The 72,089-nt window shown below is 34.5% G+C and overlaps 6 protein-coding genes across 6 annotated transcripts in view; 5 read left to right on the top strand and 1 right to left on the bottom strand.

Annotated features, from left to right (window-relative positions):
* Positions 1-1,481, top strand: part of LOC122610413 — a 2,550-nt gene extending 1,069 nt beyond the window's left edge. Inside the window, exons 1-2 of the mRNA XM_043783404.1 lie at positions 1-714; positions 847-1,481. The exon at positions 1-714 is cut by the window's left edge and continues 1,069 nt beyond it. Of these exons, the coding sequence (XP_043639339.1) occupies positions 1-714; positions 847-1,481 (1,349 nt within the window). The remainder of the gene's footprint in view (positions 715-846) is intronic.
* A 12,336-nt stretch (positions 1,482-13,817) lies between these two features.
* LOC122610412 lies at positions 13,818-16,523 on the top strand. Its single transcript, XM_043783403.1, has 6 exons — positions 13,818-13,892; positions 14,005-14,296; positions 14,549-15,053; positions 15,146-15,347; positions 15,437-15,919; positions 16,107-16,523. Exons 1-6 carry the CDS (start codon positions 13,818-13,820, stop codon positions 16,521-16,523), a joined length of 1,974 nt encoding a protein of 657 aa, XP_043639338.1.
* A 9,095-nt stretch (positions 16,524-25,618) lies between these two features.
* On the top strand, positions 25,619-39,481 carry LOC122610410. The gene is made up of 9 exons (XM_043783402.1): positions 25,619-26,136; positions 27,022-27,121; positions 27,203-27,370; positions 34,311-34,596; positions 37,193-37,697; positions 38,105-38,306; positions 38,405-38,881; positions 39,059-39,295; positions 39,329-39,481. Exons 1-9 carry the CDS (start codon positions 25,619-25,621, stop codon positions 39,467-39,469), a joined length of 2,634 nt encoding a protein of 877 aa, XP_043639337.1. The 3' UTR covers positions 39,470-39,481.
* A 128-nt stretch (positions 39,482-39,609) lies between these two features.
* Positions 39,610-45,703, bottom strand: LOC122579968. Its single transcript, XM_043752236.1, has 13 exons — positions 45,527-45,703; positions 44,754-44,819; positions 44,622-44,670; positions 44,045-44,181; positions 42,870-42,971; positions 42,521-42,630; positions 42,348-42,429; positions 42,135-42,227; positions 41,794-41,858; positions 41,141-41,153; positions 40,963-41,043; positions 40,321-40,429; positions 39,610-39,867 (listed from the first exon to the last, which is right to left on the bottom strand). Exons 1-13 carry the CDS (start codon positions 45,629-45,631, stop codon positions 39,758-39,760), a joined length of 1,122 nt encoding a protein of 373 aa, XP_043608171.1. The 5' UTR covers positions 45,632-45,703; the 3' UTR covers positions 39,610-39,757.
* A 12,849-nt stretch (positions 45,704-58,552) lies between these two features.
* LOC122610056 (RNA cytosine-C(5)-methyltransferase NSUN2-like) lies at positions 58,553-66,848 on the top strand. The gene is made up of 15 exons (XM_043783039.1): positions 58,553-58,848; positions 58,945-59,033; positions 59,883-59,943; positions 60,405-60,520; positions 60,711-60,777; positions 60,890-60,938; positions 61,058-61,143; positions 61,236-61,483; positions 61,739-61,794; positions 62,450-62,535; positions 63,085-63,177; positions 64,100-64,391; positions 64,859-65,412; positions 65,773-66,007; positions 66,409-66,848. Exons 1-15 carry the CDS (start codon positions 58,660-58,662, stop codon positions 66,669-66,671), a joined length of 2,484 nt encoding a protein of 827 aa, XP_043638974.1. The 5' UTR covers positions 58,553-58,659; the 3' UTR covers positions 66,672-66,848.
* A 543-nt stretch (positions 66,849-67,391) lies between these two features.
* LOC122610057 (PLAT domain-containing protein 3-like) lies at positions 67,392-68,605 on the top strand. The gene is made up of 2 exons (XM_043783040.1): positions 67,392-67,574; positions 68,047-68,605. Exons 1-2 carry the CDS (start codon positions 67,506-67,508, stop codon positions 68,518-68,520), a joined length of 543 nt encoding a protein of 180 aa, XP_043638975.1. The 5' UTR covers positions 67,392-67,505; the 3' UTR covers positions 68,521-68,605.
* Positions 68,606-72,089: the final 3,484 nt, after the last annotated feature.

Below are 72,089 nucleotides of genomic sequence, written 5' to 3'. Positions count from 1 at the left end.
TTAAGTGCCAGGGAATTGGGCACATGGCCAAGTACTGTAGTGCTATTTCAACAAATCCGCCCAGGAACAACCCACCGCCAGTCAACAGAAATCCTCCTGCCAGGAACACTCGACTTCCACTACCACCTGCTGCTCCAGTTCAAAGGAATCAGAACCAGAACGCCCAAGTTCAGCGTGTTGCTTATCCACGCGGGCCTAGAAACCAGAACCAGCAGAACAATCAGCATCAGCAAAACCCACAAGGCCCAGCGAACGCCCGTGTTTTTGTAGTGAAAGCTGAGGAAGCTCGTCAGAACCCTCGGGTTGTGACAGGTACTTTTCTTCTGAACGATCATTATGCTTCTGTGCTATTTGACTCCGGTGCTGAGCGTAGCTTTGTTGCGCTAGAATTTAAAACTAGAACTAAAATGATATCTGGTAAACTAGAAGATCGATATGTGGTAGAATATGCTAATGGCCAGCAGTACGATACCAACGAAATTGCTCTAGATTGTCCTATGACCTTAGTAGACAAGAACTTTACTATCGACCTAATCCCTGTTGAGATTAGTAGCTTCGACATTATCGTGGGAATGGATTGGCTATCCAAACAGCACGCGACTATTTGTTGCCACAAGAAATCAGTTCATATACCGCTACCGAACGGCGAGATTTTAATTGTACAAGGCGAAAAATCTACAAACGAACTCAAGATCGTCACAGCTATGAAATTTCGTAACTAGTTGGACAAGAAAGATCATCTAGTGTACTTAGCTCACATCATCGATAAAAGCGCCAAAGAGAAGAAAGTTCAAGACATCCCCATTGTTCGGGACTTTCCTGATGTCTTTCCTGACGACTTACCAGGTATTCCACCTGTTAGACAAGTCGAGTTCAATATCGATCTAGTTCCCGGTGCAACACCTGTCGCTAAGGCACCGTATCGTTTAGCTCCTCCCGAAATGCAAGAACTGTCCAATCAATTGCAAGAACTTTTGAGCAAAGGCTTTATCCGTCCTAGTTCATCCCCTTGGGGAGCACCTATTCTATTTGTCAAAAACAAAGACGGTTCCATGAGAATGTGCATAGACTACCGTGAACTGAACAAACTAACCGTTAAGAACCGGTATCCCCTACCTCGCATAGACGATCTGTTCGACCAATTGCAAGGTGCTTCGTACTTTTCTAAGATCGATCTACGTTCGGGATATCACCAGATTTGCGTTCAAGATGGTGACGTCCCAAGGACCGCTTTTCGTACCCGCTATGGTCATTATGAATTCCTCGTTATGCCTTTCGGTCTAACTAATGCTCCAGCAATCTTTATGGACTTAATGAACCGTGTCTGTCGTCCGTTCTTAGACAAATTCGCTATAGTGTTCATAGATGACATACTTGTGTACTCTCGGAACAAGACTCATCATGAGCAACATCTTCGATCCATTCTTCAACTTCTTCGCGATGAACAATTATACGCTAAGTTCTCTAAGTGCGAGTTCTAGCTTCGCCAAGTACAGTTCCTCGGACACGTCGTGAACAAGTAAGGCATTCATATGGACCCGGCCAAGATTGAATCAATCAAAAAGTGGGAGGCTCCGAAAGCTCCTACCGAAGTTCGTAGTTTCCTTGGGTTAGCTGGCTATTACCGTCGTTTTATTGAAAACTTCTCTAAAATCGCACTGCCCTTGACTCAATTGACTCAGAAGACCAGGGATTTTATTTGGGGCGAACAACAAGAACGAGCGTTTCAAACTCTAAAGAACAGACTGTGTGAAGCACCTGTTCTAACCTTGCTTGAAGGCACTGAAGACTTTGTCGTGTATTGTGACGCTTCACACCAAGGACTAGGCTGTGTATTGATGCAAAGAGGCAAGGTGATCGCCTACGCATCCAGACAACTTCAGGTGCATGAAAAGAATTATACCACTCACGATCTAGAACTCGGAGCGGTCGTTTTTGCCTTAAAGATTTGGAGGCACTACTTGTACGGGACAAAATGTACTATCTTTACCGACCATAAGAGCCTGCAACATGTGTACAATCAGAAAGAGCTTCACATGAGGCAAAGGCGTTGGGTAGAGTTACTAAGTGATTACGATTGTGACATCAAGTATCATCCTGGAAAGGCGAATGTGGTAGCTGACGCGCTAAGCAGAAAGGAACGAATCAAGATCCTGTCAATCAAAGAAGCTGATCGTATAGATTTAAGACAACGCGTGATCGCGGGACAAGAAATTGGATTGGGATCAGAAGAAAACCTAAAGGCAGAAAGGTTAGGCCCAATCGCCCAAGAGCTCGAAGTTGATGACAAAGGAGTCAGGAAGTTCAAGAACCGAGTTTGGATCCCTGCAGCTAATGGTATTAGAGAGATCATCATGCAGGAAGCTCATAGTTCAAGGTACTCGATCCATCCCGGTGCCGACAAGATGTACAAGAACCTGAAGCTAGACTATTGGTGGCCTGGTATGAAAAGAGAAATCTACGAGTACGTTAGCCGGTGCCTGACATGTTCTAGAGTTAAGATTGAACATCAGAAACCTTCGGGGTTGTTGAAACAACTAGAGGTCCCGGTGTGGAAGTGGGAAGAAATCACCATGGATTTCATCATGAAGTTACCCCGTACAAAGAACAACCATAACTCCTTCTGGGTGATAGTAGACAGACTGACGAAATCAGCTCGTTTTCTCCCAATTCGTGATGACTATCCGTTGGAAAGACTCGCAGAAATCTATATAGAAGACATTGTGACCAAGTACGGTGTCCCTTTGTCAATCGTGTCAGACCGAGATCCTCGTTTCACTTCTGACTTTTGGCAGTCACTTCAAGAAGCCTTGGGTACTAGACTGAACTTGAGCACCGCCTATCACCCACAGACTGATGGACAAAGCGAGCGTACTATTCAGACCTTGGAAGACATGCTCCGTGCTTGTGCATCAGAATTCAGGGGAAGTTGGGACAAACATTTACCGTTGATCGAGTTCTCGTACAACAATAGCTATCATGCGAGCATTCAGTGTGCACCGTTTGAGGCTTTATATGGGCGTAAGTGCAGATCCCCACTTTGTTGGCTTGACGCTAGCGAAAGAAGTTGGTTAGAACTCCCAGTCGTGCAGTACACTACTGACAAGATCGCTACTATCAAAGAGAAGCTTAAAGCTGCTCGAGACAGACAAAAGTCGTACGCTGACAAACGCCGTAAACCTTTAGAATTCCAAGTGGGCGATAAAGTTCTGTTAAAAGTTTCCCCGTGGAAAGGTACTGCCCGTTTCGGCAAGAAAGACAAATTGGCACCTCGGTACATTGGACCATATAAGATCATCAAACGAGTTGGACCAGTTGCATACAAAGTAGATCTACCAATGGAGCTTGGCAATGTTCATGACACCTTTCATGTGTCCAACTTGAAGAAGTGCTTGGCTGAAGACCCGACCGTCATTCCTGTTAAGGATGTTCGTATCGACGAAGGGCTTGAGTTCACTGAAAAGCCCATCGAGATCATTGACAAAGATGCTAAACGAACTAGACAAAGTAGAGTACCGCTAGTACGTGTGCGATGGAGTGCTAGGCATGGGTATAAGGACACTTGGCAACGCGAGGACTTCATTAAGAAGAAGTACCCTCATCTTTTCGATCGGCAAGACTCTTAAATTTCGAGGACGAAATCCTCCAAGTGGGGGAGAATGTAACAACCGCCTTAAAAATGTTCTAATTAAGTTCTTTAAATCGTACTTTCGCCATCTGAACGGCTCAACAGTTCAATTTATTTAAGTTCTTGACGTGCTATAGACTTATATTCTGTGAGTATTTGAAGGTCAATCTGACCTAAAATCTTGATTTATGTGACGGATTATGAATTAATTCGATAAAATATTAAAGTTCGGGCTCGTAAACGTTCATGTTCTTAAAAGCCCTAGTCCAAATATTCTTAAAAAGTCCTTGCATTTATTCAAATACATTTATTATGATAAGGTATATATAGAAAATGATAGAGTGAGAAAGCACAATTCATCATCACCTCCAAACACCTCTCTCTCTCTAAAAACACATAGTCAGGAACACCTCCACCCCCATTTTCACACACTAAAAATCACCATCTTGATTTTGGGTTGTTTGATTGAAATCGTTTGTACTTTCGGGTTCCTTGTGACGATCAAAACACGTTTCCATAAACAAATCGCAGGTAATAACAACATCTTTTGAGAATTTGATCCATTTAAATGTGTACTTTTTCATGTTCTTGTCCTTGATGATTTGGTCCGATTTTTGTGTAGAAATCGTGTTAATAATCAGTAGGTTTGTGTCTAAATGTGTTTAACAACATTTTGGTGAACAATTTGGGTCATAACATGATTAAATTACAAAACCCATTTTTCAAATATGAACATAACTTGTTCTTGAAGCCACCAAGTGTTCTTGTGATATTTTGATCTTGAAAACTGAAATTGTGTTAAGGAAATAGTATTATTATGTTAATATGTATTAGTACTACGTTCTAACTCGTTCTAAGATCGACCTACACCTTTATTGAATTAATTTGTGGCTGTTTGGCTCGTGTTCATGCCTTCTAAAACGATCTGTCTGGCCAAACTGCTGCTTCTGATCGTTTTGTGCTAATTACTTATTGATGTTTGGTGTTGTGTGGTGTGGTGTTGGTTCAATCGATTGGGTAACTGATCTCTTGATCGGTTTCGCTCAGATATTGAATCAAATTAAGTCATGGCTATGAAACGATCTAAATGATCAGATCATGAAGGACGATCTCTTTAATGGAACTAAAACGATCTCTTTGCCATGAAATAAAACGATCTCTTTTGAAGAAGAAGTCTAAAACGATCTAAACAGGATTGAGTGTAAAACGATCTGTTGGCCAAGAACTTGTGGGACGATCTAAATTGCTAGTAATGAAATGATCTCCTTTAACTGAACTAGTAAACGATCTTATTTGAGGGATCACCTAGAACGATCTGTGTGTTTGAACATTAGGACAACCTGAGTACTAAATTCAGAACGATCTATACATTAAAACTTTAAGAACAATTTGTTCATTAGACTCCTGGAACGACCTAAATTATCTATAGTTGAAACGATCTAATTTGATAAATAAAACAATCTCTTTACAAAATTATAAAATGATCTAAAGTGTGGAACCTTGAAACAATTTAACTAGCTAGACACTAAAACGCCCTAACTGGCTAAACCTCCAAGACGATCTATTTTCAAGAAGCCTAGAACGATCTATTTTCAAGAAGCCAAGACGATCTAATTTACAAGAGCCAGGACGATTCCATTTGTGAACCACCAAAATGATCCCTTTTGCAAGACCAAGTGGAACGATTCGATGGAAGAAACACTAGGACGATTTGTGTGATTAACTCCTGAAACAATCAATTTTGCTAAACTATTAAAGGCAGGAACGATCTAATTAAACAACCACAAGAACGATCTAAGTACATAACCATTGGGACGACCTAAACGCTAGTCCAGAGAAACGACCTTATACCAAAAACCAAGACGAACTTGACTTATAATTCCTTGCGCTTGAACCTTAAACGATCTAACTACGTACTTAATTACCGGATAAACTCTTAGTTTCCTTGTCTCCTCAATTAATTTAAAGTACGAATATTATGAGCAGCTAGTTGGATTTTAAGACAAAAGGTACATTAACACAAGACTTGATTAAACTCATTATCATGAGGTCTACCTTGTGGGTGTGTTCAAAGACATTTAATTGAGTCTTGTTCGAGTACTTAAGTACATTCAAAATCTTTTCGAGACAAAATGTTCTAAGTTCTTCAAGGACCAAATCATCGGATCATCAAGAACATTTCTGTCATTAAATAATCACCAAGACTAATATATGTACATATCATGTGATCAACAACGTGTACTAAGGTTTATGTCAAGGTGTGCTTGGATTTCGATAGATATAACCTATCTATCTCTGTGCTTGTCCTCTGTGCTCAATAACTTTGCGTGTACCAGATCACTATGAGTTCACTTATCCCTTTTTCGTACATTTTGTTCAAGTTCTTTATCGGGGACTGAAAAGCATGAAAACTATTTTGCACTTATATATATATAAATATATATATGTCCTTGAACTGCCTACGTACTATTTTATGATTGTATGAAAATACTTATGAAATGATTCTGAATTATCTTCTAAAGTGTATTTAGATCTTGAATGGGCAGGATCTTTAATGCATTTATATTGCTACACTTGTTCTCTTTTATGCACTTACTGATCTATGTATGAGTACTATTTCCACTGCTATCAATTCATATCCCACAATTCAGGGAATGAACCATAGGTAATCATGGACAGCGCTGTTAGGGTAGGTCCACCCTCATTCTCTACAGTTCTGGAGGATGCATATTATCTGTACTTGTTCTCATCTAGATCTAATTTAGCTTACTTGATTATGTGAGCTTACTGGCACCTTATTGTTCATCATTGGCCAATCGGGTTAGCAGTGATTATATACATACATACAAAGTGCATTACTTGTTCTTAAACTGTTCTTACTATTATAAAGTACTTATGATATACGTACCGATCTTATGACTTGTTCTTAATATACATATTGTTACTATGTATAACTATAAAGTACTTGATGTGAATCTCACCAACTACTTTCGTAGTTGACCTTTTTGAACTTACATGCTTTTCAGGCTAGACTATTAAATCCTTTATCATAGGAGTCTTCCTTCTTTTAGCTCATTCCTTTGGCGATGGTTAGAACGTACAAGATTCGTAGCTGTGAAGACTTCCTTCTGTTTGTTCAGCTCAGAGTTCAAGTTCTTATAAGACAATTGTTCTATCTTTTGAATATTATCTAATTCTAGGTTTATCCTATGTGCTGTAATAACTTATGATACTTCTTATTCCTTAATGTTATTGGTTGTGTTCGAACTTGTACTGTGCGTTCTTGTGCTTATCTGTGCATCCCGTATATTCTGCTTTAGCGGGGTGTTACAGCCTGCCTGGCATGACCCTTGGTCTAGGTAGTAGGGGTTTGTTACCCAAATGTTCTTCCCAAGTTGTCATTCCACCCACAGGATGCAAGTAGAAAGCATAAGTCTAGGTGTACAGAGTGTTCCTAAACCAATTTGGCACATAATCCTTCACATTTTTAGCCATCTTGAATATAACAGACACTGCATGAGGGCATGGTAGGCCTGTCAGCTCCCACGACTGATTATCTGACCCCTTCTACAACTACGGGTTCTTCTTGTTTGATTGACTTTAAATCCTTCATTTCCTTGTCTAACTTCCCATTAATCTAGACCACTATGAAATGGCTTCCAATTAAGTAGTTAACAGTTACACTAATGAAAACCAATTAAGTAGTTAAGTTATTAATTCAATAGTTAAACATATGTACCTCTGTTGATCCTTGCACTAGTCTATTTTTTGATGATTGAGGGGCATATATCCAGTGGGCCACTTTTCTGACAATCTTCTTAGTGTATTCATCCTCTCCAAAACAATAGTTCTAATGGCCTCCAACATTGTAATTATTAGCTTGTTCCTTACCATTACCATTACAAAGTTAAAACACTCCGAGAAACCATTCTTCACATTTCACAACCTCTGTTGAGTTAAAAGAAGGCTCTTGACCATGTTCTGGGATTTTTTTCAATTAAATACTGGGCTGCATTTGGGTTGGCATCTCTAATCTTTTTCATAACTCTCTCAAACAGTTGAGGGTATGATGCTTTTGAAGAAACCCAAAATAATCCTTGCAAATAGGCACCAGAATAATACTTCCTATATCCCTCATATATATGTCTTGCACATTGTCTATGTTCAGAATTGGGCATTATTTCTTTAACTGCTTCTACTAAACCCTAAGATAAGTAGACATTTGCAGATTATTATATGTCATAAATATACAGACGTATATAGACATATACATATTACTGTACATATACAAACATATACAGATTATAATACCTATACAGACATATACAGATTACTATAGTATATGCAAATTAGTATACATAAATTAAAGCATAAAACTTACTTTGTGTTGGTCAATATGAGAGTGATACCAAGACTAGCTCCAAGGTCAAGATCTTTAGTCAATAAATCTAAAAACCACTTCTAGTTTTCCATATTTTCCACACTGCCCATGCTATTGGGTAAATATGGTTGTTACCATCTCTCCCTATGGCACTCAACAACTCACCCTGATTAGGCTTTTTCAAGAAACATCCATCAAGTGCTATCACTCTTCTACATCCATGCTTCCACCCTCTTTTCAATGCATCAAAGCAGATATACATTTTATCTAAGTACATCTTGTCATTAGGATCTCTGGTAACACCAATCTTAACTGTTGATCCTGGATTGCTTTTCAGTAACTCAGCTCCATAGGATCTAAGCATCCCATAGTGTTCTTTTAGTGACTTCTCATACTGATTAAGTGCATAAAGTTTGGCATTTCTACACTGGTTTGGAGTAACTTGGCATTTGTATTTCCTCATGACCATATCAGCTATAGTGACCAATTTAATATCTGGATGTGCCCTTATCCTATCACCAAACCTTTTACCAATCCACTTATAGTTTACAAGAGAACTAAACCTGAAGTTTCTTACACATGTGTGTTCATCTTTTAAGGACATAATCTGTAGTGAGACCTCAGTATCCATCTTCTTAGTATAACATCTCCAAGGGCATTTTGGTGCCTCCCCCTATTTTTGTTGCATGGTACCTTTGTTGTTTTCTTTGCTTCCCTACCTCAGGCTTTTCAAGTTTTGGAGGTCTTTGACCACACCTTGCAAAACATTTTTTTTTTTTGTGATGACTTCTCAAGCCAAATAGAGAAGCCATTTTCTAAAGCAAAGTATGTCATCATGTCCCTAAAGTGATGATGATCAACAAACCTTTCACCAACATTTGGTTTCTTCTGCCACCAATGAGTATTAGCATTATGCACTGACCACTTCTCAATTTTCTGCAATGTTTGAAATGGATCCTCATCCACAAACTCCGCTACTTTCAATTTCTCATACAATTCCTTCATATATTCCTCATGATCAGCCACTGCATCATTTAGGTCAGGGTTGGCAGTGTCAACCTTAGGAACTGGATCACCAAGTTTGGGTTGCCTTTTGGTCTTGGGTTTATTCTTATTGGCCTTTTTCAATAGCCTAAATTCCCTTCGCTCATCACTCCTTCTGAGAGGTAGTCAACTGAATTTGCATCACTTTCAGTGTCACTTTCACTTGGTTCATAGTCACTATCCTCACTGGATTCATTATCAACTACAGTTTCCTTTTCCTTACCCTTATCTATTCCATTATCACCTACATTCTCAGTATCATCATTTTCATTATCAACATCATTTTCCTTTTCCTTACCCTTATCTGTTCCATTTTCACTAACATTCTCAGTATCATCATTTTCAATATCAACATCATTTTCATTATCAACTAAACTTTCCTTACCCTTATTTGGCACTTGACTTTGCATACCTAAGCTAGCAGCAAGCTGCCTTTGGCTAATCAAAAAATCATTGACATTAAACTGATCATCAACAATGTCACCATCATTAGGTTTTGAAGGTATTGCTAGGAACTCACTTAAGTCATCCAAGAAATGATCCAAATATACATGCAGTCTACCATAAGTATGTGAAATTTCAAACATCCAATTAATTTGCTGCTGCCCATCAATTTTGACTAAACCACGATTACCAAGATTCATTTCAGGAAGTACAAAGTACATTGCATTGAATGAGGATTGGATTAACTCCTCTAAATACTTAACAAAACCATTATAATCGAGAAGACTTATGCAAATAGGCATGACAATGTCGTGTTCATACCTAAGAGGAGGCTAGACAAACTTACCATCAAATTCAAAGAACCGTTCACGCATCCTGAAATATATGAACAAAATATATTATTTTATAAATAAATAAATAATACTTAATTGTAAAAACTCGAATTTCAAAACAATTCATGCAATCGCCATGAAGAAACCCTAATAAACCCTAAATCAAAATGATGAAGCAATTTTAAGAGATATATTATGTAACAAACATACCTGAAACATGTAACAAACAGAAATTCGTTGAAGAAAACTATCGATTTCAGAGACAATGAAGATTTTGTGGGGCTTTTCGATCTAGGGTTTACTAGACAAAAGAGGGTGTGGGGTTGGTGTGTTTTTTGTTTTGTTTGATCGATCCAAAAAAAAATAAAATCGGGTTATAAAAAGATGGAAAGTGATTGTGGAACGCCTAGGTGGAAATTGAAGGTAAATTATTAATATCAACGTAGGAAATAGATGGTTTAAAAACAAATATAAATGATTTACAAATTTAATTTTAACCGGCTACTTGCAATTAACCCCACAAAAGTCATTTTAGCCGGTTTCAATCCCTAAAATAGAACTTTTTTGTTGGAGCCCCCAAAAAACAAAAGTGTCAAAGTTGGAGTATTTTCCAAGCAATTAGCCTTTATCTATTCGTTATAATTACAAGAGAAAGTTGGGGTACACTTGGTATCCCTTAAAACTCTTTTTAGGCCTAAAACTTTCTCCTAATTAGTCTAAAAGGCCTCTCCTTTTTTTAGATTTTTTATTTTTATTTTATTATTAAATAAATAATTATGATTAAACTCTATCATAAATCTTTTTTCAATCAAAACAAAAAATCTTTTTAAATTTTAAAAATATATAATATTCTTAAACACTCCCAATAAATTATTATATATACAACTTAAATTTTTATAAATCACTCTCATTCATGTTATTCATTCCCTTCGTATCTTTAATAAACAAATCAAATTCAACAAATTTTTCTCAAAAAAAGAAAAAAAAAACAAACGGTTTTTTATATCACTTAAATTTTATTTTTTATAATTTGTTCGTGTTTATTTATTATTTTGATATTGAATTGTTATGTTAGTGTTCTTTTTATCTTTTTTTTTTTATTTTGGTTTGTTGTCAATTGCAGTTTGATTATGACTTTTTTTATATACTACAAAATGGTTTATTCTTTTAAATTTGTTTTGTTCATGTTTTGTTAGTCATTTGTTTTGATATTTACCTTTGGTATAAATATATATATATATATATATATATATATGAGTGGGTTATTTTAGGACCACTCTTACATTAGGACCATGTGTAAATTGTAACTTACACATCATCATCATCACCAACCACCACCATGATCATCTCCGACCACCACCATGATCCTCCGGTGACGGCGACCACCGCCACCACGACTTACACATGTGTATACATGTGTAAGTCGTGCTGACGGTGGTCGTCGTAGCCGAAGGATCATGGTAGTGGTCGGAGATGATCATGGTGGCCGTAGTGGTGGTTGGAGATGAGTTTGCCAAACTATGACTCTGCCAAAACTTAGGACAATCCTTCAAAACATCATAACACGCCTCATACCGAAATCGAGAGGGTCTATGAGTTACTTGGTACTCGTCATGTGCGGCTCTGTAATCATTCTATCATCTGTGCCACTTTGTCTTCCCTATTCGTTTATCTTCTCAAAAATTGCACCAAACTACTTACAACCTTTTTATCTTGTTCCATTTGGCTTGCAGTTGATTCTTCTTGCGTGATCCACATTTTGTCTTCTTGTTGAACCACTCGACCATTTATTCCAAAACATCGACTCATATTGGTCGATCCCGATCTTAGAGTCTTGTGAAGTGTATGTCTGACGCCTCTGACAATAAAGTTCTGTCTGTAACGGACCACTTATGTCTGTTTGCAACTTCTTCGACCTCCTCCTCCACTGAAACGACACTAATATTTGCCGCTTGAGAGTCTGTAGCTTGAGCTTGCCTCTGGCATTGTGTTTCTGCCGCTAGCTTGAAATTCTCAAACCTGTTGTTGTTGTTGAAGTAGTTGATATTGTTGAAGCTGTTCATTTAACTGGGTCAAAATAGGGGTGTTTATCGGGCTATAGTTTCTTGATTGCCCCATCATGATTGAAGACGACATAGGCGGAGGAGATCCCAAAGGCATGGATAGAATATCTTCAAAATCGGCATCATAATTGTAGGGAGACGGTTGTGAAGTTTGTTGTTCATGTAAAAGCTTTTTGGTGTTTTTGGCATGGTTGTGGATTAAAGGTGGGAGAGAAAGTATAAGATTTGAATAAAGTGTCATGACATTGGTATGATATGTATAAATTTTGAGAGAGTAAGTATAAAATTATGGTAAAATGTGATGAAATGAGGCCAAATGGTTGTGTTTTATATGAAAAATATTTTTTAAGAAAAAAAATAAAAGCAAGGAAGAGTACGTATATTGTTTAAAATTAACGGCTAGTAGGATTTTTTTATGCAACGTTCACTTCGGCTGGGCCCACACACAAATTGACGTTGTGTCTAAATCAAATATAATGCTCTGATGACGCCGCTCGAAGACGCATCCGTGCTTATAGCGTCAAACGCCGATTAAGCCTCTGACAGTGCATCCAACGACCTTATAGGAAGCGGCCTAAGTCAAATAACTATCTATAATATATCATTACCATCCGTTCAATAAAGATATAGGAAATGTATGAAGTCAATATAACAAATACAATATCAGACGAATACTAATATTAAAATCTCATTTTACGAAATTAAAGTGTTATTGACAGTATATATTATTTTATATCTAACATCTTTATTAATACCTATTAATCATTTAAAAATTATCTTATATGTAACATATATCTTCGATCATTAATACGTATTAATCATTAAAATGCTTATAAATTGTTATATTATTACATTTTCTGTCTTCTAATTGCCTATCTGGGCTAAAGAGCAGTAGGTAAAATATAATACTGTAAGAGAACCACTTTGTAGTTTGTATAGTTTTTATTCTTTATTAAAATTGAATTTGAAGGAATCCGAAGTCCACAGAATAATGTCGAAAGTCACCGTAAGTGAGACTCGATCTAACATGTAGTGGTCATCCGTATGTACCTCGTAATACACCGGGGATATATTATTGAATTGTAATGAATATAATATAATAATATAAATCAAAAATTATAAAGAAAAAGTCCAACTTCAAACTCTTGACCAAGTATAGCTTTAAAGTTTGAGTATTATATTGATAGCCGTAAGATAAAAATGAATATAATAATGTTAAAATAGGATATACATCCAAACCGCCTTAAAATAGTCAAATAATATTGATGAAATAATAAAATGCATATTGGATAATATTGACTTCCAAAGCATTTCAAACAATCTTTTCGAAACGGGTAAACTAACACCTATCATGTTCAAAAAGAGTTGAATATGAATTCAAATTCTACATGCAAAATCAGGATTTTTTCAAACGTGTCCGTAAAACCAACAACTATATCCACTATATCTTTGCATCATATTATGAGATCACTAAGAAAATATTTTATTATATATATATATGTAGTCCCTTCTTCAAGTTTAACATTTCATTACAAACATTTGAAAAGTCAGTGTATCTTTGAGAGCTTACTTGAAGTACAAAAACAAAGAAGTTAAAACACAAAGGAAGATAAAGCACTACTTGGCCAGCCAGGATTCTTGTATGAGGTACATAACTTAAACTGCAACATTTATTTAAACTTTTAGCCTTTGTACATATATAGTACAAACTTTTAGCCTTTGTACATATATAGCTAGAAGCTAGAGTTGCAATGCACCTAAAATACTAGAAATGAATACACATACATACATTCAATAATGAGTTTATATATGTGTTCTCTAAACAATAAAACTGAATTAGTCCATATATAGTCATCAATGATGGTGTCAACACCAACATCTACTCATTCCTCAAATGTTGGTTTATGTTTCGTTGTAGCACGAAGATGACGATGAAATTCAGAATAAGATTGAGAGGATTATTCAATTTTTTGGGATTGAAGAAATGGAGAATGGAAAAGGTAAATTTGAGATAATAAGTGAGATAACTAGCTAATTGTTTTTCACATATTAATTATGCTTTTTATCCAAAGAAGTCATTTTAACATTCTTAAATAATATTTATAAAACCAGAAAGCAGAAGTATGCCATGTCAACGCCGACGCAAAGAACAGGGATATTAACAACAGGATAACAGATGGAACGCTGCTGGGCAACGCAATACTATTGCACAAAGACGCACCTGAGATTGATTCAGCTGCAGATAAAAAACTAAACTGGCTGCGTGCAAAAACAATTGGTAACGGTGCAGAGATTTACACTCCCTTTGGAAAACGTAAACTCACTTATGCAGATCATACTGCCACGGGACGCTGTCTTCTTTACATAGAAGAGTACATCATGCGGACTGTTCTTCCCTTTTATGGTAAGTATCCATCTATATGTACAGCGTGGTGTCTTGAATGCTAACTGCTAATTACTACTATTAACTCGCTGTTCAACAAAAGAAAAAAAAAATGTACCACAACCCACACCCTTTAGGTTGGAGGATCATCTTCTATATACAAGGTCCTTTGGTCTTGTGAATTATTTAACTATAGAATAACTACATACACTTGGTGTAGCATTTGACATGAAGGAAAAAGACTGACCTCGGTAAACCGTTATCAAATTTCAGGCAACACACACACCAGTGATAGCTACGTTGGTGATCGAACCTCAAATGTTTTTCACGAAGCAAATGAATATATCAAGCATTGTTTAGGTGGGACACAAGACGATGTACTCTTTTTCTGTGGGTCAGGCACTACGGCAGCAATAAAGCGGCTACAAGAAGTAATGGGAATTGCAGTTTCACCAATTCTGAAACAAAAAGTACTAAATTCTTGTCTACAAAATGAAGAAAGATTGGTAGTTTTTGTTGGTCCTTATGAGCACCACTCTAACCTCCTCTCTTGGAGGCAGAGTCTAGCTGAAGTAATAGAAATCAGTTTGGATAATCAAGGATTAATCAACATGGATGATTTAAAGTTCCAGTTACAGTACTTTCAAAGCACTGGGCGCCCAATGCTCGGTTCATTTTCTGCTTGTAGTAATGTCACTGGAATTTATACTGATACTCGTTCTATATCTCGCTTGCTTCATCAGTTTGGAGCCTTTGCATGCTTTGATTTTGCAGCAAGGTAAATCTTGTGCTAGTACTTTCTATGGTTTATAATATATATTGAAAAACATGAGACTCATTTATACTGGTTTAATGTTGAATGCCTAACAGTGGTCCATACGTAGAGATTGACATGAGGTCTGGTGCGGTTGATGGCTATGATGCCATAAGTTTAAGTCCACACAAGTTTCTCGGAGGACCTGGATCACCAGGGATTCTTCTTATGAACAAGGCCTTATACCGACTCAAAGGTTACCCCCCTTCAACATGCGGAGGTGGTACTGTCAACTACGTCAATCGGTTTGATGAAAAAGTATGTTACCCGAAAGTGTACATGTTACTTCTGATTTCCGTTTATGTAAAAAATGTATCTAACAAATTTAATCTTGTTATATATACTAGGACACGTTGTACATAAATGATATCGAAGAAAGGGAAGATGCTGGGACACCACAAATCATTCAACGAGTTAAAGCGGCTCTAGCCTTTCAGGTTAAAGAATACATTGGATATAAAACAATAGCAGAGATAGAGCATAGATACACTGCAAAGGCATTAGAGAGACTTTCAAAAAATCCAAACATATGGGTCTTGGGAAATACTAAAGTCGACCGACAAGCAATCATCTCCTTCCTCGTGCTCACAACTACAAGTGCATCAGATGTTGGGCACGTGGATGGCAAAGCAGATGAGGGAATTGATATGCAGAGGAAGAAAGATAATAAGAGAATCAAGCCTCTTGACGGGGCTTTTGTTGTTAAGCTGCTAAATGACCTCTTTGGCATCCAAGCTCGAGGAGGATGCTCTTGTGCTGGACCGTATGGACACCAATTGCTTGGCATGACTGAACCTCTTTCGCTTGCAATAAGATCTTCGATTGAAAAGGTACATCATCTTATAATATTAAAAATACTATAATAATGAAGACGGGTTCAACTGTTTTCGAGTCCCCCACCCTGCTATGTAGTTTATAAATTGAAATCCACAAAAAATACTTGGATGTCTGAATCAGGAGTTTGCTTAATACCATTCTTCTTTATCTTGTTTCACACCATTCTTCTTCCTTTGACAGGGCTATATTGGAACTAAGCCAGGGTGGGCAAGAGTAAGCTTCCCCTACTACATGTCTAACGAAGAACACAACTTTATACTTTCTGCGATAGAATTTGTGGCAACTTATGGACAAAGGTTTCTTCAACTTTACGAGTTCAATTGGAATAAAGGCTCTTGGAAGTTTAGTGATAGCGCTTTGGAAATGACTTCCCCAAAGAAAAAGGATTCTAAACTATGTACCTTAAATCTAAACAAACTTAGAGACACAACTACCCGGAAGATAAAACAGATGATAGAATGTATAACAACAGATGATGATGTATTTGCATATTATCTGGAGATTGCTAAGCACGTAGAGAACATACTCCCAACGTTCCCTCGTCACACTAGTATTCCAGAAGGTGTAAATCCTAACAATGTATGGTTTGAAGTATAGCTCCAAAATGGGATGCAAGAAGAATGGGAAAATAGAGAAATTGAAGATACAGACAAGAAGAAGAATACAAATGCATAAGATGGAAGTAAACATCAATGCATATCAAAGAAGAAAACTCTCATGCTTAATTGTTTGACATTGTGTAATAAAATGTAATATTGTATATTTAAGTTAAGTACAAGAAAGTCATTAGATCTAAGTTCAGGGGTCAAAGTTGTAAGTTTATAACTAATTCTGTTAGGAGCGGTTACTTCCATTTTTGTGTGTATATATACACACTCAGTTGTAACATTTCATTTTAAGAGATCAATATACAAAATTTACCAAACACCAATTCTCTCTCAATCACTTTCTTCTTCAATATCAGTTTATACGAAACCGCCATTTCCGATCAAGATTGTGGTTTCCGATCAATCATCTTCTTCACCCAAAATTCAATTCACAACAAATTAGCTGTAATTAATGACTTTTAATAAAAAAAATAGTCATTATTACTGATCCGATCAAAACCCTAACACTCAGATTCCTTCAACTTCTTCTCAATACTTTTTCCCCAATTTCTTCATCAAAACCCTAATTTTCTGAAATTTCATTTTTTTTTTTAAAAAAAGGGAGAAAATGCCTGATGTTGTTACAGAAAGTGTGAATTCAGAAATGGACATAGAAAGTGTGGAATCAATACATCATCCTCTTTACATCCATCAAAATGATCATCTAGAACTTATCCTAATTGGAAAGAAATTAACAGGATTAGAAATTTTTAGCACATGGAAAAGGTCAATGTCAATTGCTTTAAGTGCCAAGAACAAACTCACAATTTTCAATGGGGAGTACAAAGAGCCTGCTGCAACTTCCTCTATGAAATCTCATTGGGATAGAACCAATGACATGGTAATTTCTTTGATCCTAAATTCTATTTCAGATTTCATTGCAAACAATTTAAGTTTCATTTACATTGCTCATGCATTATGGAAAGAACTTAATGAACACTATAGTCAACTAGACAATCACAGGATTTATCAACTCCTTGTTGATCTAACTCATCTTAAACAAGATAATGCAAGTGTGGAAATCTATTATCGTGAGTTGAAAGGGATTTAGGATGAACTGGATGCTCTAGAAGCTCCCTATGCTTGTAGTTGTGTATGCAATTGTGATAATGGGAAAACCAATGGTGAAAGGGAACAAAGAAAGAGATTATTGCAGTTTCTAATGGGACTAGATGAAAGTTATGCAAGTATCAGGGGACAAATCTTGTTACAACAACCCTTACCCACTGTCTCCAAGGTATATGGCATGATTAGACAAAAAGAGAAGCAAAGAAAAGGAATTCTACCTAAACCAACTCCTGTCGATCCCTGTAGCCTTATCAAGTTATAATCCCTCCTCAAACCATGTCCCCTCATACAAACCTCAAAACTCCAATCTCAGGTTTAAACCAAATTTCAATGTAACAAAATTCACTGAAAAGAAAAGTGTGTTCAAGATTGGCATCATTTGTGGACAATGCAATAGGGAGGGACACTCTAAAGAAGAATGCTACCAAATTGTTGGATATCATGTTGGTCATCCCCTACATGGCAAGTTCAAACCACAAAACTCATTCAAAGGGAGGTCTGCAAATTCAATCATACAACATGAAGCTCTAACAGCCCAGACTACTGAAATTGCTCCTAACACTCCATTCTAACCATTCCCTGACTATTCCACCAATGCATATGCCTCTGATGCAATGTACAAAAGGATGGATCAGTTGTAGAATCAGCTAAATCAATTGATGATGCTCATGCAGCAAACTTCACAAGGTAACACTGATGATTCTACTCAGTCCTTTACAAGTATTATTTACTCTCTAGTTTCTGCATGCATTTAAAATATTGTTGCCACACGTGCTTATGACTTTAAAGATGTTTGGATATTAGATAGTGGGGGAACTGATCACATCTGTAACACCCTCACCAAATTCACATCCATAACTCAATGCACCACACCTATCTCAGTTGGTCTGCCAAATGGACAGACATTTCTTGTCAATCAAATTGGGACTGTCACTCTTGGACCAAATCTCACACTTCATAATGTTTTCTATGTACCTCAGTTTTCCAACAATTTAATCTCAATTAGGATATTAACCAAATACACCAATTCTGCAACTATTTTCACTCATGACAATTGTTGTTTACAGGCCCATGATGGAAAAATCACAATTGGTTCTATCTTCCATGAGGTGTATATCTTCATTTCATCCTCCTGAAGCTTATCAATCTACAACTCCACTCTCTCCATCAAAAATAATTGTCTTTTCCTTGTAGCTCCTCTTATGCATCTAAATTGTTTGAATTACTTCATGTTGATGTTTGGGGAACATATCATCATCCCACAATAAATAAGTATGTGTAAATATTTCCTCACCATTGTGGATGATTACTCTAGGGCTAAATGGGTATATCTTCTACCTTTCAAATCTCATGTTTCCTCAACTCTTAAACTTTTTCACATATATGTCAAAATACAATTCAACAAAAACATCTAAATAATCCGCAGTGACAATGGTTATGAATTTACTAATTTTGATCTCACCTCCTACTTTCAAACCTCTGGTATCCTACATCAAACTTCTTGTCCCTACACACCTCAAGAGAATGCTAGAGTGGAAAGAAAACACAGGCATCTTTTGGATATGGCAAGATCAATCCAATTTCAAGCAAATCTACCACTCCATCTATGGGGATATTCCATTCTTGCAGCCACCTATCTCATAAATAGAATCCCAAGCAGTATTCTCAACTACAAGACTCCTTATGGAATCATTACCAAGAACTTCCCTCCATAACTCATTAAAGGACAATTGGTTGCCAATGTTTTGCCTCTGTACACCCGCATGACAAATTCCAGCCCAGAGCCATTCCTTATGTTTTTTTAGGATATCCTCAAATGTAAAAAGGATACATCCTATACAATCTAAACACTCATATCACTCTCACTAGTAGACATGTTACTTTTAATGAAAATGTCTTTCCATTTCACAATAATCCTCATTCTACCTCAACTACTCAACCAATTGCATATACACCAATTTTCTTTCCACCACCTACATCACCACCACCATCTAATCCAATAACACCATTGATGTGTAAAATCGAGTCTTAATATTAAAAACAAGAAATACCCATTAACCAACTACTACACACTCTCAGGACAGTGCACCCGTTCATATGCAATATAGTTTAAAGGTAAGTCCAGGTCGAATCCACAGGGACTGATTAAAAGCTAGCGAGTTTAATGTAGTTTAAAAAGGTTGGAATTTAAAGACTCCCATCATATTGGATTTTGAGAAAGTTAATTAATTGAAGAAATTAGTAATTCCGAGAAATTAAACGAAAAGAGAATTTGTATTATAATAAGAATTAAAGGATCATCCACTTCAACTCCATGACACAACTTATTTAGGTTGCATTCAAGTTAAAACCAATTCAATTATGTTGATTTTATAACGAGGTTAGACAAAGAACTTACTAGTTGACCACCTAGCTTATTACCCTATCCGACCCATTAACCAATCTTTCAATCTCTAAGATCCGGTTACTACCTTCCCTATCATGACCTATTTAATTGATGAATTTGTATTGTTATTATAAACAATCTTGTCTATCGATTTTACCAAACCATTAACACTTTGAATTCTATTATCTATTGTTGTTTATCAACTTGTTACCACAAGTTAACACCTATTGACTATACCCAATCAACTAGAACAATTCACTTCTAAACTTAGATACCTCTAAATCATTCATACATAATCAACAAAACACTAGATTAGTCAACAAGAACTCAAAACATTAAGATCTCGACAAAACGTTTAACTATCAACTTGAATTCATAAAATTATGCAATCATTATTCATTGTGTTACTTCGTCTAATAGATGATAAAAAGTTTAGCCACTCATATTAAGACAAATAAAACTAACAATTATAAAATAAATAGAATTCATAATAATAATTGTATAGTAATAAAATCTTGTAATTAAACAACTAATAAAAGAGAAAAGTTCGAACAAAGTTGACGGCGTGCGTATTCGATTGTTTTTGCTGTTCGATGAAATCCCCAAAGCCTAAAACCGATTTTTCGGCTCTTGAAATCTCACCTCACCGACCTCACGTGCTCCTTCGAATTAATTCGTCCTACTAGCCGACCTCCTCTAAATTTATATATGTTAAGTATATAAATTCGTCCTACTAGGATGCTCCCTTGATGCTCACGTGTAGGTCAGTTAATTAAAATTGTTTTGATGTTATCTTGTGGGCTTGATGTCCACGTTCCAATTGTGGCCGACCAAAAACAAGAACTTGGGCTTTTCCCTTTTTTAATTGTTAAAGATTAATTAAATCTCTTGAAAGTCCATAACAAAAGCCCATGATTAAAGTGGTTAGACATAGACTTATCCTTAATGGGTCAAGACTTTGATCTAACTAGATTGTTTATCATTATAAACTTGATCATATTTTCAATCTTCTCGGATTTGATAAAAACTTGTTATTTATGCTCCTTTTCTGCTTATTCCACAAAATGAACCTACAATTCAATAAATCATATATTAAGCATCAAAAGGCCATTAAATTATTCATAATTTAACCATAAAAGAAATGATATCACGTAAAATAAATGTGTATAAAATATGCGATATCAACCATCTCCTAAATCACATCCTTTTTTCTCACCCTCTCCTACTCCTTCAATCTCACCATCTAATTCAAATTCTGATTTGTTTGCTTCAAATGATCTCAATCAACAACCAACTCTATCTTCATCCTCTTCTTCACCTTCTAGTTTTGAAATCCCCTCTCCATACTCATCAACACCACCTCCTGACCCACTTCTCAGAAAATCCAATAGACAGAAGCACCTTTCCACCAAACTTAAAGACTTCACTTTTACTCTGCCCAAATCAAATATAAACCACATTCAGTCTAAATTTGCTCTGTCCAACTACATCAACTACTCCAATCTCCATTCTCACTCTCTACACTTCATTAATTCCATTGATAAACACAAAGAACCACATACTTATATCCAAGCATCCAAAGATCCTAAGTAGATTGAAGCAATGACTAAGGAAATACATGCATTAGAAGCAAATAATACTTGGACTCTCATGTCCTTACCTGCTAACAAACATCCAATTGGATGTAAATGGGTATATAGAATCAAGTACAATTCTGATGGTAGTATTGAGAGGTTCAAAGCTAGACTAGTGGCTCAGGGTTTCACACAAAAAGAAGGCATAGATTATAAGGAAACCTTTGCCCAGTTGCAAAAATGGTGACAGTGAGGACTTTACTAGCAGTGGCTGTCCAACAGGGTTGGCAAATAGAACAGTTAGATGTAAACAATGCTTTTCTCCATGGGGATCTTCATGAGGAGGTTTACATGATTGTTCCAAAGGGTTATTATCAACAAGTCCCAACAAACACTATTTGCAAACTCAATAAATCCCTCTATGGTCTGAAACAAGCAAACAAACAATGGTTCACAAAGCTCACTACCTTTCTTTCCTCATTTGGTTTCATTCAAAGTTATGCAGATACCTCGTTATTCACATACAAATCACCAACAAATTTATTGCTTTATTAGTCTATGTTGGTGATATCTTGATTTGTGGTACATCCCAACCTCTTATTGATCTCATCAAGTCCAAATTACATAAGGAATTCACCATAAAAGCACTAGGTCCCCTTCATTACTACCTAGGTATTGAAATTTTGAGAAATTCTAATGGATTGGCCATAAGTCAGAGAATATATGCTCTTGATCTCCTTGAACATCCAAGCATCATAAAACTTAAACCAGCCATTAAACCTATTGACCCCTCCATCAAACTTACACCAACCAGTGGAGAACCTTTATCTAATCCTTCTTTATATAAAACTTTGGTTGGGAAACTTATCAATCTCACCATCACTAGACCATATCTTGCCTTTGCTGTACAACTTTTAAGCCAATTCACACATTGTCCCACTGATATCCATATGAAAACCCTGCTGAGAGTTTTGAGATATGTCAAATTAAACCTAGGACAAGGCCTATTTATCCCAAAAATGAACAGTCTTGACCTCATCAACTTCTGTGACAGTGACTGGGCTACATCTCCAATCTCCATAAGGCCTGTCTCAGGTTTTGCAATCTTTCTGGGTACTAGTTTAATCTCCTGGTGGTCCAAGAAACAAGCAGTGGTCTCTAGATCTTCCACTGAAGCTGAATATAGAGCCCTTGCAGACAACACTTGTGAAGTTACTTGGTTGGCCTGCTTACTGAAAAATCTCAACATCAGCATCCCAACTCCCATACTCATGATGTGTGACAATGCATCTACAATAACCTTAGCCTCCAATCCAGTTCATCATGCTAGAACTAAGCATATTGAACATGATTTCCACTTTGTAAGAGACAAAATCAAAGAAGGTCTTATTATTCCTCAGTACATTCCATCTAACTCTCAACTTGCTGATATTCTGACAAAAGGTCTTACAAAAATCCTCCATTACAGCTGTTTATCCAAGTTGAATTGTTGTAATCCTTACAAAATATCAACTTGTGGGGGGGCGGGTATGAAGATATAGACAAGAAGAAAAATACAAATGTAGAAGATGGAAGTAAACATCAATGCATATCAAAGAAGAAAACTATCATGCTTAATTGTTTGACATTGTGTAATAAAATGTAATGATATATATGTGAGTTAAGTACAAGAAAGTCATTAGATCTAAGTTCAAGGATCAAAATTGTAAGTTTATAACTAATTCTGTTAGGAGGAAATCATAAATATAATGGTCTTTTAGTTGCTAATTGTTAAATGTTTGATAGATATCACTTTAATAAATCTTATACTAGTACAAAATTACATCAATTAGCCTACTTTTTTTAACAATATATATATATATAACAAATACAGTATATCAATGTTCGGTACATATCTATATAAATAAATCATTATCTTCCCTAATTGGTGGCATACTCCATGTTCCGAGAGGACGACCACATACCTTTCTACATGTTCTAAACCGATTATCCATTTCGATGTCGGCCAGCCAGTCGCTTTTTCACCGGCCAACTGCCTATTGCCAGCTCAGCCTCTGGTTTACTTCACCTTCTCTAGCTCTAGATCGGGTTTCTGTACAATTTTGTCATCAATCATTTTGCTCTCTAGTGAGATTATGAAACGATGTGTGCTAATAGATAAATACAACTGAATTGAATTATTAAGTTTAATTGTGCTAATTGACCTCAATTAGGTTTAATTATTTTAATTAAGCTTGTTAATCGTCAATTATTAGTTGTGTGTACATTGTGTTAGCAAATATGTTGTTCAAATTGTTGCAAACACCGTATTCCATCAAAGAATGGCTCCATTATGTAATATATTCAATCCTACTACTATTAGGAATGTCATAAAGTATATCCAAAAAACAATAGCAGCACAAAAGGACTTGGTGAAAGCTAGATTCATATGCACAAACCTCATAGTCAAACCTGCACCAAGTCAAATCAAAGGGAAAACCACAATAAAGTGAAAAGTCAAAACGTAAATGATCATTTCTTTACCGTCCTTGATGAGAGAAATCAATAATTTAAATTGCCACTATTCTAAAGGTGGCAATATAGTTGAGTTGGGTAATAGCTATTGGGTCAGAATGTGTTCGGGATCATAACAAGAACCTTTAAGATGGATTTGGCAACTGATTTATTTACATGTCAATAAAATAAAGGTTAGATCACTGTTGAAATACCAAATCAATTGTGTCGTCTCTTACTTGGTATGGTTTGTGTAGGCTTTCACATGACATTTGATCAATGTTTTAGGGTGAAATGCAGTTTGGATCATGGATTGAAGCTTCTTGAATAAGGAAGGAAGAAGAAGACTAAAGATGGGCTCAATATGCAATTAGTTGAAGATGTGAAGGACCAAAGCTGGATATTTTAAGCCTAGTTTATATTTATGCTAAGGTTGTAATTATAATAAATAAAGGGACTAAATGTGTAATAAGAAATAAGTCAAACCCTTCCACTATTCCGATTAAGTTGAGCAACAACCTCTTTTCTTACCTTCGTTACAAAACCCTTTTATTCAATGTAATCCTTTTTGTTCTTGTCTGATTTTTGTAAATAAAACTATGTTCAATCTAATGTCTAATTCGTTCTCTAATTTATGCTGCTTCAAGTGTCAATATTACATATATATCTATACTTTTTTACATGGTATCAGAGCTTAGGCTAGTATTTCTTCATCGATATTCAGATTTATATATAAAAATATTAATTAAAATCATTATTAATTATATTATCTCTTCAAATCGTTTATTTATATAATATATATAAATATTATATATATATACATATAAAATACATATCAAAATATTTTTTGATTCTATATACTTTGTTTGATTATCTTATTACTGCTTGTGTGTAGGGTTTAGATCTTGTTAGATCTTGAATCTTGCCATTTGTAGCGGTTCTTATCAAGGGTTTGAATTTAATCTTTGTAGATTAGGGTTTGCCTCTTGATTCTTTCTCTCCTTCCTCTTTATCAATCCTTTTAGGGTTGATATTTGATATTATTGGAGTATATTGTCGCCTTGTTAATGTCCCTTTTCTGGTTTTTGAAATTATTGTTGGAACCCCTCTGTAAGCATTCTATCCTACCCATCTAGTAGCAAATTGTTTCTTTCTTGGATTGCTCTAAGTGAGAAAAGTTTGGCCTATCAGTTGGGATCATTATTTTGTCTGTCTATGTGTTTTTCTACTATGTCTATTTCTGTGTATTGTGGAGTTGTTATTAAATGCTATGTGAAGTTTGATTAATCTGCTTGAGTTTGGTAATCTTATCTGCTTGTTCTCTTTGTTTACTTCTGCTTGTTTATCTTGCACTAACTCTTCCTGGTAGAAGAGAGGGTCATTGAACATACTTGTCAAGACAATTGAGTGTTCTTGAATCTGGCCTCTGTTCCTGCTCCTTTTAGGATTTTTATGTTATTGTATCTGCTTCTCTGTTCTTCATCTATATCTGCTTAAAACTGTGTTTTGTGTTGATCTGTCTAAATGGAAGGTTATGTGGATGATAATGTTAGACCTATTGATAATGTTTTTGAAAATGGTGTTAATGTGTTTGGTACTCTTATTAGCAATCTTGATTTTGGTGACCCTCTATATTTGCATGCTAGTGACACATCTGGTGTCCCTCTGATTAGTTTGAAACTGAAAGGCACTGAAATTTATAAAATTTGGGCTTGTGCAATGGAACTTGCTTTGGAAACTAAAAACAAACTTTGTTTTATTAATGGAAGTTGTGAAAAACCTGTTGATAATGAAGTTCTTGCTAAACAATGGGAAAGATGTAATTATGTGGTTTTTTCTTGGATTCTTGGTTCTTTGTTTGATGATGTGTATTTGGGGCAGTTTTTTTCAAAAGATGCAATGGTGGTTTGGGAAGAACTCAAGGAAACCTATGATAAGGTTGATGGTTCAATCACTTTTAACTTACATCACAAAATCAATTCTTTAACTCAAAATGGCAACACACTTGCTCATTATTATCACAGATTAAATGCCCTTTGGAGGCAATTTGATTCTTTTATTTAACTTCCTAGTTATACTTGTAATGCTGCAAAAGATTTTCAAAAACACCATCAACTTATTAAGCTTATGCACTTTCTTATGGGCTTGGAATATATATCTTCCTGTCAGAAGTAATATATTGACCAGGGACCCTTTAGCCAACGTTAAGACTGCATTTGCCATCATTTTTAAAGAGGAGTCTCACAGGGCTTCACCTGCTAAGATTTCCTCCAAACCTCATAATTCTGCTTTTGTTGCCAAAACTTTTAATAATAGGAGAAAAAAATTTTGATTTAAGACCTTTTGATGATAAAACTCATGAAAACAGAAATTTTGAAATGAGAAGAGGACCTAACCTTAACTTGAAATGTTATAAGTGTCACAAGTTTGGTCACACCATTGATAGGTGTTATGAAATTGTTGGTCATCCTTCTGGTTTTGGAAATCAATATGGAAACAAGTTTAATAATAACTTTGGCAAAAGAAACAATTTTTCTCAAAATCAAGCCTTCTCTAAACAATTCTCTAGTAATCATGCTCATTCTCCATAACCTCAAAGTGTTAATCAGTCAGTTTCCAGCAATGTTGCTGGCCCCTCTCAGTCTAACCCTCAATTCACAAATGAACAAATCAATCAGTGGATGAAAATGTTGAGTGACCAGTCTATGTCTAACAATGTGCATGTCAATATGGGAGGTACCTTTTTTTAACTCAAATGCTTTCTTTAACAAACACTTCAACATTTTTTTCTGTACTAATCAAGCAAATAAACCATCCAAACCTATAAAGGGTTGGATTAATGACTCTGGTACTACTTAGTATATGACTGACTCTAATAAGAACATGTTTAATGTGATTGATGTAAGTGATCTTGGCTTAATTGTTAGACATCCCAATGGAACACAAGCTAAAGTTGTGAAAATTGGAAACTTAAATCTTACTAAACACATAACTTTATATGGTGCGCTTGTGATTCCAGAGTATTGTGTCAGTCTATTATCTGTGCATTGTCTTGCTAAAGATAACAAATTTTTCATAAGTTTTGATGAAAGTCACTGTTATATTCAGGACTTGAGAACAAGAATAACTATGGGGAATGGTAATGAATGTGGTGGACTTTACTTGTTTGATGAAACTGTTTATGGTAAGAATGATGCTAATTGCTTTAATACTAATCTTATGTGCAATGTGTCTAAACATACTTGGCATTCTAGACTTTGCCACCCAGTAGAGCAGGTTCTAATTGTGTTGATACACAAACTGAAACTTGATAATACCTCTCTAAACTCTCCTTGTGAAACTTGCCATAAGGCAAAACAAACAAGGGAACCTTTTCCCTTGAGTGAACATAAATCCACTGCTGTTGGTGACCTTATACATCTTGATCTTTGGGGACCTTATAGGATACAAAGTAAATAAAGATACAAATACTTTTTGACTGTTATTGATGACTATTCCAGAGCTGTGTGGGTGTTTTTGTTAAAAGGAAAAGAGGAAACTTTTGAAAATCTAGTCAATTTCTATAACTTGTTACAAACTCAGTTCAACAAGAAAATCAAAATGTTTAGGAGTGATAATGGAAGTGAGTTTACCAATCAAAGATTTAGTAGCTTTACTAAGCAAATGGGCATCATTCACCAAACCACTTGTGTTTACACCCCACAACAAAATGGAATTGTTGAAAGGAAACATAGACACTTGCTCAATGTAGCAAGAACTCTTATGTTTCATGGGAGGATACCTCTTAATATGTGAAATGAATGTATTCTGACTGCTACCTATTTGATTAACAGGCTACCTTCCTCTGTTCTTTGTGGAAAATCTCCTTATGATCTTATTTTTAAATGCTCTCCTAATCTATCCCATCTTAGAGTATGGATGTTTGTGCTTTGCTACTATTTTAAATAGCACAAATAAGTTCAGTAGTAGGTCTGAAAAATGTGTTCTTATTGGTTATGCTGATGCCAAGAAATGATACAAGCTTTACAGTCTTGATAATAAAACCATCCTTTACTCAAGGGATGTTGTTTTCTATGAAAATGTCTTTCCTTTTAAAATAAGAAATCTAAATAAGGACTCTTCTACTGAAGATGTCACTCATCTCAATTTCTTTGACAAATTTTTTGTTTGGAAATAATGAACATCCAAGTACTTCCATTCCAAATGATGAATGGAGAGACCTGAACCATAGGAGATGACACAAATCCCTCTCACCATGGTAGTTCCTTACTTGGTTCTACTGGTGAGTATGAGACTTATTCTCATTCTGGCAGTCCTGTAAGGACTACCAATGAGGAGACTGGTGCAACACTCATTGATGACCCCAATAATTCTGAGGGAAACCATATTGATAATGTATCTAACTCACAAAACAGTCCAAATCTAAGGAGATCCACAAGAACCATTAAACTGCCAAAAAACTTGAATGATTTTGTCTTAGGTACCAAGACCAAGCATAGCATTTCTAACTTTGTCAATTACTCTAATTTGAATTCTGAGAATCTGTGTTTTATGTCTAACCTTAACAAACATATTGAACCCACTTGCTTTAAAGAAGATTTCAAAAATCCTCTTTGAGTTGATGCTACGAATGCTGAATGGAAGCATTACATAAGAATGGTACTTGGACTCTTACTAAACTCTCTCCTAATAGAAGACCTATTGGCTGCAAATGGGTCTATAAAATAAAGTATAAATCTAATGGTGACATTGATAGATACAAAGCCAGGCTTGTTGCCAAAGGCTGCAGTCAACAAGTTGGGGTTGATTTTGAAAAAACATTCTCTCTTGTGGTCAAAATAGTTACCATTAGATGTCTTATTAATATTGCTTATCATAACTCTTGGCCTATTTTTCAACTTGATATCAATAATGCTTTCTTGTATGGGGAGATTGATGAGGATGTCTATATGAATCATCCTCCTGGTTATTTTTCTACTAATGACTCTAGGGTTTGTAAACTAGTTAAATCTCTCTATGGCCTTAAGCAAGCTCCTAGAAAATGGAATGAAAAGTTAACCTCTGCCTTGACTGAAAATGATTTCAGTCAAAGCAAAAATGATTATCTATACTACTATATAAAAATTATAACCCTATGTTGAAAAGTTTATAATTTTGGGACACGCGAAATTATCATTTACCCTTACTTAATTAACTTACACAATCATTCCATAATTTTTTAAAAGATGTTCACAATCCCTAAAAATCAAACATCTTTGTATCAATTACCTACACCACTTGACGCCGACACTACCACCATCCGTCGAGGCCACCACATCGCAACTAATGTTATCGTCGCCGCATTGCGCGGGTACCATGCTCGTTATCTCCATATTAAATCTGAAAATAATGTGTTTGTTGCCTTACTCGTTTATGTTGATGATATAATTATTACTGGAAATTGCATTATTGAAATTGATAATTGTAAGGACTTTCTGAGTAAAAGATTTTCCATTAGGGACCTTGGTAAATTGAAATACTTTTTAGGGATTGAGGTTATTGATACTAAGGATGGTATGTGTTTAAGTCAAAGAAAGTATTGTATTGATGTTATTTCTTAATTTGGGTTATTGGGTTGCAAACCAACCCAAACTCCAATTGAGTCCAATCTTGGACCTTGTAGTGATGATACCAATGATACCCCTCTTGACAATGTGACTGAGTATCAAAAGTTGGTTGGCAAGCTCATTTACCTTACATTAGCCAAGCTTGACATTGCTTTCTCTCTTCATGTCTTGAGTCATTACATGCATAATCTATATCAGTCTTATCTTAAACTTGCTTTAAGGGTTCTTAGGTACTTGAAAGGCTGCCTAGGTAAGGGAATTCAGCTAAAAGGTGATTCAAATGTCTCCTTAAAAGCTTATGTAGACTATAACTGGGCCAAGAGGGTAACTGTCAGGAAAAGTATCACATGATACTCTCTTTTCTTAAGTGGCTCTCCCATTTCTTGGAAGAGTAAGAAACAACCCACCATTTCTAGATTTTCTGCATGAGCAGAATTTAGGGCTCTTGAAGCCATTACTTGTGAGATTATTTGGGTCTTAAAATATTATTGAATGAATTTGGTATAAGACAGCAGGAACCTGTTCCTATTTACTGTAATAGCAAAGCTGCTATACAAATTAGTGTAAATTCAGTCTTTCATGAGAAAACCAAACACTTTGAAATTGATCTATATTTTGTAAGAGAGAAGATTAAAATGGGGGTTGTTGAAACTATTAAAATAGGCTCTGAAGATAATGTGGTAGATATATTTACTAAAGGATTATCATCTAGTCAATATATCATGTTTTGTAACCATTTAGGAATGTTTGACCCCTTTCACAATTAATTAGTGGGGGGTGTTGAAATACAAAATCAACTGTGCTGTCTCTTACTTGGTATGGTTTGTGCAGGCTTCGACATGATGTTTGATCAATGCTTTAGGATGAAATGCAGTTCCGATCATGGATTGAAGTTGCTTGAATAAGGAAGGAAGAAGAAGACTAAAAATGGGCTCCATATGGAATTAGTTGAAGATGTGAAGGACCAAAGCTAGACATTTTAAGCCTAGCTTATATTTATGCTAAGTTTGTAATTATAATAAATAAAGGGACTAAATGTGTAACAAGAAATAGGTTTGGCTATATAAGCCAAACTCTTCCACTGTTCCGATTACCTTGAGCAGCAGTCTCTTTTCTTACCGTTGTTACAAAATCCTTTTATTCGATGTAATCCTTTATGTTCTTGTCTGATTTCTGTAATTAAAACTATGTTCAATCTATTGTCTAATTCATTCTCTAATTTCTGCTGCTTAGTGTTAATATTATATATATATATATATATATATATATATATATATATATATATATTTTTACATCAAGGTTCATACATTAACACCATCAAAAACTAGAAATTTATTTATGAAGGCCAAACTTTTCTCCCACGGTTCTATTTTTCTTCGCTAAATCACCATAACTTAAATTTTTTCTTAAACTTGCCTACCTAATGTGTTAATTATATATAAGTACTAACAGATAACATGACTACCTTAAGACCAACGATATATGTCATGTGATTGTCATAGAACTTTCCCGCACATATATGACAGCTAGCTACACCATTTAGCCAATATTAAGCCCGGTTTTTTGTAAGGACCCGAACATTATGCCTCCTCTTAAAACTATTTTCTACTATAAAAATACATCTTACTCACACACAATGAACGTACAATATGAGGGTTCTAATGAGACAATACGTGCATATCATTTTAGGAGGAAATGAGCTGTAAATAATTGGTAAAATTTGAAATTGGATGAGGATTGAAATTAGTTCATACAGTTCAGAATTTAGCATGAAATAATGACTACATTTAAGTGGTAAAAGTTACTCCGAAACCTGAAACCTTAAAACTTAGAAAACAGCATACTTTGATCCGCTATAAGTGCGTAATTTGTACATAACGAGAGATTGACAATATATGACAGAACGCTAAATAATTCAAGCAAAATGAACAGTATCTGCATTTTTCAAATAGGTCATGACATCAAAGTTTAATTTTGAACTATATGAACTTAATTAACTATAATTGTATTCATTTTATTTATTTAACTTTTAAAAATATTTAACATGTATGCACTCGAGTATACATGGCACCCATATAGACGGCTAAATCATGTCAAGTTGTCAATTTGCAAGCTTTAAATTTGTAAGGTGCATTTAATGTTATAAATTTGAAAGTTAAATACAGAAAATGAATTATAATCAAATACGTCCATACCATAGACATTTATGTATATATAGTTTAATAGTTAATACATTTTCATGTCAAACATGCATGCATGCAAGCAAAAATCTTGGCGGCTAATATTTATATATGCTTGAATTGATCTTTCTTTGTACGCTCTTCGTCTTTCTTCTTTAATTTAATTGCTTGTGTCTTTCACTTCAGCCACCAGAATATCATATATCCTCTGACTTTTTCGGATGTATGTTATGAAAGTGCGTAGGTGGTAAGATGTATATATGATGTTAATCTTGATCGAAAAAGGGATTTAATAAAGGAAATTAAAATACATATGATATATTCTGAAAGCAATTGATAACAAACCATTTAAAACCTTGTTAAACTAGGTAAGAAAAAGAGTTGAATGTAGAACTGTTAAAACCTGTAGAACTAATTAACACGACTGGCGGCTGGCATATATATTATAAAGAATCGAACTTAATTACCTAGCTAATTAATGATCCACTATTTATATTATAAGAATAAGCATATACAATTTGTATATATACGTGTGCATACGTAAGGATAGGATAAATTGAGTCTAGTTAATTTGAGTCCAAAAAAAGTCCATATAACTTACACATATGTAAGTTAACTCCGACCACTACCACTACCACCACCATCATCATCTCCGACCACCACCATCATCATCTCCGACCACCACCATGATTCTCCGGTAATGCCGACCATCTCCGGCGAGACTTACACATGTGTAACTACAACTTACACATGTGTAAGTTAACTTTCCGGCGATGATGGTCAGTGGTGGTGGTTGTCAAAAATTATGATTCGGAGCAGGCTTTGCCCTTAAGAATATTTATAAACCAAAGCTGGTTGGGGTGATAGGTCATTGAGGGTGATAGGTCATAATGTGATAAGTCATAGAGGGTGATAGGTCATAGGGGGTGACCGGTGATGGGTGATCTACCTAACGGGCTCTGCCATTGGCCACTGCCATAGTGCCATGGATTGATGGGTTGCGCCTTTAACCTTCATTGTTGTGTACATAAGTTGTACTTACACATGTGTAAGTCTCTCCGGAGATGGTCGTCATCGCCGGATGATCATGGTGGTGGTCGGAGATGATGGTGGTGGTGGTAGGAGGTGGTTGGAATTGGAGGAGATGAAAGAAAATCAATGGACTTTTTTTAGACTCAAAATAAGTTGGACTCATTTTATCTTTTCCCTGCATATGTATATAAATATATGCATAGGTGTGGGTTATTTATAGTACAAGCATTTAAAAAAGTACAAAAAATACAAGGTTTTCCTCATTCTTCTTCCTTCTTCCTTCCAACTGTGACCATCACCATGATCCTCCAACGATGCTGACCTTCTCCGGCGAGACTTACACATGTGTCAGTTCACTTTCCGGCGAGAATCAGGTTCGTTTTAGGGTGGAAATGGTACGGGCCAGAGGCCCTCATCCGTTTTAAGCTGACCGTCAAGGGACGCATATGGGAATCGTATCAATTTGATACGCGGTGATCCAAGAGATCATGACGGTTTACTAAGGTACGGGTGAATCCCCTTTCTACCGGCGCCGGCGCCGTGGTTGGGGTGGTCGGAAATGATGGTGGCTGGTGGTGGTTCTCTCGCGAAGGAGAAAACCTAGAAATTTTAAACCCTAAAATGCTATAAAAAAAAAAAGTTGTACTTACACATGTGTAAGTCTCGCCGGAGATGGTCACTGTCGCCGGAGGATCATGGTGGTGGTCGGAGATGATCATGGTAGTGGTGGTGGTCGGAGATGCAAGGAAGAAGAAAGAGGAAAAACCTTGTACTTTTTGTAATTGTTTAAATGCTTATACTATAATTATCTTTTCCCTGTATTCCTATGTATAATAAATAAATAATGTACACACTATATATATGCATGTTGTCCCTTCTTGAAGTTTAACATTTACTTTCATTACCTACATTATAAAAGTCAAAGGGTGCTTTGGTAGGAAAGAAAGTAACAAAGAAGACAGACCAAGCACTTATACGAGATACTTGTATAATATAAATGCATACTTTTTTTTTCCTTTTTTTTTTGAACTTTTAGAATTTATATGTTCTTTTTTTAATGAGTAATTTATAAAGTATATGATATAGTTTGAAACCATTATATATATGGTTAATTGTGTGAATATTCATGCATGCATGTAAGTCGATACATTCACGCATGTAAGTCTAGGATCGAGAAATTTTAAATTAAAGCCTTTACACCAATTGGATTGTTGGCTCATTGCTAGGTATTTGATTTTAGGAATTTCAATTTGAGTTTGAGTTTCACTCTTCACATTTGCTGAGTGAATTAAAGAGGGTGTTTTCCTGAAATGCATCCTCAGTGTTAAAGTATTTTTAAAGTATAAATAGCTAAATAGTTGGTTGTTAAAAATAATAAAAAAATCCTTTGGAATGCAGATGGATCAGAAATCAGTAGCTATATACCATGTCAATGAGAGGGATACCATTATCGAAAATGGAACGTTGCTAGGTGATGCAATACTACAGCACAAGGACGCACCACCTATTGACTCAACTGCGCATAGAAAACTAAACTGGTTGCGCTCTCAAACAATTGGTAACAGTGCAGAGATTTACACTCCCTTCGGAAAACGTAAACTCACTTATGCAGATCACACAGCCTCAGGACGATGTCTTCTTTACATAGAAGACTACATTATCCGTAATGTTCTTCCTTTTTATGGTGAGGTTAATCACTTTTGTACTTTGTCATTTTTTAACTTTTTCTTTTAGGATAATACTCGTAATTAGTTAATACTCCACAAACGCACATTTACCTACGTTGTTTATAGTTACATGTTTATTACCTCGAATAGGACCAAACCCTTAGGTTTTGGAATTGTCTAGCGAAACGGACATTTTTTCCTACATTCGATTTTGCCAAAACATTATTTTCTTGCTCAAAGAATTAGTAGAACTAATGTATCCGGAATCATCTATTTACGTTAATGTCACTTCCCCTTAAACCAGGAGTGGCAATTCAGGTCTTATCCTATGTGTACTCTAGTAGACTGTAGTGTGCGTATGCTAAGTGTAAATCCGGTAGTCTGACTTTCAGTTTTGACACTTTTTCAGGTAAGCCGACAATCCGACATTCAAAATTCCGGGTTTAAATTGTAGACTTTGAATATGTCGGAAAATCTAGGAAATGATGTTTTAGAAAGTTGTAGTAGTCATATGATTGTCAGAAAGAGGTGTGATTTCTTTTTTTAGTTATTAAGTACTGAGTATATTAAGTGGCTGAATGAATTAATAATTTATGTATGTATTAAGTAAAATATAAGTAATTGACGGTTATTTTTGTTTATTAAGTAAAAAAAAACATGAAATTTAACTGAATGATTAATTAGTTCTTAACTATTAATTTCATCAAATAAAAAAGAAACAAGGCATTAGTTTGTTCACGAAAGGATCAACAAACAAGCAAGAAAACATATATATTAAAAAAGTTAATTGTTAAAAAAGAACAAATTAGTAGTTTTATATATAGTTCCGATTATTATTATTATTATTATTATTATTATTATTATTATTATTATTATTATTAGAAAGTAGTATAAATGAAATTCAGAGCCAAATATATTAAGGTGTCAAGCACTTTTCTCTTTTCCGTGCTTTACTTATTTGACATACAGTATGAGTAGGATGCAATAGGGCGGGGATTATCGGGGATCTCAATCCCCATTCTTTACCCGATTTTCACTTGTAATCCTCATTTTCGTCTCCATCCTTATCGGGGAATTAAATTACATCTCCATACCCTTCCCCATCGGGTATCGGGGATCCCCGTCGGGTATTGGGGATACCTTTTTTGAATGAACATGAGTTTATCTTAATCGAAGATATGTAGGAGAATGTGTATTTCGAAATTTTCTTTCTACGTATAAACTAATATATGTTAAGTAAATGATTAATAAAGTATAACACATATAAAATGTACTAAACAAAAGCTTTAAACTTAAAACTGATTCTAGATTATAGATTAGAACTTAAAGTGATTTTATTAAATATATAAAGTATTTTCAGGTTTGGGTATGAGATCGGGGATTTACGGTTTCTCATCCCCGTCCCCATCCCCATCAGGGATTAGATTTACATCCCCATACCCATCCCCATCCCCGGTCAACTCGGGGATTCCCCGGTCAAATCGGGTATCGGGTTCCCCATCGGGTACATGTATTTTTGTCATTCCTAGGTATGAGCCTGATAATCCCAGGTTTGAATTTTGGAGTAGCAAGGATAATTTACCTCTATTAATCGTCGTGTCTTCGAGCAGATTAGTAGGGGATTTTCCTCATCAGTATTAGAATTAGGAATTTCTGCTTAAAGAGAGCTCTCTAACGTAAACTCGGTTAAGACAATTTATGGTAAATCCCCCACTGGCAAATGGCGACGCAAAACTTCAAACAAAATCCACCTTTAAAAATAAACTTATTTGACACACTTCAACCCCACTTACATATTTTGAATGAGTTAGTCTCTTTATAATATTACACCTTGTATTAAAACATAATAAGCTAAGTAGACCAGGGTGTAGGGTGGGTACTTATGAACTTAACCGGGAACTGTGAGTTCCGAATGTAAAAAATAAAATAAAATAAAAAACTGGCATACACATGCAACAATATTGCAAGAATACAGCTGGAATTGCCACTTCGTGGATAATCCTGATATACTTGTAAGTCGAAATCAAATAAAAAATGGTCTTGATTTGCCAAAATATACAATGGTCTTGTGACTTATCTATTACTGTATATAAAAATTCATCCCTAGTTGGAAAGTTAGATTTTTTCTATGTGAAACTACCAATCTTCATCACCACCGATCGTCGTCACCACCACACCATCGCATTACGGGGTACGTACCCCGCTAGTTTAGTAATGAAATATCTGCATACATGGTGTAGTTTGACGGGATTATAACTATATCTATATAAACTAGGGATTATTGGCTATAAATATAACTAACTATGACTAAATGTCTATGTTAAGTAAAGATGTAAAATGCCTATGTTATGTAATCAATTTTCAAATCCCGATTAATAGATTTACTTGACCAATTAAAAAGTTACGCGTGGCAACTTATATGGTTGCCACATATACCCGATTACATCCAATAACCAGAATTTGAAAGTTCATTACATTACGTAGACATTTTACGAGATCTTTACATAACATAGACATTCTGTCATAGTTAGTTAAATTCAAAAGTAATAATATCTATAAACTAATATGTGGACAAAAATACAACATCGTTAACGATTGTCATCAATTTTTCAGGCAACACTCACACTAGTGACAGCTACGTTGGTGATCAAACCTCAAAAAACTTTCACGGAGCGACGGAGTTTATCAAGAAATGCTTAGGCGGAACAAAAGATGATGGACTTCTTTTCTGTGGGTCAGGCACTACAGCAGCCATAAAGCGCCTACAAGAAGTAATGGGAATTGCAGTTTCACCAATTCTGAAACAAAAAGTACTAAACTCTTGTCTACAAAATGAAGAAAGATGGGTAGTTTTCGTTGGTCCTTATGAGCACCATTCTAACCTCCTCTCTTGGAGGCAAAGCCTGGCTGAAGTAATAGAAATCAGTCTAGATAACCAAGGATTGATCAACATGGATGATTTAAAGTCCCATCTAGAGTACTTTCAAAGCACTGGGCGCCCAATGCTCGGTTCATTTTCTGCTTGCAGTAATGTCACTGGACTTTATTCTGATACTCGTGCTATATCTCGCTTGCTTCATCAGTTTGGAGCTTTTGCATGCTTTGATTTTGCAGCAAGGTAAATCTTGTGCTTCACTGCTTTGTATGGTCTTTAATTTATTAAAAATATTTCAGTGTTTAAAAATGTATTCAATCTTATTGCAAATTCAATTGTATGTATTTAACTTAAAGCGTCTATATCATGTGTAGTTAACTTTAATGCTTATTGTATGTATTTGATGGTTCTTTTAGTGATGTGTCATCTATATAACTATCCATGTGGCATTCGTACAAGATGACACATCAGCAAAAGTACTACCACAAACATACTATAGGAGTATCTCAAAGTTGACTACACAAAACTCTTCCAAGTTAGATACATATATACAAATAGATTTTAGACTAGAGGTGAATACATTACTAAACATAGATATCCCTACACTATGAGACTCATATACACCATTTTTTATTTTGAATGCCTAACAGTGGGCCATACGTAGAGATTGACATGAGATCGGGTGCTGTTGATGGCTATGATGCCATAAGTTTAAGTCCACACAAGTTTCTTGGAGGACCTGGATCACCAGGGATTCTTCTTATGAATAAGGCCTTATACCAACTCAAAGATTATCCCCCTTCAACATGTGGAGGTGGTACAGTTAACTACGTCAATTACTTTGATGAAAATGTATGTGAACTGAATCTGTACATGTTACTTCTGATCACTATAATAAATACTAGTGTAAATAATGTATCTAACCAGTTAAATCTTGAAATGAATACTAGGACACATTGTACATCAATGATATTGAACAAAGGGAAGATGCAGGGACACCACAAATAATTCAACGAGTTAAAGCAGCTCTAGCCTTTCAGGTTAAAGAATATATTGGATACAAAACAATAGCAGAGATAGAGCACATATATACTACAAACGCATTAGAGAGACTTACAAAAAATCCAAATATATGGGTTTTGGGCAACACTAGAGTAGACCGACAAGCAATCATCTCCTTCCTTGTGCTCACAACTGCAACTACATCAGATATTGGAAATGTGGATAATAAAGCAGACGGGGGTATTCATATGCAGAGCAAGAAAAATAAAGACAAGCCTCTTGACGGGGGTTTTGTTGCTAAGCTTCTGAATGACCTCTTTGGTATCCAAGCTCGGGGAGGATGCGCTTGTGCTGGACCGTATGGTCACCACTTGCTAGGCATATCTGAGCCTCTTTCACTTGCAATAAGATCTTCGGTTGAAAAGGTACATCATTATATAATGTTGAAAATAATGTATAGTTAAAAGATGGGGTCATGTGTTTGCTTATTTGTGTGTATTCTAACTTTTGGATATTCAACAAAAGTACCGCTAAATACATATATTCAACAATTTAAGTTAGATGTTTTATCTTGTTTCACACCATTATTGTTCCATTGATAGGGCTATATTGGAACAAAATCAGGGTGGACAAGAGTAAGCTTTCCATACTACATGTCCAACGAAGAATACAAATTTATTCTTTCCGCGATAGAATTTGTAGCTACTTATGGACAAAGGTTTCTACCATTTTACGAGTTCAATTGGAATACAGGCTCTTGGAAGTTTACTAACAGCACTTTTGATATGACAATCCCAGAGGAAATAGTTTGTAAACTATGTACTTTAAGTGTATTGAAAGTTAGAGACACAACAAGCCTGAAGATAAAAGAGAAGATAGAATGTATAACAGATGATATATTTGCATATTACCTGGAGGTTGCTAAGCACATATGGAGCATACTCCCAAAGTTCCCTTCAAACTGTACACTTCCAGAAGCCATAAACCCCAGCAGTGTTTGGTTTTGGGTATAGCTCTGATATGGGATGCAGAAATAATGTAAAATATTATGTTAACATTTATGTTGTCTTTTGTTCAAGGTGAAATAAAATCAAGGTTGTAAAAATCAGCAGATCCATCCAAGAAATCAGAATCAGATCATGATAACTACCGATTCACATTCAAATAACCAGCTGCCATATATCCATCGTTTAGAATTGTAGATCTTTCAAAGCATTACACCAGAAAAGGCATTAACAAAAAATAAATGTTTTGTTCTTGGGTATATATAAAGCACTGAATTATAAAAAAAAAAAAAAAAATCAATTATATGGTGTCCTAGAGTTCAATATCTCATATCTATATAAATCTTCATCTTCGATAATTGGTGGTATACTCCATGTCCCAAGAGGAGGACCTGATACCTTTCCACCTGAAAGCATAAACATTTTGTGCTCGGGTAAATAAAGACCAAGTGCAATACTTAATGGAGTACAAGGGTCAGCAAAACGAGTGGGTTAGATGGTTTGACTACAACTTTTTGTCCAAATTCTGAAAAAAATAATTTTCACAGGAGTAACAAAAGCTTATCATAATTATAATGATTTGATAACTTTCTAATGAAATTATTAAAGATGTTCTATGCATTAAAAGTTCACATCAGAAGGCATTTGACCTTCCTACCCAATTCCTTTTTGGCTAACTTGCTAGTTTTCAACATATGTGATCCTTAAGTAATAAGAGACCTGAATCGACCCATGATTCAAAAGTAATTGGGTCATAATCTAAACCTCTACTTGATAATTATAATTTAGTAGTCATGAGTAAGCTTATTTCACCAAGTGTTGCATAACATGCATTTGATAATGAATTATCCAATTATAACCTTGTATTGTGGCTTCTTCACATCTTTTCTGATATTTGACGGATAATTTATGATCCAAACCCCTTAGTAAGCAATTGTACTTCTCCTCAGCCTCTGTTATTGATTTTGCCTAACCACATGAAGAGCTGCTTATGTTAACCAAACGAAGAATTTCATTCATAGATGTATGTACGAAACTAGAGATTAACACCTTAGCATGCAAATGCCACAACTTTGTAAATCTAACAATCAGACAAGAACCAAACTCATTTTGGTTACAATCTATGAGCACACAGATTGGATAAATTTGTTTCATTTAATTTAGTTATGAACTGATTTTGGATCATACTCGTTTCTTGTTTTGTTGATTGTTTATTTGAAGATGATGAAGATGTAGGGAAATCAAGATGAATGTAAAAATGTTAACTCGCCGCCTTCAAAATAGACAAATAGTTGTGTGCCAGCCTAAAGGGTTTTGTTAAGAGAACTGTAAAAGTTTGGTATTATTTGCGCATGAAAAAAAGTCTAGTGACTGAACGTAGAAGCTAAATTCTAGTGTGCTCACGGTGGTACCGGTGCAGGCATTGCCTTTACTTTATTACGTAGTTTTAGAGTGAATAGGACTCGATGAATGATTCATATGCTATCAAATAAACAACTTACAAGCAAAGATGGTGCAGCAGAAACTCCATATATTCTAACAAACATGCGCAGGATATTAAAGCTGTTTTCCAACACATCATCCTATATCATACAGCATATATCCTTACACTCAGATTAAAGGATATCGGATGATAAAAGTTTTAGTAATTATGAGAAACCTGTAATATTAATGACTCACCTCATAGTCAAACCTGCAACAGGCAACATATCACTTAATAGGATTGAAGATTCTGTTTTAGTTCCCCTCGTGTACAATTAATGATGTTTAGAGTTGATCAAAGGAAAAACCAAAATAAAGTGAAAAGCCGTAAGGTAAATCTATCTTGTAACCCATTCGTTACCATTCCTTCATAAGAGGGTGGGTTGGCAAATGAATAATTTACATGGCCACCATTTTAGGGGTGGCAATATAGTTGGGTCGCATAACAGTATTGGGTCAAAATATTTTCAGATCATTAACAAGAAACTTTTAGACTTTTTAGGACAGATTGGGTTTGACCTGCAAAAAATCTTTTGTCCCCTATTATAAATTTATATATACTTAAACTCTTAAAGTAAAAAACTTATGTAATCCATTATATGGTAAAAAATCATGTCACTACGATACTAAACCTTTCATTATATAAAGAAATTTAAGAGGTTGTGAGCATTTTAACATACTTTGGGTAACCTTCGACCGGGTCGACCCAACTTGTTTGTAATGAGTTTTTAAAGTTTACCATTCGCCTACTAAAAGTATATTGCCCGAATGAAATTATTTCTAGGAAAAAGGGTTAAATTTGCCAAGTTAGAGTAAAAGTAAACAAAGGTTTAAATAGGGACGATACTTACAGGTCGTCAGATACTTCCACAAGGAACTCTGATACTGATAAAAATTCCATATGTGTTTCATTGATCTTCACGTTGCTTCAAAGGGAAGAAAATAAACCCGAATTTAGATGTTGCTTAATAATATATCATTGTCTAACTAACTGTCAAGGAAATCCATAAACGGAAATGAAAACCTCAGATAGATGTTAATGTGTAATCCAACCACCTCATTGACTAATATGGCTATGAATAGCAAATGCTATGGCTTGATCAGTTAAACGCTATGCAAATGAACAAGCGTTTATTTTCTCACATGATATAACCTATAGTAATGTAACCAAGAGAACTAATAAATCATTCACCTCTTTGCCATTCAACTGATACAAAAGTAGATTTAGCACCCGGTAGTCAAAGGATTTCAAATGAATTGCTTTCATAACTTCTTCGACTTCAATCTGTGCAACAAATTTCATGTTGAAAAATCTAGTAAAAGACGGTTCCGAATAAAGTGAGCTATTAGTTACTTTGTAGTATAAGTTTTAAGGAATCAGAAGCATCAAAAATAGATCTTATACCTCTTGTTTATTTGTTAATGCACGACAGAGTTTTCTTTCTAGAGCCCAGTAATCAACCCCACATTTTAGCTCATCTCTTATTCTGAACTTTTATAAGAAAACATATACACGGTATGTTAATGAAGCCTTCCAAGGAAATGCGAGTAAAACAAAAAAAGAGGAGAGATTTTAACCTATCAGTATATAAACCATGACGCTCTAGAAGAAGAGCAAGTGGTCTGAACGTAAAATCTGGAATTCCACCTAATGGAGATCGCAGTAGATTTTCATTTATGGTGTCCAACTGCAAAAAAACATTCACGCATATTTAAATAAGTCCGATCAGGTACCAAGAAAACAACTCAGCTATACTTTATAGTGTCATCAAACCATAACCATTAGCAGCTGGAAACTTATGTGGTGAGCAAAATGCATATACAATGAGATAGAATGTGTGAGTAAACAAATGATTCCAAAATTAATCTGTGGGTCCTCATTTCATCCCATAACAAAAATAATTCATTCTTTTAGGAGTAATAATACCTGATAAATGTAACTCTCAACAAAGCAAAGAAGTGGTAGGTATTTAAATATAGATTCTGTACTGTTGACATCCATTTCATGAAACATGAAGTAAGATCTGCACTGTTTATTCACATGTCAATAAAATAAGTAGACATCAGATAAAGCTTAAAGCATAACGCAATAACAAAGAATAAATTGATAAGTAGAGGCCAATACTGGCAGTTATATTTTCCATCGCCATATCAACCGCAATTCAAAGTTTTTATAACTTTTCCTATCTCATGTATTTATAAGAACGAATAGATAAACAGACTACGTGCCACCATATGTGATTATCATGATCTGTTACTGTCCACACATGCTAAACCATTAAGCCACTAAAGTGACAACTTAAGGCCCCATATTTTGTATGGCCCCGAAGATTATACTCCCCTCTGTTTTATACTTATTGTCCACTAGACAGAAACAAGCAATATAAGAAAATGAAACTTATATTCAATTTATACTAAAATGAAAGTTTTGCCCTTCATTAATTAGTACACCTTGGAGTTTTGTAATACTAACTTATAGTACGGTATTATCAGAAACCTAGCGATTTGTATACTTACCGGGCTAAAAGCCTTTTACCCAAAATACTTGGTCATTTGTGATTAAAGACTATCCAATTTTGGTACAATCTAAAATGGTAAGAGGGACAAATCTTGGGACGGATGGAGTGTCAGAGTATATTTTTGGATAGAGTAATTTGCTCATATTGAAAACTCTGTGATGATTACTCAAATGATCAAGTAACGTAGCTAGCAAAAAATGAAACAACTAATGAACATATTGTTAATATTAGTGCTTAAAGTGATTTGGAATAAGATCAATAAAAGACTTATGCAACATGAGTTCTGCAACCAATTGCAACCTATAACAAAAAGCTAGAATGCAGAACATGACCCAGTCTTTATGTACCACTCATGGTTGATAGTGATTGTAGTTATAACTTTAACATATCTGATATCAGATAAGTAGTCAACCTATAACACCAGAGGTTATCCATATCATCTGGTGCAAGCAGATCTTACTCAACCATTTTGTTAAAGGTTTGGACCAGAGAAATGCAATGACAAGGGGTAACACACATTTTATGCCATAGTCGCATATTCTGCAACTGGTAGATTAAAAGTGGCTGATGTGCTATAACTTACAAAATCTTCTATAGTAGAATTTGCCCGTTGCATTGAATCAAGTGTAACCATTGCCACTTCACAATCAGTTTGCACTAAACCAGCACTCTTGTCATCATCACAATGACTTGATAGAGGATCTTCAATGGCAACATTGTCTGCAAGAGAAGGAAAACTCACTATCTTCTACAGAAAACCCAGGGAACAACTATCTTACTTATTTAGTTTCGCAATAAATATTGCGACCAAGAAACCTAATTGATATTCAAGAATGACACTCAGAAGAAAAAACAATGTAAAAAGTCAAAAGAAAAGATTACAAGTGTTTGGAGTTGGGGCTTGGGAGTAATATCATATCAAGTAATGCAGAATAATATGGGAGGGAAAAAAAGACCACGGAGTATATCACAATTCCTGTAATAATTAGTAAATGAAGAAACACACAAATAGTGCCAGCATTACCGTATTTCAACTATTGTTGTTTTACGCTTATTATGGAGGGAGTGATATCAGATTCTCTTAAACTTTTATATAGTTTTTTACCAAGAATAAGAAATTATATATACAAAGGCCATGTTGCATTATAGCAGCACCTCACCTTTGTCATGAAGCTGGTTCGGTGCTTCCTCATGAAAAGCAGCAGAAATCTGTAGATCAAACACTATAAATATGTTTAATGCATCCTCTAAATCTAACTAAACTCAAAGAAAAAATACACATTTAAACAAACCTTTGGAAAATGCTCAGAGATCAATTTGCACTTTTGCTTTATATCTAGTTCATCACATGGTTGCATCTACGATACACATTTTAAGAACAATAACAATCAGAAACTCTTCTGGGTTATAAAAATGGAAAGGAAAAGTAAAAGCTTTGACCCCAAAACTGAAAACCCAACTTGCACAGATCTTAATTTGCAAATTACCGAAAAGTCAGTTGAGACAAATTTTATTGATCATACATTATTAACAAATAAGAGCGGCGCACGGCATGTTCAAACGTACTCACTATGGATTCCTAGTAATTTTGTAGCTAACATTGACTGCTTTCTAGATTAAAAAAAGAAATAGTTCGTTTGTCAGAAAACCCTTGAGCTGGAGTTCCTTTCGAACCGTGTAACCCTTCTATAAGGACCAATGAGCAGCTGGGTAAGCTGCTCGAGTAGAAAATCAGGTTCGAACACGAAACCCTGACATCACTTCAAGGAATGATGTCGTGAAGACGAATCCCCACAAAGATCGTGTTTGCAAATTTTTGACCAACTATCCATAAATTTTGGTTTACCAACTACTTTTCTAACCGAAGGGCTCTACGTGTTCTAGAGGGAAGTATCATCATATACTAAATAACTAGGAACTTCAGCAAGATAATAATAATTATAATTATACTTATAATCAATATTATCAGCGATTGACAAAATAACAAATTTATGAAGTAATGAAAATATATAGATATATAAGTTGAAAAATGAAAAAATTAGGGAAAGAAAGAAAGAAATAATACCATGAAACGGATGAAATTAGCAATGAAAAGGTTAGAAGAATCATTGGGGATGGAAATGGAATGAATGATATTTTGGACTTGTTCAAGCTGCTTTAATTCTTCCATTTTATTCTTTTCTCTTCTTCGTGAGCAGCAGCAACAAAAGGCCAATTTCAATCGCACTTTTCAAATAAAAACTCAAAATATTGAATGAGGCTGTTTGTTTTTTTAAACTCGAATTGATAAGTAATGTTTTATTAAGTCAAAAAAAAATTACATTCCTGCTCGGGCGGGACTCTCAGATGGCTATGATCGGACAATAGAGTATGATGGCTTAATGAATTAAGTATTTTTGATTAAGCCATGACTTAATTTATTAAGTCGATAACAAACGCTACCTTAATCCTTTCAAATTTCTACTGTATGTTTGTTTCGATATCTAAATCAGTTTATACGAGTGTGAGAAAAAAAAATTTAAAAATAAAGTTTTTGCTAAACCGAGTCGGAAGGGTTTCATGCATTATACATTTTGATACAATTTTTTATACGCCCAAATAGTTTCATTTAGCATTTTCAAAAAATATAAACACCAATGTAGCTTTTTATAAATTTTAATTCTTAATACCTGGACATTATACGAAAAAGTTGACGTATAAAAAGTCTTACGCAAAATTTATTGTCTAAGATAAAAAAAAAAAATCTTTCAATTTTATAAAATTGAAGATAAAGCATTTGACTTCTATTTGCACATACAATTTTTTTTAAACGAGCATGGTACTCGTGCAATGCGGCGGTGGTAGTGGAGAAAGCGGTCCAGTGGTGTCGGTGATGATACTATTGGTGGTGTCAAGTGGTGTAAGTTGATGTAATTGTGATAGTGAAAATTTTTAGAAGATAGGAGCTTAAAGTGTTAATTATTAAATAAAGGTTTAGAGTGTAAATTATAATTCATTAAGGACAAAGCATAAAAAGTCAAGGATAATTCCGGTAATTCAAATATAGAATTACCTAAAATAAAAAAAGAGGTCATTTTTTTTATAAGGGAGTAAAGATAAAGATAAAGATGTGTGTTTTTAATCTTTTAAGATTAATTAAATGTTTTAAAGTAGTATTTTTTTTTAGGGAAATTCTATTTTGTTGTTAAAAGCACTATTGATGCTCTCATAAATAAATTTGCCACATAATGAATAACAACAACACACACCCCCCCCTCCTTGAATGTAAAGGGAACAGCACGGAATAAAATGTTGCCAACAGCATAATAGCTAACCCCTTTTGTTAATGTATTGGAATTTTTACTGGTATATTAGTATTTTTAGATAAAAAAAAACTTAAAATTGATGGATAGCTTATACTATTATACTAGGCTTTAGACTCGTGTCATATACAAGAGTTATATAACATTATGAATATATGAATTAATATATGAAACAAAAAAAATACTCGTACTTACGTTAAATGTAAAAAAGTACTTAAAAAGTAATTGGAATATTTAAATGTAAATACTGAATGATAAATCATATCATGGTTCGTGGGGTTTTAATAATTTTGTCTGTTGTGATTTTATTTGTAGGTTTCGGTTTATATAAGAAAAATTTGTATCCTAAATATAATTTGATTTTGATTACTAATAACAACATAGATTATCCTAATTATAGTCTGATTACAATTACTAATAACAATAATATTACAATTAAATTGATTACGGTTAATAATATAAAATAAAATATTGATATAAATATGTAACTTTTAGCTATATTTTTGTTATTAGATAGACATTATGCAATAAAGTATTTATTATTTTTAAATTGGGTTAAAAGTGTAAGTTGGCGATGGAAAACCAAAAAGTGTAAATTAATTTAGACATTTGTTGATTTAATTAATTTTGAGAAACTGAGAGCTGTGATCGGTCAATTGAGATTAGGTTAGTTGCCTTTTTAATATATATTAAGATATCTTTACCATTACTATATTACTATATTACAATTACAATACATATTATAAAGCATTTTGGGTCTTTTATTTATAGTTTGTCTTAAAATTCAAATTTTGAAATGTTCAAAATGTCGTTAAAATATTAACATCTTTAACAACTAAAACACATGGTTAATATATCAACTAAACCACAATTTTGTTAATATATCAACATCTATATCTATACTACCTATATAAACAAACTACTCTTTCCCCATTCAACTCTCTACCTTTAAATTACCTAATATACCCTCTACATTTAAACTACCTCCACACACCTTATCCCTGAAATTTTGAAATTATCCTTAATAAAAAAAACCCACAATTACCTAAAACCCCTATTGTTATAAAATCCCCATTAACTCTAAAATTATTGTTGAAGGTATTATTATGGATAAGAAAAAACATCTTAATTGTCATAGATTATATTACAAAATGTTTAAACAACAATTACCTTTTTATAATTCACGAAATTACGAACCAATTATGTCCTTTGTATATTCGTATTAAATTTTAATCTTTGATTATTTATTTTTTAATTGTCTTGGTCTCCTCCCCTACAATTGTAAGTGGTTATTTTTCATGGTTTGTGTTTGCACTTCATTATTCTTTTGCACCTAATACGCGACTTATTTTTAGAATGATATATACGGTTAGATCTTGTATTGACGCATCTCAGAAAAGTAAACTGAATGCTATAAATCGTTACGGTGTCTAAAGCGTTATAGACCGTCGCCGCTACAACGCGCGGGCACCACTCTAGTCTTTATCAATCAAAACACATGATTTACAACATTTATCCTTTAACTTTTAAAAAAACTATATTATTTTTGTTTACATCAATAACTTACCCCTCTCGTCACCGCCACCGCCACCGCCACCCTTGTCGCCGCATCGCGAAGACACCACCCCTTGTGTTTTTAATCTTTTAATGTTTTAAAGTAGTTTTTTTTTTATTGTATTGAATTTATACTGGTATATTAGTGTTTTTAATTAATAAAAAAAAAAACTTAAAATTGATAGATAGCTTGTACTAGAATATATCTTTACTGTTACTATATTACTATACATATATAAAGCATTTTGGGTCTTTTATTTATAGTTTGTCTTAAAATTCAAATTTTGAAATTTTAAAAATGTCGTTAATATATTAACATCTTTAACAACTAAAACACATGATTTACCACAATTTTGTTAATATATCAACATCTTTATCAACTAAAACACATGGTTTACCATAATTTTGTTAATATATCAACATCTTTATCAACTAAAACACATGATTTAGAACATTTATCATTTAACTTTTAAAAAAACTACATTATTTTTGTTTACATAAATAACTTACACCTCTCGCCGCCGCCGCCACCCCCTGCCACTGCATCGTGCAAACATCTATCTAGTCAATTGAAAAAATATATACAGATACTTGGTATATTGAATAATAATAATAAAAAAAGAGTAGGTAATTGATATTTACTATTTAGTATACTAGTAGGTAACTTGTTACATTGGATTACATTTAAAACAAATATAAGTTACTTTGCGCTAGATTAAATTCTCCATTGGTAGCCTACTTGAATTACATTGATAGGTATTAAACATCTAATTATACACCTTACACGGAACAAACAACATATATTGGCAATAGACATTTAAGGATGGGATGTTCCCAAGTTCAGGGTACGTGGGGAGTATCCAAGAGAATCGTCGTTTGGTTAGCCATATATATTTCGGTTTATTTTGATCGGGGTGGATTTGTCTTGAGACTCAAATGGAGAAAATAACATAAGTTGTCAATTTGATCAAACAACATTCAAGACGTCTAGTTTGGTAGCATGGAATGGTGCAAGGAATGGAAAAGGTCATTTCATTTCCATCAAAAAATGTTGTTTGTTTAACCAAAAGGAATGAAATAGCTAATTACTTGTTGAATCTGATTCCGGTTTCTCTCATACATCCCAACTCCCTATTTATTTTCAATCTATTCCATCTTCAAAAGAAATTCACCCATAATACACCTTTATAATTTCTACAAAATCTGAAGTTCTCAACTACTGGAGGTTAAATCCCTATAAACAATCACTAGAGATACATCAAGTGACATAACTTTTCATTATTTTTTGGGTTTTCAATTAGTATATTATCAAAGGGATAACAACAAGTATGTCAGATGCATGGACAAGCTTTAGAGAAAAGCTAGCTTTTTCCACGATTAATTAATTAGTGTTTATCGCTTTTAATTTCTGTTATCATGAGTATTGATTGATTAAGTTAGTATTTATAGTTTGTAATTCTTTTACTATTTTATATTTTGTTTGAACTACATCACTGTGTAACATATATATGAAAGCATGAAATCCCAAACTGATGATGAAAGAGGTCCAGGAAGAATAAAAGGAAATGGAATGATTTGGAAGATGAAAAACTAGTGGAAGTACGTGATGAACTAGGTTTTCAATTTCAATATAAGAATAGATTTAAGCCTAGATTTTATGTAGTGGAAAACTGACTAGCTATATCAAGAGGGTATTTTTGTCATTAAATAAAAATTTTATTTCATTTAGCACTTGATTCACATATACCAAATAACATTCATTAATAGTTCATTTCATTCCAATATAACTACCAAACACGATAATAGAATGGTACTATCTCATTCAATTACCATGTTCATCACATTACCTCATCTATTCCATTCCATCATTATTTCATAATTGGTAGTTATTAGACATTAATGATAATTTTACATAGATTGACTGATAATACAAGTAAAATTTTAATAATATCACGATTTTATATATATATATATAAAAGTGTAAAACAAGACGAGTTTTCATCTCTTTAGTCCATTTCCACCATGAACATCAAAATTTATCTGATGATGAAACACGACTTCCTAGTCAATAATAGCTTTTGTAAAACTGTGATAAAAATCGGACATACCAAGAACAAAAATAAACATTTCTTTATAATATTCTCCTATGTATTCTTTCTTTTGATTTTTTTTAACTCTTTTGGTTCCTTGACGATGAAATCGTTGTCTGATATATTAGGACGTAAATCACTAATATATGGATAATGGTTGCTCATTGTTGTTGAACGTGGCTGAAAAAAAAAAGGAATAAAGTGTTAAATAAAGTCTATTTGTTAAGAGCTTATAAATACACATTTTTTAATAATCTTCTAAGTACATAGGTTAATAGTAAGCCTCTAAATTTCCAAGTTTATTATGCAGCTTCGATATTAGACCATACCTATAGGAAAATTATAATACACCAGTTTTGGTTAGATTATTAGCACACTTTCCTACGTTATCAATATAGAATCGAAGCCCGTTTCGAGAAGTTACCCAAGATCCAACAATGTATAGTTGCCCATGTGTAAAGACTCCTTTCTCAAGGTAAGCACAAACATGATTGAATGTATGACCCTTGACTTTTGTTTATTCTCATGCAAAACATACTTTAACAGAAAATTGACGGTGCTTAAATCGAAAGGGCCAATATGTTGTATCGGTTGGAGTCATATCAATCCGTCCAATAAAAGCTTTTTCACCAACATGACTTCCTGTGATTATTGTTCCCTCAATAACCAAACGGGTAATGTGAGTTTTGACCAAACGTGTCCCGTTACACAAACCTTGTTGCAGATTAATATTACGTAACAATATGATCGAGGCGCCAACCTTTAATTAAAGTTTATGATTTGGCATCCCTGAAAACGCAATGTGTTAAGAAACTCAGAAGGATATGTGATTTGCATATCTTCTGAGTTAGCCGTGGTTGGACAAATCTAATCGGCACTAAGCAATTCATTTATATCACCCGTCATGCTATCAAGAACACGTAAATTGATCTTATCAACGACATCATTTGTTGGACATAGGATGCACCTCTCTTTTAAGTAATCAATATCGTTGATTCTATCTTGCGGATCAGGGACTCTACTTTATACAATAGCATCGATAGGGTCATTCTGTACAGGAATCAAAAGGTCATCTGGGTTAGTTACCCATGTAGTTTCGTCTTCGTTGGTAAGTGCAATTCCAGGAGGTCTATCATCCCCCATCTCCATATCCATTTATTGAAGGCCATCATTTGCTCACCCGCTGTATCATCCATTGATGGGATGCGAAGCCGCATGTTAATAGATAAAACAAAAACCATGCAATTAATCCATATAATTGATGACTTGTTTACTAAAGATGAAACAATGTCGCTCCTACGTAAGGCTGACATAAGAGGTTCGACACGACCTGTTAAGACACGAACCTGTTAAGGTCAAACACGAACACGACCTGGTAACTAATCGTGTCATTTTTCTTAAACACGAACACGACACGAAAATTAACATGTGCACCTGTTAAAAACCTGATAAACAACCTTTTAAACTTTTTTTCTCTCTTTCTGGAGATTTAAACACATATTCATGTACGTATACATATATCTAGAAATGTATACATAGACACATATATCCAAAACCGATTCATATACAAACACATATATACCAAACAAATTCTATACAAATGCATCTATTCAAAACATTTCCAGAATCATACCAGTTTTAAAGTAATAAACCCTAGATCTTTAGATATATAATAAAGATGAAGAAGAAATAAGCACTAGATCTATCGAGAAAAAAAAAATGAAGAGCGATTTGGTGGTGTAGAAGGCGTCGACTACCGTTTTCGTTTCTAATCGGAACCTCGTTTCAACGGTGGAGATATGTACTCTTAATGCTGATGAAATAATGGTTTGGATCAAATTTCAAACAAAAATTATCTTCTTTATCTTTGTTATATAAATATAAATTAATTGGTTTAGTGTGACGGAATGCAACTAACTATGCCCAAAAAGTTATAGTGTGCACCAACTAACGTTTTTGTTTATTGTATGCATAAACTTAGTAAAAATGTTTATATCATGTAACTTTTTATGACCGACCAATCAAAACCTTACACGTGGCTTGTTCAAAAAAAAAGTTTTTTACACGTGGCAGCTCATATGGGCTGCCACGTATACACATTGCATGATTTAAACTTTTTTACTAAGTTTATGCATACAATAAACAAAAATGTTAGTTCATGCATACTATAACTTTTTAGGCATAGTTTGTTTCATTCCGGCGTACTAAACCCTAAATTAATATGCATAGAAGATCTTAAGGAAGATGGGATCTGTTTTTGTGGTGGTTGTGTAAGGAAGATGAGATATGGTTAAAGAAAAGAATAAGAAAAGAGAGCTATAAAGAGTGGGTGGGCTAAAGGAAACGAAAAAGTGAAAAAGTAATCCGATGCATTAATATGTCCTTGTGTTTTACGAGTAATAATCAATAGGAACAATAATAATATATGATACAAAGTACTTGTTAATTGTTAATAGGTACTTAATAGGTCTAACAGGTCCGCACTTGTTAAGACATGATAATTAAGACACGAAACATGTTAAGCCTAAACACGAAACCTGTTAAAAACAGGTCGTGTCGTGTCGTGTTAACAGGTTTCGTGTCAAAATTGACAGCCTTACTCCTATGCGCATTTGGGATAACATGCAAAATTTGTCTGAAGTTACCACCAAGAACTACAACCTTTCCACCAAAAACTTGGTTTAAGGCATTAGGATTATCCTGCTTACAAATATCACCGAATGGGCGATCAATAGCTTCAAAACCATGTCGATGTTGCAAAGGTGCCTCGTCCCAAATTATTAGTTCAGTAACGCGGATCAAGTTTGCAAGATCCGAAAGTGACATCTATCCCACAACATGACTCGTCATCTATTTCAAGGGGGATGCGAAACCTCGAATGTGATGTTCGACCACCAGGCAATAGAAGTGACGCAATACAAGATGAGGCAACTGATAGAACAATTTTACCAAGCAACTATATCCATGCTATAATTTTTCTCCACAAGTATGTTTTCCCAGTACCCCCTCAACCGTAAACAAAAAAAAGACCTTCGTCTTTCGCATTAACTACTTGCATTATGTTATCTTATACATCTCTTTGTTGGTGATTTAAACCAGCATACAAATTGGTGAACTGGTCGCATTCATCGGTCACATTGAATATTCTTTCAGAAACAATTAACCGAAACCTGTCAAATTCATCAAGGTATGATCAATTCGGGGGAGGTTTGGAAAATCAAACAACGATTTGTTGTTACCATTCAATATCGACTTTATCCTCTTTAAAGTATAATTTAGAATTTCCTGTGACAGTATCGTTTTCCAAATTCCTACACTTAACAACATCTTCTCAAAGATAAGGAAGGGATTTTTTAAAGAAGTGTGCATCATCAGTCACTTCACAAGACAACAGTATATTTACAAAAAGCTCACGAAGTTGATTGCTTAACTGACTATATCCATTCAACGTCATCCCCTAGCAGATTCAATGTCTTACATGCAGACATATATGTGGGATATAGGACACCATCTACAGTTTTGATATCATCAAAGCTCATGGCACCCCGTACAACATTTAGTACTCACGAAGCTAGTTGCTTAACCGACTATATCCACTCAACGTCATCCCCTAGCAGATTCAATGTCTTACATGCAGACATATATGTGGGATACATGACACCATCTACAGTTTTGATATCATCAAAGCTCATGGCACCCCGTACAACATTTAGTACCATTCGAAGATAGTATAATTCCCCCTTCATGGAGAAACATAATATATACGACCTATACTCGACAGGTTGCGATGTGGCCTCTGTTCTTTATCCTGTTCGTTCCATGTAAAGTGTTTTAGAAGTGAGCATATATATGTTAGACCTATGTTAGACCCCGACCTTCTGGATACAATGTGTTAGCGGTCATCCATTTTGTGAACTTAGTCATAACAAACTTAGTCATAAGAATGCCTGTCAAGAACAGTCTCTGGTCTTTCTAGAGACTTTCATTACGGTTGAAGCAAACTATATTACAATGCTCCTCGTAAAATGGAAGCCTTTCAACAGCGATTGAACGATAATGCATTTCAAACCCAAATAGTGTCCAACATGTTTCTGAAGCCGAGATATAAAACTAAAGTTCAAAACAAAGATCATAGAGTAACTAAAGTGAAATACCTATTCTAAAAGGGTTTAGTGCGCCTGAATGAAATAAACTATGCCCAAAAAGTTATAGTGTGCATGAACTAACATTTTTGTTTATTGTATGCATAAACTTAGTAAAAATGTTTAAATCATGCAATGTGCATACGTGGCAGCCCATATGAGCTGCCACGTGTACAATTTTTTTTTTAAACAGGCCACGTGTAAGGTTTTGATTGGTCGGTCACAAAAAGTTACATGATATAAACATTTTTACTAAGTTTATGCATACAATAAACAAAAACGTTAGTTGGTGCACACTATAACTTTTTGGACATAGTTAGTTGCATTCCGTCGCATTAAACCCTTTTCTAAACTGATGAAATAGTCAACAATCTAAATATTTATTCATCATCTTCATCAATGAGACAATACATTCGGTTTCTACTATGGACCTTGACTTGATCTTTCTTTTGACGTTTAATCTTATGAATTGGGAATTCATCATCTTCATCATAAATAACCTATATGACATATAAAAAAAAAGAAATGTAAAAACCAAATGACAAGTAAATAATGAATATATGTTAATTATTTGATACCAAATTATCATCATCATGATGGACTTCATCCAAGAGAACAAAGTCATCCAAGATTGCGATTTCATCATTAGCGGGAACATTCACCTATACATACAATCTATAAACAAAATTAATATACCTTGGATATAATTTGTGAGTAAATATTGTAGATATGTGACTTATTTGGTTAACATTATCTTCATTTCCAAGAAAACAAAGTCATCCAATAGAGCAAATTCATGATCGCCATCATAGTCGAGATCGTCAATTTCCTCATCATCTGAATCATTGATCACGATTAATTCATCATCGCCAACATAGTCTAAACCATCTACCCAACATAGTATAAACCATCTATCTGCTCATGATCCTAATCATTGATCACGATCACATCGTCCCAATTCCATTTCTTTAAGTTGTCTTCTCGTTTTTGTTTTTTTAGTATGAATTAACTGTTGGTCGAAAACGTTTCTTGTGCTTTGTCGTTTGAAGCCATTTTCTTTTGAAAGTTGGTGATATAGTAAAGCTTAGCACTTATTTGAAAAGCTTATGATTTAATTAGTAAAGTTGTAAAAAAAGAGCTAGACATGTATTTGTTTATATACACGCTGGTTTGTAAAATTGTTGGAGGAAAATGTATGGAATTGAAATTTAAAATTTCATAAGTTTCTCATTAGTTGGTTGTAATTTAAAATGTATGTATGAAAGTAGCGAAAGTGCCAATTTTACAGTTTAAGAGTTAACAAAGTTAATAATATTAGATATTTTGCCTAAGAAACGACGGTAACTAGATAAGGGATAAGGGATAACATTTAATAGTCACATATCTTTTAGTTTGCTAACAAACTCTCCTTTTTAAAAAGGAGACATACCACAACGCCCTTAAAAAAAAGGTATCATTTAATGTACACGTTATTTTTAATAGGTAACAAACTTTTCGATAAACTCCTTGTTAAAATGAAGACTTTATATGTTTATAATGTGCCAATAATGTAATATAATGAAAGAAACTGTTCAATGCCTCCTTCTATGGGTTTTGAGCTCCCAATACTTCGACGGTGTATGGGAGAGCTTATGATGTAGGTAGACCTTACCTTTACCGAAGTAGAGAGGTTGCTTCCGGTTTCTACTTAAATGGTAGAAAAGACCCTCCAACCTTTGCATGGGATGTGGATCGAACACATAACCTCTGACTTGAGAGGCCATAGTAATATAATGGAACACATTAATTTAAAAAGACCGGTAGCAATAGTAATATACTAGAAGGATACCCGCGCATTGCAGCGGACCCTTAATATATTGGTGGTTAAGTGTTGCAATACCGTGTTAGTGCATTAATGTACGAACAAACTAATGGGTTGTACATAGTAGAATACAGACAAAAATATTACTAAAGCAAATGTAGATAATGTATTTATTCAGTAATTATAGCATACAATTATAATCACACAAAAGTAAGTGTTTCACAGGATAAAAAGTGATATGTTGCAAAAATTCTTCATATGGGTTAATCGTTTTGCATTGTTTAATATAATGAGGCCTTTTTTCCGAGCAATCCCCCAAGCGCATAGTAGTTAAGCAGACAACAATAAATTATCTCAATCTCATAAAAAGTAATTTCATGCTTTTTACATATATTAGAAATATACTCACTATTGGCTTTCGAGTGACAACAACGGGAGAGTAACCATGAAATTTTGAGCACTCATCCAAAATCCAAAAGCCATAATCTGAAAAAATCCCATAGTTGGAAAATTGGAAAGTTTGATAAATTCTCTTCTATAATAAGATACATATCTACCTTGGTTATTCATGTAATCATGTATGACATGAATCCTATAGAACGGTCGTCAAATCAAGCAAACGAAATTATTCTAAATTTTCCTAATTGAAATTGTTACTTTCTTTTTTATGATCAATGGTACAAACAACATCAATCATCACAGGTGGTGTTGACGTACTCCAATAATGTCATGTATCATTAAATTAAAAAAAATTCGAGTAAGACGTTCTTGCTCCCACAAACTCAAATCCTTAGGTGTGCACCTCATTCTACCCTTTGCTCCACTATAAGGAACGTTAAGCATTGTAGTTCATGTCGTTTACTTCATCATGGTCAAATAGGTAACAACCAATAAACCAAACATTAAAACATATCAAAAAATAACTTTGAAGGCATTTACAAAGACAAAAAGATAAAAGGCCCTTAACTTGAAAATAGAATCAATTACTTACATCAATCCACAATCAAGTATGACAAAAATAAAAAGCAGAACCCAATAGCTATTCTCACTTTAGTTATGTACATAGGAAGAGTACCTATACATACCTCTCATATCATACGCATATAAACGATGTAACCGCTCCATATCATGAACATGGCTTTGTTTTATAACGTGATAGTGGTATGTGAAGCGTCTTTATTAACGTTCATTTTGACATAATTAAGACGACATTAATATATAAAAAATATGTTCGAAAAACCTAGAAAATTTTAAAGGATTCTTGTATTCAAAGTGGAAAACCCCTAATATATATATATATATATATATATATATATATAAGATAGGAAAAACAAATAGAAACATAAAAAAATTGAAGATTTACCTCAACTTAATCTAAACAAAAGTATTAGAAATCAAAGTATATATACCAAAATTAAAAAAGGACTCGGTATGTAAATTTAAAAAGGCTGGAAATTTGGAGGTTACCAAAGATAAATGTCCTCCAAATTAATCACAATATATACCAAAGATATATGAAAAGATAAAAATTGGGTTATAAAAAATATAAAAAACTGACATTTAATAGCCATAAACATGGTCAAAACAAAAAAAGATCTAGATTAAGTTGTTTTGTAGTAATCTTTTTTCTATATGAAAAATATAAAAAACGACATTCAATTGTTTAAACATGGTCAAAACACAATTAGTATATGTCTATGTCCAAATAGATAGAATGGAAAAAACCTACCAGTTCAGGCGGCTTTTAAGGGATTTGATGAAGAGGAATTTGGCGTATAAGTCCATGTCCAAATAGAAAGAATGGCGTATAAGCTCTTTTGAGCGCTTTTGAGGGCTTTGATGAAGAGGAATCTGGCCTATGTTTTTTAAAAGGGAGGGAACACAAGCGCAAGGTTTTTTATGGGTATTTTTGGAAATTTAGGAATAAAATGTTTGATATTAGTGTAAATTAAAAGGGTAAATTAGAGATTTTAAAGGTAGAGTGTTAAATTGTGGGGTGGGTAGTTTGTTTATATAGGGAGTATATATATATATATATATATATATATATATATATATGATGGGGAAAGAGTATGTGATGGCACATGACTTCATATGAATAAAGAAAGAGTATGATATAATTTTGGGCCAGCTAAAGGCCCAATTCCCAGCCCTAAAACGAACTCTACTCATTCGACAAACTAATAAACAAAACCTGCCTTTCTTGCTTTTGGCTTTGCTGAAAAGAAGCCTGAGCCTCCCTCTTTCAATTCCTTCTGAATTCAGCAGCAGAACAGTAATACAATACTGCAATTTTTTTTTAAAAAAAAATGGGAGGCAGAGGGAGGTCTAGAAGAACTCAGAGAAAACATTTTCGTGATGGTAGAGAAAATGTTTGGAAAAACAACGACAGTAATAAACAAGAAAATCAAGAAAACAACAACAATGGAAACAACAACGGACCTGTTCACTGGCAGCCTTTTGCCATTGAAAATGCTGCTTTTGATGCTTACTATAAGGTAGTACTATACATGTGTGTGTGTATATATATATATATAAGTTGATTGTTTTGTTTGTAGTTATTATGTTAATAAGAATGGATTTTGTTTTTTTAGGAACAAGGAATCGTGCATCCGGACGAGTGGGATACGTTTATCGAATATTTGCGGAAGCCACTTCCTTCTGCTTTCAGGATCAATTCTAGGTATATTTAGTGTTTCTATATACACACACACACACACAACTTATCTATTGTATTTGTATGTATACAACTTGCAGCTCATTTAGTTTTTTCTTTTTGCTATATACATAGTTTTATAACAGTAAAGTTAGTTACTGGATGGTTTACTGTAATTTGTACCAGATGTTAAACCCGTTTGTCCTTATCGCTAACGATTGCAATCTTTCACACCTGTAGTTCCCGACTCTTACAGATCATTAATATAGTCGGTAGTCTCTTGTTATGTTATTTTTTGCACGTTCTTTGACTTCTATTCCTCTCTAAACGGATATGTTAACTACGGGCGTTTAGGTTCTAGGGATTACTGGTGTTGAAAGTTAAAAACGATTTGAAAAGTTTATTAAAGATAGGGATTAACGTTATAATTTAGTGTAAAGCAGATATCTGCTCATAAAGACATGGAAATTTACAACGTATTTGATATTCCTGTACGTTGTACTTCATTAGTTCATACTATTGTTTGACATGAATTGACAATGGTATGATTGAATTAACATTCCATAATGAAGGACAATATATTTTCTAAAATTCCAATATAAAGGAGTAAGGTTAATTTTGTTCTGGCATAACAAAACTTATATGCTTTTCAGCAAGACTAGAAAACTAGATACTCATTTTGGCAGTTCTATATTCATAAGTTCTTTCTTAACATACCTTGCTGTGTTTTCTAATGATCTACGGTGCAGTCTCAGTGACGGAAGCTACTTATAAACTTGCACTATGATACTTGTTCATGGAAGTCTTATGGCACTTATAACACTAGAATCATCTTGATTACTTTTACTAACGTCTTCTCTTGTAATACATTTGCAGTAGCCAATTCTGTGCCGATCTCAAGTCACAACTCGAGAATGAGTTTACGAAAGATCTTCAGGTGGAGATGCATTTCAACTTGCTATTTTTTGTGTTCAATTGAATTTCGAAGAGGTGGAAACATGGGTGGGTTGGGTAACAGATCGATATGAGTAAGTTTTGCTATAGGTTAAAATGGGTTTGGATGGGCTAACTCATAACACATATTGTTCAAAGTCATCCAATTTTGTCTCAAGTATTTAGTGTGTCAATTATGATTATTAGAATATATTATTGTATAATGATAATCTATCTATGAACAGCATTGCTCAAGAATTTCTACCTATTTGGCTATTTGACCTATTCTACCTACGTTTCTATTTATTTTTGCTACTTAATTTTAGTTGTTTGACTTGTTAGAGTTCAAATGTAGCTTAAATCAACCCATTCATAAGTAATGGGCCGAATTGCTAATCATAGTATATCCTGTTGATGCAACTTTGAGAAAGTACTTGATTTGTATCACTTTTGATATTATATCAGGGTACAGATGAGAATGAAGCAGAGGGCATAAAGTCATTGCCTTGGTACCCTGATAATTTTGCTTGGCAGTCAAGTTTTTCACGGATGCAGCTTAGAAAGAACAAGAATCTTGAGAGGTAGAATGCTGATTACACATATTTTGTTTTTATCAGATGAATTATCGATTATATGTGTATATCATTTGGAGCATATACCTGAATAAGGATAATATGAAAATGTAGCTTGAACGTCTCCGATAAATATCCAGTTATGACACCCACTTGTTTTCATTTTCTTAGCTTTCCTTGTTTCTGAACCAATTTTCAGGTTTCATGAGTTCTTAAAGCAAGAAAATGAAATTGGAAACATCACTAGGCAGGAGGCTGTTAGCATGGTATATAGCCCCTGATTTTTTTATATATTTTTTTTTATGTTTATTTGTTATTGCATTGTATAGTGCCACTTGCATGCTTATATCATCTAATTCACTGCTGATTTGCATATAGGTACCTCCATTATTTCTGGATGTACATCAAGATCATTTTGTTCTTGACAGTAAGTTATGATTTTCAATAGTAGTGCAACTAAACCTGTTTTCACTGTAACTCATGCATGTATTCCCTTTGTTATGACGATGAATATCAGGTTTAATGATTTTGATTTTACACCTGCAGTGTGTGCAGCACCAGGCTCAAAAACTTTTCAATTACTTGAAATGATACACCAGAAGTCAGAAGTTGGAACTTTACCTACTGGAATGGTTATATTTCTTCTAAGATGAATAGCTTCAAAGTTTTATTTTTGTACAAATAGTTTATCTAATTCAGAAACTTTCCGATTCTCTTGATGTAGATTATTGCAAATGATGTTGATGTTCAACGGTGTAATCTTCTTATTCATCAAACAAAGAGAATGTGCACGTCCAACTTGGCTGTCACTAATCATGAAGCCCAACATTTCCCTAGCTGTCATATGAAAAAGAATAACTTGAATGCTTCTGAGTTGGGTTTGACTGAACTTTTATTTGATCGTGTCTTGTGTGATGTCCCATGCAGTGGCGATGGTACTCTGCGCAAGGCTCCTGATATTTGGAGAAAATGGTACTTAGCTTACACTCTTCATACATAGGCTACTTAATTGTATATGCTGATTCGCAAACACCTTTACGAGAGTATTTTAACTTCAGAGGATTATAAATCTGTTTTGACGCTTCAACCATTTTATCTATCTGACACATTTAGTTTTTATTCAGATTCTTTATCTTAACCCATTCGATCCGTTATACATAAACCAAATCGACCCATTTATAGGAATATTAGAAATATCCTATGATTTTTATTCTTTGGGATTTGTAGGAGCGTTGGTATGGCTAATGGTGTCCATTGTCTACAACTTCAGATTGCGATGAGAGGTACGACTTGTTATCTAAGTTGAATGCATCTGTGAGCTGTCGAAGTTTGTTGCATTTTCTATTCCAGTTTACGATCATGCTAATCTAATCATAGAACTTTGAATGACTTCATTACTTGATAAACTAGGCATGTTATTAATCTATATCTATACTTCTATTTCTATATCTATACTTTTATACTACTACATAAAAATTCTGACCCCCGTGTTAAAAAGTTACATTTTGGGGCATGCGAAATGACCATCGTAGCCTTAATGAGTTAATTTATACCACGAATCCCTTATTTTTAAATATAATCCAACACCCCCTTTAGATCAACTACCTTTAGATCAATTACCTACACCAGTCGCCGCCACCGCCGCATTCCGCAGGCTATGTTCATCCTTATATTTTGATAGACTGTAACTCTATCAAGTTTAATTTAAGACTCAGATCATTATACATAACTCAAGAGTCAAGACTCCAATCAATATATTATCCCTTTTTTGCCAAAAATAACCAGTGGTATTTTACGATTGAGCATATAGCCATTACTATCTAATAGTTCTTTATAACTATGAATTTTGAAATGCTGTAGTTTTCAAAGTTATCTAATCAGGGTGTTAGTGAATTATTCTCATGACGAGTATCGTAATATATACTCTGATATTTCCAGGTTTGGCGCTGCTTAAAACTGGTGGAAAAATGGTTTACTCGACTTGCTCTATGAATCCCGTGGAAAACGAGGCTGTAGTTTCTGAGGTGATATATCTCTCTATTTGAAAGTCAATTAACTATCCAACTTATAAGTTATCTGACAGTTCATATACCTCTGCACATTACAGTATATAATATGTGGTAATACTACATGAGAAAATATTTTTGAGCAGTTTTTAAGGCTTTGTATGGTGTTACAAACCTCTAATTATTTTTCATCTGTTCATTGCTAGTCTGCTTCTACATGTTTTGAACTGGTCTCATCTCTTTTCTTTGATCATTTTATTGTAGGCTCCATGTTAAGCTAATGAATGTGTATGTGTGTGCGTGTTTACATTGACTGATGATAAGGATATCCTAATATATCCAATGTAATTACTAGTTATTCAACACATATTTTCACTTTGAATGGCTGTTTTTGTGTCTGCTGTATGAAACTGAGTGTGAATAATAGATGCGATCATAGACACGTGCACTCATGCTCAGTGCATGTGTTACACACATACATATACAAGAATATATTTGTAGGTACAAATATTTATTTACATACATGAGGGGTAACTTAATGTCTCAATCTGGTCTTCTTTGTTTCAGATACTGAGGAGGTGTGGAGACTCTGTTGAGCTTGTTGATGTATCAACGGAGCTTCCTCAACTTGTTCGTAGGCCGGGTCTGAAAAGTTGGAAGGTTTGTCTGTTTTATTTATATAAACTGATTTTTATTATGTTAATCCTTTAGCAGAGGTCTAAGTAGTCAAGGACATAAATTTCGGTGTTTCGGTCACAGACTGGTATACGAAATATCGTTTTTTTCGGTGGTATTTCGGTAATTCTAATAATATATCTATATATATATATTTATATATCTACATAAATAAGAGTAAAAGATAAAACCTGGAAGTGCTGAAACAGAATTCACCGAAATTTCGGAAATTCGGGTAAAATTTCGGAAATTTCGGTGGTAAATCGGTCAAAACCACCAAAAATTTCGGAAACGATAATTCAATATCGAAATTATGTCCCACCACCGAAAACCGAAATATTTCACCGAAATAGATAACATAGGCAGAGGTTTACGAATTTGCTGTTGTATAGCACCACATTTGGTGCAAAATGGTTGAATGAATAGCTTTGCACCAAATTATAGCACTATCTTAGTGTTGTGGTTTTAGAGGGTTGCATCAAACTTTGCACCATTTTGGTGTTTTGGTGATTGGAGATGCCCTTAGAAATTCAAAACGTTTATTATTTTTGGCACCAGTGAGTAATACCTAGACTTAAAAACTAAAAATGAACATGATTTTGATTATGTATTTTTTTAATTGTTTCTTAAAATAACAATTACAATGCTGTATTGCTGTCATTCCCTTCATGACCCTTAGTCTAGCATCATTGCATAGTACTATTGGAAGAGTTTTCCGGCCTTGTATATATTCTAGCTCTAACGAGTTGAATGCTCCTGCAAAGTGTATTTGAATCCCCATAATAAAAAGAAAAGTTGAATTATTTGTGTAAGTTTTCTGGGAAGGTTTTCAGGTTAATTTTGTATCAAAATTATCAGAGTTGCATTACCATTTGTAATCATGAGTTTCTTTTCATTGGAGATGCAGGTTCGAGACAAAGGCGTGTGGTTAGCTTCACATAAAGATGCTTGCAAACATGGAAGATCTGGGATTGTTCCCAGCATGTTTCCTTCTGGCCAAGTTTATGTAGACACATCCGACATTGCACAAAAAGATTGTGAAGATGGTTGTCATGTAGATGATGAGAGGGAACCAAGTGATGTTTTGGTGACTGAAGTTTCATCTCTTCCATTAGAACGTTGCATGCGTATAGTGCCCCATGATCAGAACACTGGAGCCTTTTTTATTGCTGTTCTGCACAAAATATCTCCGTTGCCAGGTGATTTCAAAATATCTTTGAACTTTTTAATTCTGTAAAAGTCGTGATTCTTGAACCAGCAGCATGTTTCATTTCCCAATGTCACTAATTGATATGCATTAGAGGGTGAAAATGGGCACGTTGGTGGGTTTAGTTTGATCAAAGGCTTGCTTTATTTACCAGCAACACATTGATTTGCATTACTGGTGATTGGGTGGGTTATGTAAAGGGTCATTATAGCTTTGGGGACAAATATGATCTGTTCTTGGTAGTAAAAAGTTTGAGGAGGTTTTATGCATAGATGCGTACAGTTTGGGCGGCTTTCAACTCATTTTTGTTAAAGCAAATATCTTTTATTTGAACTTTTTTAATCTCTTAGAGATGAAACATAACCTGAATTGATCCATCCACATTTGCTAGTTTCTACTTCGCATTGTAGCTAATATATCTCTAAACATAAGCTTCACATGTTTCTTCTCATGGTACAGCAATACAGACAAAGTCAACCAAACATTCCCATGAGAATCATTCTGGTATTGATGAAAACACAAAACTAGCAGTGAATGATGTTGAAAATGATGATAATGGAATGGATGCTGATGTATTAGATATGAGAAATGAAGAATCTGTAGAAGCAACAGTTGATGCTGATGTAATCAATAATGTATCTGATGAAAGTGGTTTAGAAAGTAATCCAAGTAAAAGACATAAAGTATCCGAACCCGAGCAAGTCCAACCTCCAAATAAAGTACAATCTCGTGCAGAGAAGGCTAATGACAAGAGAAAGTTGCAGGTTCAAGGCAAGTGGTATGGAGTCGACCCTATTGTGTTTTTCAAGGATGATGCTATTCTAACCAATATCAAGGAGTTTTATGGTATTTGTGAATCATTTCCGTTTAGTCATCACCTTATAACACGAAATAAGGATACCAATCATGTGAAGAGGATCTACTATGTATCACAATCAGTAAAAAATGTTGTAGAACTCAACTTCCTAGCCGGAGAGCAACTCAAGATTACTTCTATTGGTTTAAAGATGTTTGTAAGTTGCTCTTGATAAATTCGTTGGATATTTTATTGTCAAAAAGTGTTGTTTACTGTACAAGTGAAAATGAGTTGGGTTAATCCGAAGCACTTTCTATCTAAAGCTTTTGTATAGTTATAAGTAATTAAGTCAATATATTGTTTCCAGTAAAAATCTTAATTCAAAAATTTGTAAGCAGGTTTTATAGTTTTTAAGTTACACTTTGGCCCACTTTTTATGTGTCCCCTCTCGTTAATTTTTTTATCATCTGTTTATAACTTTGTAACTAACTTGGTTAAAATTTTCTGCTTCAGTTTGTTTTCTCTAGAATATCATAATCTAATGCTATATTCCGGATTTATTTGCTTTATGATTTAGGAAAGGCAAACTTCGAAAGAAGGAACTTCCTCGCCTTGTGTATTTAGAATATCTTCGGAAGGTTTGCCGTTGCTTCTTCCATATATGACCAAACAGATAGCTTGTGCAAGTCCGGTGGATTTCAAGCATTTACTGCAATACAAATCCATCAAGTTTCCAGATTTTGTTGATAATGGATTTCGTGATAAGCTTTCTGCACTTTCTTTGGGATGCTGTGTGGTAGTACTTAACAAAGGTTTGTTTTCCGTACGGTGGCTGTTATTTATATCGTATTTTATATATAAGGGTGGAAAGACGGGTTTGTTGTCTAATGGTTTAAATATTTTGGCTCAAAACAAGCCATTTTGTTGTCGTATTTTATTGATGTATTAAATATGATTATATAAACTGATCTTTTTAGAAGTACGATAATAATCTACTTTTTTTATGATATAACTTAGAAGACTCCAAATGTTGAGTAGAAATTAACCGACTCATTTTGGTTTTCTGTTTTCCACATTTGACCTTTTATAAATAAGTTTTTTAACCCACATTTACCCGGATCTGTATACAGTGGTAAAAACTGACACCTCTAACCATACTTGCAATCCTCATTTTTAATACCTTTTTCGTTTCTTTGTGTGTGTTGCATGACAGGTGATGAGGGCTCATCAGATCCGCCTAAAATCGATAAATCAACAATTGCTATTGGTTGCTGGAAAGGACGTGCTAGTTTATCAGTTATGGTGACAGCAATAGACTGTCAGGAAATGTTGGAAAGGTTGTTGATCCGGTTAGGAACGGATAAGGGATCTTTGCCAGAGAATAGTAAGATTGCTGATGGTGACGAGTTGATAAAAGTTGTTGATACTGAAGTGAAACAAGATTCGGAAACCATAACTGTGGGAGCTGCTGTTTGAATGAGAACTGACAAAGTTTTGGGCTCGTTATGTTGGTAATGTATTTGCAGCTACGAAATTTTATAACTTATTATTTGGAGTGAGCTAGGAAAAAAGCATACATGGAAAGTAGGAAATGTAGCACAACTGCACAAGTACTTTGTTTGCAATATATGTAGAATTGTTATATTTAGCGAATTTAACTTGCTTTCCGGTGTTACTAAAGGACATCCTTCATAATCGAGGCACACTCCATATGATGCATTGTATGTCTTTCCCTCGTGAAAGTAGCTTGTGTGGGCGTATCTAGTATGTTGCTTTTAAACCATAACATACCTGGTGACTCCAAAAAGTAGCGTTCACGTTTATTTTAGACAATTATTATTCGAAAGTGGTCGTCCTGAACGACCACATGTATCAAACATAAGTGATTTTTCATGAATGCATTCATTAACAATACATCGTTAGTCACCTGCACGAATATGATGATTTTGTCACAAATGCTAATTTGACGTCCATGTAATACGCGAAAAAAAGATGGCCTTTTTAATCATTAGTCATTATAGTTTTAAAACATCGAATATCCTTGAATAATACCAAACATAATCGCATTTTTTATTTAAGTTTATAAATAATTAAAAACTATATGATTCGCCACATCACGCATACTATTATTATAATAGACAGGGGCCAACTTACATGTAAGTAGCATAAATAGTTTTAAATGAATTATTACATGGTCGTGACTCGTGAGGGCCGGGCATCTTAATTTGTTTTCTAATAATAATAATCTTTCTATCTATATATCTCATCTATACACACATTACACACAGATATCACAGATCCAAGATCACCATGGCTACATTCAAAGTCAACGTTCTCTTATTCATCACTCTTTTCATGATCATCTCCGTCGTCAGATCTGTAAGCTAGCTTATTTGTTTATATACACTCTCTTTTTTTAATTATACAAGCGTTAAATCATGATAAAATATAACTAACAATCAATGGCCTAGTGGTCATATGACTTGATGTCCTTACTAAGTTTTGGTTTCTTCAAACCTCCCAATAATTGGGTGGCAGTTTAGAAACGGTCATTTAGATATGAAAATATCCCGGTTAGTCTGCATATATCTAAGTCAAAAGACTTGTCTCCCCTGATAATCTAAACAGTCCTTTTATTCATAAAATATGATCCAACAACCAATGGCCTAGTGGTCATACGACCTGAACTATGTAATGCCTTGGGTGGCCATTTAGAAACGGTCATTTGGATATCCTGGTTTGTGTGCATATATCTGTGTCAAAAAGACTTGTCCGTTCTGATAATGAGAACGGTCCATTTATTTTATTCATAAAATATAATTTTCATACATTTGTAATTCTAACAATGCAGGATGATCCAGATTGTGTGTACACTGTCTACGTGAGAACCGGATCCATCATAAAAGCCGGAACGGATTCAAACATGACATTAACACTATACGATGCTGCAGGGTATGGAATCCGAATCAAAAACTTAGAGGCATGGGGAGGTTTAATGGGGCCCGGATACAACTATTTTGAAAGGAGTAATTTAGATATATTTAGCGGAAAAGGTCCTTGTTTGACAGGGCCACCATGTGAAATGAATATTACTTCAGATGGCACTGGATCGCACCACGGTTGGTACTGTAACTATATTGAAGTTACTACAACCGGGGCGCATATTCCATGTGCCCAACAGAGTTTTACTGTTGAACAATGGCTTGCTACCGATACTTCGCCTTATGAACTTACTGCTGTTAGGGATTATTGTGGTGTATCTGATAATGGTGACAAGAGACGTGTGATTCGTGAGTCTGGTTCCTCGTTACGTTCTGTAGTTTGAGGAGGCATTCGGTTTGTGTCTGTTTTTGTTTGAGTGTGGGGAGGATTTGAGCCAGCTTTTACTGTTTTAATAATCATCGGAGGGTGAGTGATAATCGAAGGTTAAATTGTTGGATTTGTTATCAGAAACATTTGAAATGATAATTGACCAAATCGAGGGTCTGATTTTGTATCTTATATATGTTGTTGAGTATCTGAACACCTAGAATGAAGTTTGTTTTTCGCATACTGTTTATTTATTAAATAAGGGTTTATTGTATGTTTCTTGACCCCATATAGGCATATACCGTCTATAACGGGATTAGATACAGTGGTTTTGCCAATGATGGGATTGAATATATTGGTTGTATATTTCTTGACCATTTCAGGTAGGCAGTGTTATAGCCTTATAGGTGGATTCTAAGTTTAAATCTTTCGATTGGTTCAGTTACCGTCTTGTCCAACTGATGCGTAGTTGTTTCAAAAACAACAAACGATATTTTAAACGTGACGACGGAGAAGTTGTGAGGTGACTTTTGCCTTTTTTGGGCTTGAAAGAAAATGTGAACTGTTGCATCCAAATGCCTACAACTCAAAAAATTTTATAGGTATGAATCGTTTAATTAGTAAATCACTAGTAAATTTACCCGTATTTTGTTGCGGGCATAACATATTGTTAAATTATAAGCTATGTAATGGTCGTTGACGGCCAAATGAGAAAATGACCTGCTTTGCAACGGGTTTTGTGACTAAACTTAAAGGTCGTTAAATCTTTTTATTGTGTTTTTATTTACGCAACAAATAGTTGTACCTCAAGCTATGAAATCTATACTATTAACTACAGTTAAAGGTTTTTCAAAAAAATGTGACGGCCATCAATGACCGTTAAGAAAAAGGACCTGATTTGAGCATATTTCATGACTAAACTTAACGGCCGTTATAGTCATTTATTGTTTTTGCTTTATCTCACATTACATAATTGTACCTCAAATGTATACTTTTAGCTATAGTAGATTTGCTCTCACAAACCCATTTTTCTATTTAGTATATATATGGATAATGACACGTGGATATAATGAACTATAACAAAATGTTTATGTTATGTATTGATCTAGTCGGAGGTCGATGTTATGTAACTAACTTCCAAAAAGGTCCTAATGATGCATGTTACCTGTTAATCTACTGGTAGCAAACTTGCGGGTCATCAATTTGATTTCCCTTTATTTTTATATTATGTGAAGTGCTGACTTGTGACGTAGAGCTTTGACCGAGATTTTTCTGGTTATCAGTTATATATATGTATGTATATTCTATGTAAATGAAAAGCAAACTAGCAAGAAAATCCCAATTAATAATATTTATCAATTAACTGAAAATTCATCACCACATACCACACTAATAAAAACTGATGCAATTAACTAGAAAAATATCACCACCATACCACACTGATATATCTAAAGCAAAAAGTTGATTCAAACTAATACAAAACTGATACAAGAAAAAATCAAATCAAACTCGATGCAATAACTGATTCATTAATAGATCTAGTCAAACAAGTAAAGAGAACTAACATTGAATTTTTGGGATTGATTGAATATATTGATTTCTTGTCAATAAAATATAAAGATACAGTATATATATACAAACAAAAAATGGTAACCGCTTCTAACCGACTAACTTTCTAAGTTGACACTTTCTACCCTTAACTTACTACTTTACAGAATTATAATGTTAGTCCCTATATTTACATAACTCCACATTTGATTAAGCATTTGGTGTAATAGGTGTTGAGTCTTGTGTTTGTGTCTTGATCCATTTGAAATTCTGAATGCATTGTGAGCTTGATGGACTGTAGGATTGACTTGTATCTCTTTATCCTCCTCGCAAGTTGATAGTGTGTATGGATCACAAACAGTCAACTTGGATAAACAATTGAAGTGAAGATGTCTTGTAAGAGCTTTGGTAAAAATGTCAGCAATCTGGGCATGAGATGGAACATACTTTGGCTTGATGAGACCCTGTTTGACTTTTATCTCTGACAAAGTGACAATCTATCTCAATAGGTTTTGTTCTTGCACGTTGAACTGGATTAGAGGCAAGAGAGATAGTTGAAGAGTTGTCACACATGATGATGGTGGGGGTATTGATGGGAGTCTGCAGTTCATGTAGGAGACAAGTAAGCCAAGAAATTTCACAGGTAGTATCTGCCATGGCTCTATAATTTGCTTCTGTGGAAGATCTGGAAACCACAATTTGCTTCTTAGACTGCCAAGATATGAGACTGTTGCCTAAGAAAAGTGCATAGCCAGTCACTGATCTTCTTGAATATGGACAGCTTGCCCAGTCACTATCACAGTAGATGTTGAGATCATTTGAAGGAGATGTAGAGAGAAGGATTCCTTGGCCTGGACAATTTTTTGAGGTACCCCAGGGTTCTGAGTAATGCTTTCATGTGGACAGTTTTTGGTGCATGAGAGAATTGTCTTAGAGCTGCAAAAGTAATGTCTGGCCTTGTGATGGTCAAATAAGTGAGTTTCATCAAGTGTCCTGTATATTGAGAGATCTGGTAATGGTTCTCCTGTATTCTTGTCAAGTTTGATTCTTGGATCAAAGGGAGTTGCTGCAGGTTTTGAATCCAATACTCCAACTAAGGAGGGGAGCTCAAGAGAGTATTTTCTTTGACTTAGAACTAGGCCAGTGGAGTTTCTCAAAAATTCAAAACCAAGATAGTAATGAAGTGGTCCCAGGTCCTTAACACTGAAAGCAGAATCAAGGTGGGTTTTGATGGTGTTGGTGTATATTGTTACCAGTAAGCAAGAGGTCATCCACATAGACTAAGAGTGCAGTAAAATGAGAACCATTAGTGAAAGTAAACAGAAAAGTATCAACATAAGATGTCATTTGTTCTTTCCCATAGAGGCCTTAGATCAGAGGTAAGTGAAGGTTCATTGTACTCACCATTAATGATTTTCAGCTTGTTCTTTGCATTGAGTGCAATGGTCATTGATCTCTTCCATGAATTATAATTTTCAGATCCAGTGAGCTTCTTTTCTATTAGAATGAGGCCATGATGATCATTTTGATGAAGGAAAAGAGGATGATTGACTGAATCAATTGGTGGTTCAGGCGGCGGTGGAGTTGCATCAACTGGCGGAGTAGTGGTAATTGTCACGATTGTTGATGAAGATATAAGAAAGAATATTGATTGAATTCAATGAAAAACAGATTGAATAAAGAGTAAATCAGAAACCCTAAAATGAAGAAAAAGAGGAATTTTCACCGGAAAAATCACCGGCGGTGTATCTAGGGTTTTGAATTGACACCGGAGAAGACGATCAGAGGATCGTAAGACACTTAATTGAAGCAATTAGGGCTTCAATTTCTGCTCTGATTCCATAAAGAGAACTAACATCCTGAGAGAATTTTTAGGATATTATTGAATATATTGATTTCTTGTCAATAAAATATGAAGATACAGTATATATATACAAACAAAAAAATGCTAACCGCCTCTGTAACAACCCTCAAATTTCGGACTAGGATAATTTACTTAGATTTAACTGGGTATCTATCCCTGGAGGTTCATTAAGA

Source organism: Erigeron canadensis, chromosome 8 (assembly GCF_010389155.1).
Source record: "Erigeron canadensis isolate Cc75 chromosome 8, C_canadensis_v1, whole genome shotgun sequence".
In the NCBI taxonomy this organism is placed as follows: Eukaryota; Viridiplantae; Streptophyta; class Magnoliopsida; order Asterales; family Asteraceae; genus Erigeron; species Erigeron canadensis.
This window is presented reverse-complemented; position numbering and strand designations above follow the sequence as displayed.

What these genes read in the sequence shown, in the direction of transcription:
- LOC122610410 (XM_043783402.1), top strand. Translation starts at nt 25,619, where the DNA reads ATGGAAGGTTATGTGGATGATAATGTTAGACCTATTGATAATGTTTTT. An exon ending in TGCTTTGATTTTGCAGCAAG is followed by an intron (nt 37,698 to 38,104) that starts GTAAATCTTGTG and finishes AATGCCTAACAG; the next exon opens with TGGGCCATACGTAGAGATTG. An exon ending in TCAATTACTTTGATGAAAAT is followed by an intron (nt 38,307 to 38,404) that starts GTATGTGAACTG and finishes AATGAATACTAG; the next exon opens with GACACATTGTACATCAATGA.
- LOC122610412 (XM_043783403.1), top strand. Translation starts at nt 13,818, where the DNA reads ATGACGATGAAATTCAGAATAAGATTGAGAGGATTATTCAATTTTTTG. An exon ending in GACTGTTCTTCCCTTTTATG is followed by an intron (nt 14,297 to 14,548) that starts GTAAGTATCCAT and finishes ATCAAATTTCAG; the next exon opens with GCAACACACACACCAGTGAT. An exon ending in TAAGATCTTCGATTGAAAAG is followed by an intron (nt 15,920 to 16,106) that starts GTACATCATCTT and finishes TTCCTTTGACAG; the next exon opens with GGCTATATTGGAACTAAGCC.
- LOC122610057 (XM_043783040.1), top strand. Translation starts at nt 67,506, where the DNA reads ATGGCTACATTCAAAGTCAACGTTCTCTTATTCATCACTCTTTTCATG. An exon ending in TCATCTCCGTCGTCAGATCT is followed by an intron (nt 67,575 to 68,046) that starts GTAAGCTAGCTT and finishes CTAACAATGCAG; the next exon opens with GATGATCCAGATTGTGTGTA.
- LOC122579968 (XM_043752236.1), bottom strand. Translation starts at nt 45,631, where the DNA reads ATGGAAGAATTAAAGCAGCTTGAACAAGTCCAAAATATCATTCATTCC. An exon ending in ATTCTACTATAGAAGATTTT is followed by an intron (nt 42,972 to 44,044) that starts GTAAGTTATAGC and finishes GTGAATAAACAG; the next exon opens with TGCAGATCTTACTTCATGTT. An exon ending in TTGAGAGTTACATTTATCAG is followed by an intron (nt 42,631 to 42,869) that starts GTATTATTACTC and finishes GTTTTTTTGCAG; the next exon opens with TTGGACACCATAAATGAAAA.
- LOC122610056 (XM_043783039.1), top strand. Translation starts at nt 58,660, where the DNA reads ATGGGAGGCAGAGGGAGGTCTAGAAGAACTCAGAGAAAACATTTTCGT. An exon ending in AGTTTACGAAAGATCTTCAG is followed by an intron (nt 59,944 to 60,404) that starts GTGGAGATGCAT and finishes ATATTATATCAG; the next exon opens with GGTACAGATGAGAATGAAGC. An exon ending in ACGAGGCTGTAGTTTCTGAG is followed by an intron (nt 62,536 to 63,084) that starts GTGATATATCTC and finishes TCTTTGTTTCAG; the next exon opens with ATACTGAGGAGGTGTGGAGA.